The sequence below is a fragment of the Manacus vitellinus genome, unplaced genomic scaffold (assembly GCF_001715985.3).
Source record: "Manacus vitellinus isolate BGI_N305 unplaced genomic scaffold, ASM171598v3 scaffold_4_pilon, whole genome shotgun sequence".
Lineage (NCBI taxonomy): Eukaryota > Metazoa > Chordata > Aves > Passeriformes > Pipridae > Manacus > Manacus vitellinus.
Window position 1 is genome coordinate 11,002,095 of NW_021940604.1, and position 72,089 is coordinate 11,074,183.

The following is a 72,089-nucleotide window of genomic DNA, read 5'->3' on the forward strand; positions in this document are numbered from 1 at the left end:
AGGAAGACATTAGGTCTACTGTGAGCTAATGTTGAATGGTAGCTGAGTTTTTTAGAAGTCAGGGGAGATTGTTATCCATGAAGTGATAATCTCTGGCTTTCCCTTGGCCTGTGAAAAAAAAGATAGGTGGCCATCATAACTTTTCTCCTGATTAGATGTAAATAAAAATAATGGTTCTAGTGGTGAAGGAAAGTAAGTCTCCAGTGTCTAAGTCTCAACAGCTATGTATTTCAGTTTGTAACATTAACATTTGTCCTTCAGAGTTGTGCAACTAGTCCTGGGATGTTGGCATTGGGATCTTGCATTAAAGCACCCATTGTCTTTTTATCCCACCACATCTCCATGCCAATAGCTCACATTTAAAAGTGAATTTATTTTGCTCTAGCACTGCAATAAGTCATTTTCCCCCATACATCAGCAAGCCAATGTTATTTAAACAACTAAGAGAAATATTTATGAGACATCGAACAAAGAAAATACTTTGAGATCAGAAAGTGAAACCATATAATTTAAGAATTTATAGTGACGTATTTTTTGTATTTTTCTTGTCGTATCATGAATAATTGCTTATGCCCAACATGTGTGTATTAGAAGGCTATACGTTTATTTGGGGGCTTAGAGAAAAATGTAAATCATTCAAAGGTCCCTTGGGACCTCTGCCAGGCCAGATGTGAGAGGTATCTTCCCAATACCTTTAGACAGAGGGTGAAATCAAGTATTCTGAACCATGGCTAAATCAAACACAGACTTCAAATGCTGTATTAAAGTAACCTGTGATTTGAGACCACCAGCTGGACTGCACTCTGGAAGAGAGTAGAAGAGGAGTGTGACACAGTCATCTGTCAGTCTCATCTCAAGGGTGACCCAGCTAATTCCTCAAAAGCAAGACTGGTGCTACTGGTTCCCAGCTGAAATGTCAGATACCAGTTTATTAGGATGCTGAACCAGTAGAGTCAAAGGCTTACTGAGACAAAATCTGGGCCATTCATGAAATGCAGATAAAACCAGTGCCACATGATTTTGTTTCTTAGAAGAAGGCACTGCCACAAACCATATTCAGGTCAGCTTCTTAGTGCCTGTAACTCTGCTTTGAGTTATGTCACCCAAGCTGACAGGAAGCGTGAGCTGTTTTGTTTTTCAAACTCCATCTCTGCGTACTAAATTTATTACATATTTCACAAGCTAGAGATTATATTTCAAACTCATATGACTTATGGTCTGTATGCAAGTCTCAGAACTTACTCTGCCTATACCAAAGTTTCTCCTACCTTGATCTAGTTGAGTTGTGACTCTCTGCTTCCAAAGAAAATTGGATTGACAGGAGAACATGAGCATTTCTATCTTTTGATCAAGGAGGTGTGTCAGAGGAATATGGGTGTAATGCAGTAAGAAAGTGATTTTTTTGGCTTTTCTTTGTGTCCATGAGGCAGAATTGAGTCAATGTAGTATTCATTGTGTAGTGCAGTGTTCCACAAGGTAGTGTAGACTTTGGGTATGGAACACTGAAAAGAGACAAATGTAGCCAGGGAAGTTAATTCTGGTGACATATGAGTCAGATTTTCATACATACAGTGAATTTTATACCATGGTATAAATACATATATGTATTTATGTTCAAGCAGATCCTATGAAACATATCAAAACTTCAAAGTGCATGACACCATAGGTCTCATGTCACCCCGATACCTAGCCACAAGCAAACAAAATCTTCTGCACTCCTGCTCATCTCCTGAAATCCTAAGAGAGGATTTATTATTGCTATACTAAAGCTACTAATTTCATACTTTAAAAGCTGGTGCGGTATGGTTTTTATCATTATGACAAAGAGATAAGTGTTTTCTGGCTGTTCCAGCTGCTAGCTTGTTTCAATGGAAATCAGTTTGAGACAAACATTGCTGGATTTGAAGCCTCAAGACTGAGTTGACCACTCTCGTGACAAAGGTCAGTCTGAATTTCTTCTGCTGCTTGTAGCACTCTTTTTGCTGTTTATACAGGTATCAAAAATGAAAGAAGAGGGGCCAAGTATTAATTGCTTTTTGTACAGTTGGTAAGGAAGTACAAACAACAAAAAGATCTTTCCCAGGCATCCTGCTAGATAATTGGCCACCCGCAACTGCAGTCCTGTTTAAGGTCTTCCCTCCTACCCTGGTTGAATCAAAGAAATAGGACAGCAGGATGTATATTTATAGTTACATTCAACACAGCATCATTTCTGCTACCAGTGAAAGGTAGAAACATGCGAGAAAGCAACTTCTGCTCAGGTAGTAGTCTCACACTGCTGTGCATAGGGTAAGTTGGAGGAAATGTATCTGTCTAGGACTTAGTGCCACTCCACCCCTTGATAGGAACAGCTTCAGAACTTATCTGTAATGAGACTGCTTGTCTAATTGCACTCAGCAAGTTACCATTAAAGAAGGGGAGAAGCAGACCTATCCATACAGGAGGCACAAAACCCACCCGTGTATTAATGGCCATGCAAGTGGCTGACTGAATTACCTGTCTGTGAAAAATAGAGGTTTCTCTTTGTAGCTACTCCTTATTCCACAGTAAATAATGTCTGAGGCACCTTTGTCACTTAATTTGTTCCAGTTAGTCACCATAGAAACTAATAAAGTTCAGACTAGATGCCATGGAAGTGGTAAAACTTATATGTATATTATAGCAAAAAAAGAAATACCTTAGATACCACATGCTTTACAGTTTCTCTGCATTTGTGAAAGCAAAACAATTCCTTAACCCTGAAAATAGTAGTTAAGGCCTTTATTTTAATTTTGACCCAATCTGGAACATACTGTGATTATTTCGGGGCTACCCATTTATTTTTCTTTCTATTGAGTGTCTAACAGCTCTCGTTATGTACAATAAACAGTGGTGGTAGGTGCAGTACAAAACCCAAGCATAATTTTTGTCGCAGGCCTTTTACAACCTGAATAATTAGGAAGGAACAGGCATGGAAGTACAGTCAGAGAAACAAGTAGACACAGCAACTACCTACATCTTGACAAATCTTTTATAGGCTTTATAAATTGCAACAAAGAGTTTTCAGAACAAGAGAACTTTGCTGAACAAGAGAACTCTCCTGAACAAGAGAGCTTTGCTGAAGTTTGTGGGGAAATTTCCAAGGCATGGGAACAAGTTTGGAAATATAACTCCTAGTGGCATGAGTGGCTACAATAGTTTTTGAAAGGAAGAATCAACAATGAATGAATGATAGTCCATGACATCATTATACCACAGAATCACTGAAGTAGGAAATGTCCTCTTGAGGTCATCCAGTCTAACATCCCAGTTCAAGCAGGGTCAGTGAGAGTAGTTTGTTCAGGACGGTGTCCAAGTGGGTTTTGAATATCTCCAGGAATGCAGGCTCTACAATCTCTCTAGCCAACTTGTGCCAGACTCAGAATAAGAAAATATTTTCTAATGTTTAACTGGATTTTCTTGTGTTTCAGTTGTTTCCATTGCCTCTTTTCATATCACTTGATATTGCTGAGAAGGGACATGATGGTCTGTAAAGTGCTACAAAGGTAAAAGAGCCTGTCTCTATTTAACATTATAGAAAAAGAAGAAATGTGAAACATATCTCAGATAAACGCAAGACATACGAGAGCAAGCTGTATGAATAGAAATGACTGGAACAAGACATACCTGTCCATGGCAGAACTAAGGATGCTAATGTGGATTGTGAGAACTACTGAGATGTGAGAACTTAGAGAAAGATGTTAGCTATGTGAATGGACTAAAAGACTATCCCTTAGAAAGCAGTTTGAGCCATATGGCAGAAGTGAATGTTAGCTTTTGATCCATCTGATCTACATTAAGTTGTGAATGAAGTTGCCTATTCTTCTACTATGAAATCCACTATACATGTAGAAGACAGATGTTTGGATCCAGCTACATCATCTTAGATGGTACAGCTGCAGGATCTTTGACATGCAGCATTGTCTTCTATTCACTGACTACTGCTGCCCAACATCCAAGTCACCTCGGCTTGCTATTTCCAGTTTACCAGTGAATTGTTGCACTGCCTCTTACATCAAACACAGCCTGTGAGCACGTTGTAGGAAGACAGGTGCCTTTAGGTTGCTTCCTTCCTATTTTGGGGTCTGTGTCAGCTGCATACAGTATACTGATTAACCATTTTGAACACCTTGGGAGTATTAAAGTCTGAGATTAATTTAAGATTAAAATAGCATCAAGATCATTCATATACAGGTATATGTATGTGCATGTCTGTGTGTTTGCATATATATGGGTACATGTTGAGGACTGTAACGATCTATTGCATATTAAAATGGGTTTTACAAATATTCTTATCTTTGCATTCCTGAAACTCATTAGGCCCTTTTAACATAATTTCTTTATTATCCTCACTCCCGAGTTGCTTTTAAATGCAACCTGTTTTCTATCTATGCTGTTATCCTCCTGATTTATTATAACTCATCCTGTTTTCCCTCGAAGCTGCTGATCAACAGCTAAAGAATCAAAAGAAGTGAAAATATATAGGATCTCACTCATTTGATATAAGTGATTTTTTTCATTGTAGGAAGCTCTCCACATTTGGATTAGCTTTGTTATGGAGAAGGGAAGGGAACGCTGTACTGATAGACCATGGATGTACCATCAGACAAGTTTTTCCTAGTTTCCATGGGCAGTATTACTCTTACATTTCCAAACTCTTTGTTAGTTGCTGACTAGTTTGTCTGCTGACTCAGATGAAATGGCACAGCCCTGTCTGATGAGTTGCTCTATTCAATCTACTCTGTTCAATGTCTACATGACCTCTGGCAAGTTATCAAGGTAGTCTTCAGGTGACCAGAATTTGAAGATAAATGTATCCAGGGCTGCAGTTCTTCATAAGTAATGCCTCCAGCATTAATTTAAATATCATTAGACAAACTGTGAAAAAAACCAAACAAAGAAAACCACCTTCAAATTCAGCATAAGCCAGTTGTCAGAGCAGAAAAAAAAGTTGGGCCCAAAAATCCCAAGAATAATAGTAGGTATGTAAAATGAGTTATACCTCCTTGAATGAGATTTTTTACTGTCACCATTTCATAGAACCCTGTCTTAACTGTTGCGAAAAGTAGTTTGTTTGCAGTAGCTCCTCTTTTTTTTTTTTCCAATAAAAATATTGCTGTTTATGTTTTTCCCTTCACCTATAGAAAATCCTAGTCCAAATAGTTGACATGATAGCCTCAGTATTCAATTTAAAATAAGGAAGATTAGATTTTCTGTCATGGTCCTCCACATGTCTTCCCCCAATATGATGGAATTACATATATGCACGAAGGCCAAGAATAATGATTACTTGTTATAGAAAGAAAAGTAAGGGTTTTTTTCTACCTTTTGTTTTTATTTTTCAGTCTCTAAAGAAAAAAAAATAGCTAAGCTGATTTAAATTAAATTTTACAAAGCATATGCTCCTGAGCAGAAATCTTATAAATCCACTTTCAGCCCAAAGCACATTTTTATGGTTGAGTTATAATAAACCCCACAGAACAGGGATTCCACTGGAATTGCTTACAGAATACAGTAGCATGAAAGGTATTATTATTAATAAAGCTTCACAGTAATGTTTGAATTTAGTTGACAGAACCAGCAGGACCATTTTTATTTAGTTTGACCTCTCATCACAAAAACCTACTAGAATCTCATACTACAGAGATTAAAAGAGAGCCAAAAATTCAGAGCAGAATAAAGATTAAAGTAGTGAAGCGGAGTCTGGGTTGTCCCAGTGCTATAATACATTCAATGTATGAAAGCTGCTATTCTGAGTGTTTTGGCACAGGAAAATTATGAAAAAGTCAAAGCATTTGTGAAGTAAGTTTCCATTCATCAACAGTTAAAAGCCAAGCTGATCTGCAATGGATGTAGCTTTATTATAAACTTAATTTATCAGATATAGTAAAGCTCAGTTTGCAAAATAGGGTAATCTGTCTAGTGGGTACACAACATAATGTTGCATGGCAATGCAGACATATACCAAGAGGATATAGGTGACAAGGAGAGTTTAAAAAAAAGAAATAGGAGAGAAGGCTGGGCATTATCTGATGATTATACAAAGTGCATATTAGAGGACTAATGATAGCTGTTCACTATTGGAATGAAATGTTTACATTAAAAGTTCCCCATTCAGATGCCTCTGTATCCTTTGGGTATGTTGCCAGGTTGTCTAACAACCTAATTGCTCTTGTATCAAATTCAAGGTAAAGTCTTTATTTCGCGTAAGAGAAATATGCAGGCTACTAAAATGTGAAGATTTTTTTCTGTCTTATCTAATTGAAGCATCTTAATCTGGCTTTTGGGAGGGAGCTAGGGTCACACAGCAAAAGGTGTCAGAGGGAAAATGTAGACCATGCGGCTGCATCCAATAATCCCCTATGCTTGTTATTCTCCAAATTAGAAACAATGCAACTGATACAGCTCCAAGTATCAACAGCAGAAGTTTGAACATAAAAGGCCTGTCTTGCATCTCAAATATAGCAAGTCTCTGCTTAGGTCTCAGCACACCACCATAGCCAGTACTTATTTTTCTTTTGTAATCCTTACTACTTGCAAAGCAAAGCGTTGAAGTTGGGTGAAATTCACCCTGAGCAATATCTCATGAATTCTACAGGATGCAGACATTGTGATTGCAACTAATTTTAGTTAAGGAAATATGTTGGTGGTAGCTCATGTGCATGGTTGGAAATAAAAGACAAGAAAAAAGGAGATAATAGGGGATCTTATAGGGGATGCTGAGGTGCATGGAGAAGTATGCTTTTGTGGACACAATAGCAGCTTTTAGTAGAAAGCCAGATTCTGACTTACTCGTGTGATATGAAGCAGGAAAGAGACAGCAACTTTGAAACTGAAACAGGGATGATAATTTGCTTGCAGGGAAAGGAAGGGGCATTTCCTTGCCTCATGCTTGAAGAACCTTTCAAACTGCCAAGAAAATGAAGAAGGCATTGAGAAATGGACAAATAAGTCTTAGGAGAGATGTACCAAAGTCCTTAACTGAGAACCAAGAGGGTTCTCATACAAAAAACCACATGAAGTGAGGTGGGAAAGGGCTGTCAGTCATGTATACCTCTGTGATAAATTGTTTGAACAACTGCTGTCCTTTTTGTTCTTCGAAACAATTCTGAAGTATCATGCAGTAGTAAGGTAATGCAGGAGGGCTGCTTGACTGTGTCTCTTCTGCTAATAAGTCAATGAACCTATGAAATGAATGATAGTGAAAGGAGAGGATGGTTGGTACCTGCAGGATAAAATCCTTATCCTTCATTAGGGGAAGAGCTAGCCAGTTCTGTTTCCCTGATGAGTGAGCCAGAGAAAACTGCTGGTGTGGTGGGAACTTAACTACCCTAGGGTGACAATTTAAAACCTTCACCAACCAGTATGATATCTCTCAGTCCTTGTCACCAGCACTTATCACAAAATCATAGAAACAAGAAATGGTTTGGGTTAGACGGGACCTTAAAGTTCCAACCCCCATGCCATGGGCAGGGACACTTTCCACTAGACCAGGTTGCTCAAAATCATATCCAGCCTGGCCATGGACACTTCTATGAATATGGCATCTGCAAGTTCTCTGGGCTACATGTTCCTGTGCCTCACCAAGAAAAAGTCTGCTTCACCAATTCATGGTCACTGCAGCCAAGGATGCTCTTGAGCTTCACTTTACCCATCTGCTTCTTCTTTTGGTGAGTACAAGATCCAGCACAACACCTCTCTCACTGGTTCCTCTACCATTTGGAGAAGGAATTTATCATCAATGCATTCCAGGAAACTCCCGTATTGCTTATGCCCTGTTGTGTTCTCCTTCCAACAGATATTGGGGTGGTTGAAGTCCCCCATGAGCAGACAGGTCTATAGAGGACCCTGTCGATAGAGGCCCCCGTTTGCTTTGTCTTCCTGGTCAAGTGACCTGTAGCAGACCCCTATATGTCACCTGTCCGTGCTCTCCCTTTAATCTTCACCCACAAGCTCTCAGTCAGCTCTTCATCCATCCCCAGGTGGAGCTCCATACTCTCCAGGTGGTCATTGACAAAGAGGGCAACGCTGCCTCCTCACCTCCTGCCTGTCTTTCCTAAAGAGCCTATATCCCTCCATTCCAGCATTCCAGTCATAGAAGTTGTCCCACCATATCTCCATGATGCAGATAAGTCCCAGCCCTGTAGGTGTGTGCGTGTCTCTAATTCCTCCTATTTATTCTGCATGCTGTGTGTCTTTGTACAGAGGCATTTAAATTGGGCTTCGATTAACTTGACTTACTGGCCAGAGTGACTGGAATTTCTTTGTGCCACTCTTCAAGTGCTCTCCTATTGGCCTGTTTAGCTCCTCTGAGGGAATTTTTGGCACTATGGATAGTGGAAATTCATATGGAATGATTTCAGATCCTTACCATCTCATTCAAATATCTTTATAGCTTTAATTTTTTTTTTTATCCAGGTCTCAGAAAAAGAGAAACCAAAATACCTTTATAGAGTAATGCATTTTTTTTTAGCTAGTTAGGTTTCTCTGAAAGTGATTCTGACCACCTTGGAGGTGTAGTCGGCTGTGTCAACACTTTTATGTAAAAGACTAAATTCATAGGTTGGCTTAAGTTAATAATATGTGCAGATAGAATGTGAAAAATAAACCACAAGCTATTCAAGTTATTCAGGCATCCTTGACTTGCATGATTAGCTCAGCACTGCATGCTCATCTGAAAAACAAGCATTTAGAACCCCTGAACTATCACTGTAGATAACTAAAACATGCTTACAGACATTTTTCCTCATTGTATGAATATTTGAATGCTTTGCAGAAGGATATTGTTGAAAACATGCCATAATCTGAATATATCTTAAAGTAATGAAAAGCTTTAAAGAATCTGCAGACTGCTCCAGAGTTTTATTGAAGTAAAGAACTTTTCAGTTGCAGGGAGACAAAAAGATACACCTACTTGCTTAGTTGGGTTGTGGAGGGTTTTTTCCTTTTTTTTATTTTTTTAATTCACTAATTAGAATGAGAGAAACTTCTGCTGTCTTTTCAGATGCTTCCCATGTTTTGCATTGTGTGCACACAGAAATGGGAATTTCTTGTGACCACAGACCAACAGGCTGGCTGGGAGTCTGTATTCAAAGCAGAACCCTCAAAAAACCTGAGCAGATCCATATCGAATCCTCTCTAGGAGTATGATTGCAAACTTTTCCACCATTCCCAGTACAAGGGGTTAAGCAATATTAAGAAACACTCAAGGAAACTGTTTTTTGCTGTCTCTCAGTTTCTTCTCTATGTACATCTCTTCTTGTCTCAAGTAAACATATTCTTTGATGTAGAGTTTAGTGGGCGTGATGGTGTTTGGTAAGGTCAGACATGATGAACTGAGGTCTTTTCCAATCTTGCTGATTCTATGATTCTGTGAAAGAGGGACAGCCTCTCCTTAACAGTTATTTAATTCCCATCCACTTTCACCAGCAAAGCACTGACAAAGTCATGTTACATCAAATTATCATCTGGGGTTTTTTTCAAGTTGACAAGCTTAAGTTGAATTGTGATAGCAAGGCAATGTTATGCCTTGTGCAGTTGCTGGTGGTGTAATGTGTAGAACCAATATTGGCCATGGAAAAAACCAGCTGAGTTTAACTTTTCAGCTTGAAATCTTGATGCATAATGAGTCTTTTCTTTGGCACTTGCAGGCTCGGGGTCCTCTGCAGCTCACATTATTGCCTGCCTCCTCCCCCTTGCTGCCTGGCTCAACCTGAGGAGAATCGGTAACACTAATCTTTGAATGTCTGTTAATTAGTAACTAGTTTCATGTCACAGGAATAAAACGTCTTTAAGAAACTCTCAAGAGAAATGAATATGACCCCTATGTACTTGGAGACCTGTTCTGTACATGCAAGGCTCCCCCCTGGCACTTCCAGGCATGTGGCTGCTGGCAGCCAAGGGTCACATTGCACCACTATGAAAAGAAGGAAGGAGAAGGAGACAGAGAAAAAGAAGGCGTATTGCAAATAGACTGTCACACAAATATTGTTTCCCTGTCTGTGAAAAATGATTGTGGAATGAACTGGTTTAGAAGGAAGGCCTGGAGGCTTATTCATTAGACAGATTTTGGCACAAAAATCCTGGCCCAGGTACAATACCCAAGCCCTTCTGTGAAAGAAGCATCAGCCAGGGGCAGGCAGTGCCTCTGCACAACCACTTGTCAGCAATACCCTCATGCCTCTCTGGGCACATGGTCTCCCCTTGACACTGAGGGCAGGGCCTTTTCCTTTTCTCTGGACCCACAGAAATGCAGATACATAAAGTCATCTTTGCTCTTGACTGGAGCTGAGTACAGGACAGCATGGATAGGTCTCCTGACCAGATCTTGCACAGCAGCAGGTGTGGGAGGATGAACTTAAGCTGCCAGTGTACAGCAGACACCTGTCGTCTGTCCCAATAGCCCTCCTAGCAGCTCGAGTACTAGAGTGCTCTTGTTGAAGGCAGCACATCTTCCTTGCAGTGATAATCTGCAGAGACCATCCAAAGTAGGCTTTTCTGAGGATGAGGCTGAGATATTTCTTGGCTCTTCTTAGGCTCTCCTGACACACATAGGGTGTCAGGGAGGGCAGACAGTCACATTTTGGCAGAAATGAGCTGGCCAGGGAAGACAAAGGAGTGGTTTGCTTGGGAGCTAGAGATGTGTCTGCTGATGGTCTGGGCTGGCTGGGGTGCCGGAGGGCCTTGGATGGAGAAGCCAGGAGGGCTGGGCCCTGCAGGGGGCAGCTATGGCCAAGAGGCTGCACAGTCTCCCAAGGCTTCCTTCCTGCAGGGAGGCTGTAGATATCTTCCCAGTGCTGGTATGCAAGAAGCTACCAGGTAATCTGGTAGCCGTCGCTCACTTTAGAAAACAGAAACTTGCAAGCTCTGAAGGTGTTTCTGAAACAAATTACCTTTTTTTTTTTCTTTTTACAGAGCAAAACCTAATCATAATTTCTGTCTTGAGGGAAATATGGTTATTCTTTTTAATTGTAACTTGAAGCACCTAAAAGAGAACATTGAAATTCCCTAGGAGACAGACATTTTGAACTTAGTCAGCTTTGTCTTTCATGGTCCAGCTTCTGCAGCAACTGAGGCAAAGAACCTGCAGAGAATAACCTTTGTCATTGCACATTTCATTCATACCAGAAGAAATTTATGATGTGCAGTTACTGAAAGAAAAAAGACTGTACGTAAAGAACAAGTGACCAAGCAGCTAATGATATTACCATGATGCATATGAGTGGTGGATCTATATTGAATTTACCATGCTGTCATTACTTCTGGCATTGCTTCATCCCTTCTGATTACTGGTCTTTGCAACCTTAACATTTTAATTTGAGCATATTTTTTGCTTTTGAACAGTGCTTTGAAAGCATAACCTTTTTTTCTAGTAAAGTACAACCTACAGGGACTTTGAGCCATCCCATTAAGATACAAAGAGAATGAGAGACAGGAATAGGAACATAAGAATGCACGCCTCTAAGTTAAAACCTGCATTTGTGGTAAGTGCTACTCAACAGTTTGTATTTGGAACTCATGGTTATGATTTTTATGGTGAAAAAGTGTTTGGAAAAAAACCCATTGTTACCTAACATGGTACCTAAAATTGGAAAGGGGAAAAAAATTCTCATATCATGAAGTTTCCAGATGGCAATAAGATTGCTGGTGTCAGAATAAGAGAAGTGGTGCAGTCTCCAGTACTTGAAGAGCTCAGCACATAAATTTGTTGAGTCTAAACACAAAACAAACTGGTTTTATAAAGGAATTCTGAAGTAGAGGACATCTTCATACTTTTTCAAGATGAAGTAAAGATGCAATATTTCACTTTATATCCAATAAATCCTGACCTAAGAAAAAATATTCTTTTGAGGGAGGATGTAATACTTCTGAGATGTATCATAGATGAATTGGTTTTGACTGCCTGGTTTGAGCTTACTGCTGTTTTTGTATTCATCTAAGCATGACTTTTGTGTTCAGTTGAAAAAGGGGAGTGTTAATTATTTACACTACTATAAATCTTTAATTGCTGTGGTGTCTACAGTCCCTTTATCATTCAGAACAGTGGAATGGCTCTTGCTGTGGTAGACACAAAATTGGATGTTACTGAAATGTTTTGTACAGGAGGCAGTTTGGTTTAGCGGGCCTCTGATATCTTCAGTGATAGAAGTCACTTTGTAAGCAAGCAGGGTGTGTGGTTGGACTATTTCAAGTACACTGAAATAGTACATCCTGTATATGGATAGCGTTGGGTATGATTTACTGTTTGTCCCCTGGTAACTGCAAAGACACATCTCACATCCCATGAAGACCCTAGTACTAGGTAGTAACATCATTCAAACAGTCTGTCCAGGTTCAGTGAGACTAACTGTGCCCTTAAGAGTCAGGTCTATAAGTAAATGCCTTGTTGCATCGGTGCATATCTTGGTATTTGGGGATGTTTCAGCCTTACTCGTATAGGATTCAGATATCACCACATTTATTACATTAAATGGAGAGTGCGATGAAAATAACAAGTGAAAAAGGATAGCAAGCTTTTTTGACTTGGCTTTTATCTTTGCAACTATAATTGCACAGCCTAGCTGGGAGCCTACATAATTCATACAGCCTATAGCTAATCAGGAAAGCAAAGAGGGAACATAGTATATTCATAGTCTCATTTATATGATATTATTAGCCCTGTTAGTGTGAAATTGGATCTGCTCTATCCCAGGTGGTTTTCTCCTGTTCTGTGTTACCCTTTTTCTCACCACTTCACAGTAATTCTTCTGCCTTTTTCTTCCAGTATTGTGCTATTTATTAAGGATAAACTCCCTTTCTTCAGAGTAGGGTCTCTGCTCAGACCAGCCTTAGCTTCTTTCATCTTTTTCTGATTGGAAAGACTATGAGGAGCTTCCTTCTCGGGCATAAGCATTGCCCTGACTCAGAATCACTTTAATATGGCCTTTGGCTCTGGACACAGAGAGTCATGACTTAGAGAAATTGCTTTTCTCTTATATGACAGACTGGTGGTGATCCATGAGACAACTTTTGCCTATATGCTAGGAACACCTCAGGATCTTTTTTCTTTGAAAAGAAAAAAATTATATTTTCTGGCTTAGACTGTGATACCGTAACAACTTAGACTGTGTAAGTGTGATTTATCCTCAGACACTGCGAATATATGTAGCTGTATGAAACTAACAACTCTTCTCTGTAGGGACTCAGACGTTCCTTTTTCTGTTGTTTTGTGGGGGTTTTTTACTTCAAAATGATAGCACAATGCTGGAATAGACTGACTAGGGAATGGCTGGAAGTACCAAGAGGTCCCTAAGAACCCCCTAGAGAAAGGCTCTGAGGAAGGAGCTCATGTACCAGATGCCTGCCCTGCCCAAGGAAGCAGGAATGACCAGTGATGTCTTCGGGTTCCTTCCAACCTTTTTTTCTGTTGGTTGAGTCTGTGCATCACCTTTCTCTTCTCTGCTCCTGGACTTAAAGTTCAAGATGAATTCCCAGACTGGGATGTGAAAGAGACAGCTGTCACTGATCAACAGTTGAACTTTGAAGTTGTACCTGACATGCAAATTGTGATGACACTGAGGCAACCTTCAAACCAAGTCCACCACTCTCAGGTATATTTCATTGTGGCATTGCTGGTTTGGCGGAGTTTAAATATAAAAGAGTGTAAAAGCAGATTTTTAATGGTTTACAAGTTAAACTGTTAACTGAGCTAAAACTTGTGGCAGACACTGGACACTGTCATCTGACTTCACCGAAGTGCATGAACTCTGATAAACTTGAGCTGAGTTTTTATTTAACTACTGTCTTGGTTCTGGCCAGGAGAGGATTAATTTTTTCAGTAGATAGAGGGGGCATGGCTAGGACCTGGAGGTTATTCTATATCACCTCATATAATTTCTGGGGCTGAGGGGAAGGGAGTCTCTTCCGGGGAGGAGTTCTGGTCTGATGGAGTAAATAGGACAGAGAGAACTATCCAGTACTGTCTGTTGTCGGAATTTCTGTGTGAATTGTCTCTTTCTTGTACCCTCTGTTATTAGTATTATTGCTGTTACTGTTTATTTTCTTATCTCATTGCTGTTTCCAGTAAATTGTTCTTTTCTTAACCCATAATTGCCTTTTGTGCCTCAAATTCTCCTCTCCATCTCACCACTGTGGGGAGAGGGAGGGCAAAACTGGGGAGCAAGAGAGTGGCACATGGTTTGGAGAGCCTCAGTGGGGGCACTGAACTGGGGAGTACCATTCCTAAACCATGACAGCCACCTATTTGTAACATACTTACTTATAACATTCCTTAGCACTGAAGCTTGTTGTCATATCACTTTCAGAGGACCTTTCAGCTTTCATCATCAGAACATCTTTCTTTATGGTTAGGGAAAAATCTTTTAAATCCTGCATTGCTCAAATAAGAATTTCTTTCACAACAAGTAAGAGAAGAAGTATCTCTATGGAAGCTTTCATAACTTTAATGGTTTCTCTACATTAACCTGCCTTTTATTGTTGTTCTTCAGTGATCCTTCATGATTCAATATTGAAGGAGAATCATTTCTCATTATTACTGTAAATATCACTCCTGAAATTATAATGGGAAAAGCTTCTTCAAGACCTTGTGAAAGAAACCTGAACATGTTAACTTAGAGAACGGATATACAAATTATAATGGCTAATTAGATAAATATTCATATGTTTTCTTCAGATTCTCTCATAAATATGTAATGTTGTGTTTGCTAAAGATGCAATGCATTTGTTTCCTGCATTATATCAGTGCGCCTAAAAGAGGAAACACAGCTGTAGAATGTCTTTACTTCATATTTTCACATTCCATAACCTGTCTATCAGTATGTTTTTCTTGTATTTTCCTTTTGCTTTCTTTCTTCTTATTATCATTCATCTGAAAAAAACCAATAGATTGAAAAATGGTTGGTTTATAATTGATTCATGACATCCTTCACTAAGATATTAAAATCCAACATAGTCTCATGATTTATTATATACATTATTTTTGTAAGAACAGAGTTTAAGTTCTGATTTTAATAGCTTAATGATGGCTTGAAATGTGACTGTTAGACATTTTTTCTCAGTTATCCCAGAGGGAACTGGCAATTACAGAGTCTGAGCATGCAAGCCTCTCACGAGAACTTCAGCCAGATATGTTGCCATGTTTTTCTAACACAACTACATTAATGGCTTAGTGTAAATACTGTGTGGAGGATGTGTGCCTCAAAATACAGCCTTACCTTTGGCTTAAAATTTTGCTCTCTAATGTTTTCAGTTTTTTCTTTCTACAGTGTCTGAAATGTGATTATTCAAACTCATCTTTGAAGTCATGCTGTTATTGCTCAAACATAGATCTTTATTAAAAAGTGTGTTCTCAGTTCATGGCTCATATCTGGCTCCCTGGTACAGTATCAGTATGTTCCTTGAGCAGACACTACCTTAGTGTCCGGAGTAACAGAGGTAGCATACTGAATGTGTGCAAAAGAGTAAAAAAAGGTCAATTTTGGTTACATATTGTTAAATCATTCTCTGAGGCTTCATAGAATTGTAGAAAAATAGAATATCCTGAGTTGGAAGGGAATCACAAGGATCGTTGAGTCCAGCTCCTGACCCTGCACAGGACAACCACAAAAATCACATATGTACAGGGAACAGTGTGCAAATGCTTGGTAATAGTCCAGTATTGATCCTTGTTTCTTACAGATTATGACTCGCTTCTTTAACATCCCTTAGGTTTCCACAGGAATGTAGACAAACATTAAATTTCAATTTTCACCTTGGTTTTGTGACTGAAATAGAAACAGAAGATGCATAAATAATCATCAAACTTACCAACAGCGTAAATTTTGATTGAAAAAGAGAACAGTGTTTTACAGTTACTTTTGCTGAGAGATTTAATAGAACATTTGCTGGTTTGTTTCTGGGCAAAATGAGCACAGTGGGAGCACAGGTCTTACATGTCTATCTGAATGAGTTCGGCTGAAAGCCAGATTTGTTACTCACAGTGTCTATATTGATGTGCTCATTCGCAGCACTGGAAGGACCCTCGCCTTAGGGCTTTTTGCCTGTATGTTGGAAACATTTGTTTCTTTCAGTACCTAGCCAATGTTATGTAACATTACATCAGCCTATGCAACGTGGGTAACATTGTATAAGGCTATTGCATTTGCCCCTTGGCATGACAGAAAATAAAAATGGGATTTAAATTGTTCCCTTCATACTTGAAATATCCCAAGGCACTTTTTTGAACTAAAATTTTAAATCATATGAAGGGAAGATGAGTAAGTATTAGGTAACTAGCAACATTCTGGACATGGCAGCAGAGAGAAAGGCTTCTGCTTCCTTTACAGAAAGAGAATTCGTGGGCCAAGAGAGATGTGCTGTGTTTGAAAACTCCTCATGGACCTGACAATAGGAATTATTTGAAGTTCATCATGCCATTTTGCACTATCACAATAGGAAAGGATTTTGTGGTCAAATCTATATTTTTAGATATATTAAAAAAAAAAGTTAGTACATTGTGTATGTTTTACTTTCATAATTTGATATTATATATTATATTTGAGGGTTATGAGTCATTTTTAGATGAAGTTTATTTATAACATCTTACTCATAGGGCATAGTGCAATTATGCCAAGGAAGCAAGATAAATCAGAATATTAAGTACTAACCAGCTTGATAAAGTCAAATTTAGACTTTGAAAGTACAATTCCCATCACCTATGTCCCCCAAAATATTCAGAGTAAAATTTCTGCAGTAAGAACTGAAATCCATGAGCAATAAAATTTATCAAAAATTTCTTCCTGTGTTTCTTCTGTACTGTTTCTCTGGTGTTTGATGGATGAATGCCTAAGTCTTTTTGTAGGGTCTGGGCAACTGGCTCTAAGTGCCTGAGTGATGACTGGACAAGATGACCTCCAGAGTTCCCTTCTAACCTGGCCATTCCATGATTCCATGAATAATCTGGGTGTGTTTATTCTCCCTGCCATTGATTTTCAAAAAACTTCTACTCATTACTATTACAGAAATGTTGCTGCAGCTGTCAGCCTTGGCTAAAACTGGTGAACAGTTTCCAAAGCATTTGTAAGGATTCTGACAGTTAGTTGAATGGCACCAGAGCATTGTCTCAATTCCTAGGAAGTCCAGTCCCAAGAATTTATAGAATAAAAACATTAAGACTGTTACAAAGGGATCAGGCAAAAGATCCATCTAGCCCTTTATTTTTTTCTGCAACACTGGACATAAGTATGTGCTTCAGGAACAGCAATAACAAGATAAACTTGTTTGATAGAGCCCCCAGAATAAAAGGTTTCTTTTCTATGTACTTGTCCAGTTTCCTGGAAAACTTAGATAAACTGTAGATTGGCTTCTATGGGCAGTGAATTTCATTGTTAAGTACCTTGCTCCCACCATCTTCATTTGATGGGCCCTAGATTTTTTATTGAGAGGGGGTGAAAACCTGATGCCTCTTCACTCTCTCCAAGGTACTTGTAATAGTCATGCTGTAGTTGTCATTTGCTGCCATGAGTTGTTTCTTTCCCAAGCTGAAGAGTCCCAACCTACTCAGACATCTTTGTGCCAAAACAATTACCTATTTTAGAAAATACTTGCTGTCCCACTTTAATCTTTCTGATTATTAAGAGAAAAAAAGGTGACACAAAGAGTGAGAGAGAAAAAGAGATAAGTGATAAGCAATCTCAGCCTCATATGGGCCTTGGCACATGTGTTTGCCAATACAATGAGGTTTGCAAACTATGTTGCCACAAACCTCTAAGAGCAAACTGAATTACATGTCTCAGTGCCAGTACGTGTATCTTTCAGACATTCCTTGCACTCTTTGAAAACACATCTGTAAGTGTTTTCTGTGGCACTGAAACCATTTAAAGTGCAGCTTTTAAAAAAATGGGCCCCTGAGTTTGTAAATGCCTTCCAAAGAGTCTGAGGCATGGCAATGTCTGTGATACTGATCTGAAAATCAAACCAACTTTTCAAAACTAAAACATTGGCCATGCTATATGTACATAGCTAGGAGGAATAAAAATGTGATTCTATCAAAAGCCAACACATTACTATCTCAATGTATGTAAACTCAAAGGGGGAACAGATTATTTCTTCCCTTAACTCCTTGGATTAAATACACTGGATTAAATAAAACCTATGCAATCAAGAATAACTCTTATTTTTGGTTTCAGTGTATCCTGAAGTACTACAACAAGCAATTCAAAGGCTATGCTCTTCCATAAACTGCATTTGTAGTGACTTCATCACAATCTAGCCTTGAGTGTTCTTTTGCTGCTGGAAGTAAAAAGCTTTGTCTTGGAAGATGACATATGTAGATTGACCAACATGCCCTGATATTCAGTGTAGCACTAGTTAACATGAAGATTTGTTCAACAAAAGTGATGTACTGATAAAAGTAAATTACTTTTTGCATATGTCTATCCTAACTAATTTTGTACCTATGCTAGTTTGCTTCCAAGTCTTTTGGATGAGCATTATAAGCAATGACACCAGTGCCATCCCTTAGTGCCATAGATATCACAGAGGTGTGGTCTCTAGGTGTTTATATTGAGACAAAGCAGAAACATAAATAGGAAAGGAGGAGTGTGAAAAACAGGATAATAGTTATAATGAAAAACAATCTCATACAGTTCTTTAGTGCACAAGCATACATAATTCACATGCACTTACTCTTGGTCCAGCAATAATGGCCTTGGTGGTTCTTTCTCCATATTAATGAAATTCCACTGGTGAGACAAAGCAATGGATGCCTTATAAGATGGACGTGAATAAGAGGAGAGAAGTCCAGCATATTTAAGGAAGGCAAGGACTTTGGAATTTAAACTATTTCTTCTAGAAATACAGAGCACAGTTCAAAGATTTCCTACTTATGAGGTGACTGATGTTCCTTAGTGGGGATTTTTCTTTTTTATTTAGAAGTAATTTTAGTGAAAAATACTGATTTTTTTTCCCAGAGTGTTTGAGAACACACCTGCAAAAATGGTGACAGAACAGAGAACATTTTAGTGAGCTTCTGTGCTTTGTCTGTTTATGCTCTTCAAAGATTTCTGAAGTACAAGGAAAGCGACTAATTTTATGTGAAGGAAACATTGGATACAGTTGCCAGAATGCTGATTAATATCATTACAATTGACAGAACGTGTCAACTAAGGATTTTATTGTGATCTTCTGTACTTCTGTGTCACCAAATTAGCACCTCTCTGCTTAAACAGTCTACAGGGTTTATTCACTGGGACTGGTTATTTGTGGTGCTGATTTTTGGAGTGCTGCTGTATGTCCATGACTTACTGCTTTGAAATGAAAATCTCATTTTATAGAAGACAGCCACTGCACAAAGTGGTCTGGCAGAAAGATAATGTGATTTTTCTGTTTAATAGATGGGTGCAACACCTAATGAATGGGGTGAGCTTATAGCTTCTATCACATGAAGTTCTGAATCATAAGAGTAAGAAAGTGTACAGATGAGGCATGAAGAATAGAGAGACCGCATATGAGCTACAAAAGACCTTGCAGTTCTTCCTACCTGAACTGAAAGTTCTGACATGTCAAGGCACAGGAGGTTAAAAGTCAGTGAATATTATTGTGGTACCTTGACCTTGCCTGGATGCCAGGCAACTGTGCCCCACAGTTCATTCTCTCACTCCTTCTTCTTAGGTCAGGGACGGAAAGTATGATGGGCAAGGTCATGTGTCAAGATAAAGGCAGTTTAATGAGAAAAGCAAAGGCTGCACCCAGAAGGAAAGCAAAATGAGATGTATTCTCTACTTCCCATCAGCAGGCAATGTCCAGTCACTTCCTGCAAAGCAGGACCTCACTATATGTAGTGGTTGCTTTGGAAGACAAATTCCTTAACTCTCCAGTCCCCCAACTGGATACCCTTTCTCTCAACTTTTATTGTTGAGCATGACATCATATGTTGTGGAATATCCTTTTGGTCACTTGGGGTCAGCTGTCCTGGCTGTTTCCCCTCTCAACCTTTTTCTCGTCTCCAGCCTAATGGCCTTTGGTGGGGAATGTTAGAGTGAGAGCCTTGATGCTCTGCAAGTACTGCTGAGCAATAGCCAAAACACTGCTGTGTTATCAACACCACTCTAGTCAGAAATGCAAGGTACAGCTCCATATGAGGAAAGCTAACTCCATTTCAGCCAGATCCCGTACAATTACAAAAATGCAAATTTATACCTTTTTTTACACGAGTGGGGCTTATACCCAGTAACATACTATGGTTATTTACAAACCTGAGTACAAACTGAAAGCACATTGTTTTTATCAGTTGCAATCTGACAGTTGCAAACAACAAAAAAATTTGGCAGTTAAACTTCTTTAAGAAACTGTTTGCTAAATGAATTTCACCTTGCCTTTTAGGCCCTGGGACCAATGTACAATATCATGTTTTATACTCAAATGGGGCTTATCAAGATGGTACATTAGTGTCCCCCTTGGTACAGAGAAAGTGATGAAGCAACCACTTAATACTTGGAATGTGCTTGTGAGGTCTGAAAGAGAAGGTAGGTGTTTATAGTGCTGTTTACTGTTAACCTGACTTGTACATCATGAACTCCACCTCCATCAGTATACCTGACAATTTTCTTAACAAATACATTGTGCTTAGGCTCATGAAACAGGTTAAACTCTGCAAAACATTTTCCAAGCTTTAGCAGGGATGGTAAGCTTTAAGGAAAAGAAGCCAGCTAATTAATATTGAACTGTCACAGATTACAATTATGATCTGTGTTATTGAAAGGGAAAATGAGAATAATGAGAATAATGAGAAAGCATTTTTTATCATGCTATTGGATTAATCATGTATTCCCAAGAATACATTTCCCAGCACTGGTAGATTTTAGATTTATTTATTAATTTAATTTATATATTTGAAAGTATACTTTTTTCCCTAAGGAAATTCTCATCATTTGGACAGCAATCTGCTGATACAAAATACTGAGAATATCAGTGAGAAATGTATTTGATGTTTGACTACTCCCACATAAAAAGAGCTGAAAAGCTCATGAAAAGGATATACTTAGAAAAAATAAAATGCATTTAGCAAAGCAAAGCATGCTAGAAAACAGAGAGCACCAACTGTAGAGCATGGAAAACCATGGCAGAGATAAACGGAGAGCTACTCACAAGCTGTCATTAGTGCTGGAGTGTGGGAGAGCAGTGCAGCTAAATTCTCATGGTTTTTTACACTGACTTTTATTCAGTAGTTTTATATTTTGGTGACCAAATTCCCAAACTATATTAATTATTCTGACCTGATTTGGCTAAGACGTGTATTTTTTTAAAACATTAGATAATATAAACTCTTGTCAGCTATTGTGCAGATATACATGGGTGCAGAGGCTGACATTACTTGTCTTGCTTCCATAAATTACTTGTCTTGCTTGTAAATCCTTCCATAGTTGATAATCTCAGCTGCAGCTTGACTTCTGTCACGAAATGATCTATTTATGCCTATTAAGTATGGCAATTTACTGTTAGCAGACTCTGATTAGATTACTACCATATTGTTACACACAGACAACACCATTTTTTTTGAAATCCTACAGCAATTATTTAGGGAAATGGCATTTATGTATATCCCAGTTGTGTTTAGCTCCCTTCTTTTTCCCTACAGTCCTAGTAAGACACAGAGTTAATATGTAGTTGATTTAACTTCTTGGATATGGAAAGAATCCAAACCTGGTGGCTAAATGGACTAAAGGGAAGAGCAAACTGAGCCCACTCACTGCTTTAATAAACTGCAATTGCTTTTTTGGTGGGACTAAAGGAGCTTCTCTGACTTCACTGCGCTCCACTATGGGCAGCAGTCTATGAGTCACTGCCTTGAAGAGATAGTGACTTATTTTAATTACCCTCAATGAATCCTGCATTTGCAGGAATGAGTCATAGCCTAATGCAATTTCATAATAATTATATAAGAAGTACTTTAAAGTGATGCCTTGCAGCTTTGTCTATTTTATTCATTCTCCAGGGTGACTGGAGAACATGATTCATTTGAAATGAGCTAGTATATATTATTTACTAGTAATAATTATTTCTGTTATTTATAGACAGAGAGTGTGCATGGTTCTATACAGATCGACAAAATGTTAAGGTTCATGAGCCCAGGGGCATGCAGCACATGGATGCAGACATAAGAGTGATTAAAAATATGGTAGGTGAGATTTGCACTATGATAAACAGACAGAGCAACTCCCTTAAGAGTGTTTTTCTTACCCTGTAATGAATAATGTGGGGTCAGGTTAAGTGCTCCCAGTCATGTACAGGGGTGCTAGGAGAGCGCATGGAGCAGAAAGGCAGGCAGTGCAGTTTGAAAGAAAGTGTGTGATAACTGGGTGTAAAGACCTCAAACCTCCTTTCCTTCTCTTTTACTTCCAACAAACACCATTTTGTCACAGTTGCACCACTTTGTGGAGCATTATCAGGTCAGACAAGGCATATTTGCTGGAAAGAATTCCAAGAACTTTCTCACTGGAGAGGATACGTGTTTTCCACTTGGTACTGGGAAGGATATCTTCTATTGAGTAACCGATTAGTCAGTCTCTAGTAACAGTGTGCTCCTAGAAGGAGGCATAACAATGTACAAGGTTTACCCTTTAATATACTCATCAGGGATTTTTACCTTGCTCTTTTGAAGGAAAGCGAGGGAATGATCACACAGCACAGTAGCACATATGCTTGTATTAGAGCATGCAATTCCTGTAAGGCAGCCTGTTGCCAGGTAGAAAAGACTGGAGGGTTGGAGTGGGTTTTTTTGAACTGCAGAGAGCTAGTCTAGGTGTGTTTGTGTGTGGCTAGGGTGGAGCACATTTATGAAAAAGGAATTTTCTTTGTTTTCTATCCAGCTTCCCATTGCCTTGGGCTACCTTACTTGGGTGGTGCCTATCTACTTACCTTAACAAGGCTTGGTTGTCTTGCTCAGCTGGCGTTTGCTTGCCCAACACCCTTAGCATAGATACAGACTTTAGGGAAAGTTTGGTTAACAAAGTTGGTGTAGATGGATAATTACAAATAGCACTCTTTATGGTAACCCAGTTACTCATATATGCAACTAAATCTAATGAATGCCAAAATGAAGCAAATGTCCCCAGGTGGTTTGAAAGCCCTGATGTCATAATGGTCTCTTTAGGTGAAGGAGAATCAATGCAAGAGGTAAGGTAAATAGCACAAATAACACAGGATTCATGGCTCTGCATAAAGATAGGAACTTTGTCCTCAGTCACAGGCAAAGTATTGTAAGCACAAGACCATTCTTGCTCCTGTACAAACAAGCAACTTTCTTTTGTTTCTTTCTTGTCAGTAGTTATGATAGACAGCTCATGCACTAATGTTAGTGGAAGAGGATTTGCGGTAAGAATTGTGTTTGGAGCGGATACTTGAAAGATGAATGAGTCATTGGGTTCATGGAAAAGAAAAGCTTTTCCATTTATATGAAGTCTGTTATTGCCTGGCATGTCAATTTTATTTCTGAAAGGACTAGTTGGAGACAGAAGGTTTAAGCTGTGAATCAAAACGCATAGAGGTATTGTGAGAAACAGGAGTGAACAGACTACTTTTTAAATCATTCTGTCCATCTACCTATCACTATTATGAAGTATGTCATCTTTCCTGGATTTAGTCAGGAATATTTCTGAATCCTTTGTTACCATGGTTCCTGTGCAACAGACACAGCAGAAGAAAACACTGGCAAGTTTCTAGAAGGGTTCGGTCTAACTTTTAGCAACTGATTATGGTTGTGGTTCCAGATTTTTTCCTTTTTTTTGTGAACCCTTGAAGAATATGTTGATGAACAGTCTCTCTCTTCCTATGCTGAGATCACTGAGCACAGTGATCTTTGCAGTATGTTATCTCCGGCAGAGGGATTTCTTCTGAGCATTTGCGGAGTGCAGCATGTGTCATATTGTTCCCAAAAGTCTGAGTGGGAGTTAAACAGTTACTTGGAGAGAGAATTATACGCCTGTCAAAATTACTGTAAGTTTAACTCATATCTGACCTGACTAATTTGACCACAAATTGCTTATCTGCAAACAAATATTTTTCTCTCCTTGGGAGTGACTGTTAAGGATATTGAGAAGTGGCAAAAACTGGATGGCCAGTGGCAAACACTGGTTTTAACACCATCTGATGTTCAGGAAAGATCAATATTACAGCATGCTAAAGTATTTTCTTGCTAGTTTGCATGCTGGCCCTGAAAATTACAATTTCTGTCAGAGCATGTGAAAGTTGCTGCCAGAGTTGTCCTCTGTCCCTCCTCATGTCTTAGCTAGATTTGATATATGTCCTTTTCTGAGTGTTAACAGCAAACATTGCAGGAATGCTTGTAATAAAGATGCTTGACTCATCAAATTAAACTGCATAAACCCAGCCCTGCTTTTGAACTGTTTACTTCTGTAAGGGGGGCTGTGGCCACCGGCGCCTGTGGCCGGATGACAGCTTGGTTATACAAAAGCAAAACAACAAAGTTGAATCCTGAGGAGTCTGGTGCTTTGTTCTACAAAGACTGGGGGGAAAGAAGCGGCTGCTCTGCTGCTTCCGTGCAATAGCTTCATTGTTAGATAGACAATACTTGGGCACAAAGCGCACATAACTTTTGAAGCCTAAGGGTCCAACTCTTACTTTCACTGTAGGAAGCATGTGACATACTTGTATAAAGAGGCACACATGACTGGCAAAAGCTAATAGCGCAGAAAAGTTGGGCTGATGTGTAAATAACATCTTTGACAATGTTTTTGGCTCTGTTTTTAGAATTTTCTACAGACCCTGAGTATGAAATCTATGCAAGTGAGAGTGGTCAACCCACAATGCTAAGACTAGATGCAGAGGTTTCTAAAAGGAGTACCTTTTCTTTTTTCCTTACTCTACAAAAGAAAAAAATTTGCAGAGGTGGAGATGAACTAGAAGAGGTCATGGAGTGAAGAAAAGTCATTGAGTTTTCTGAGGATATTATTGAATTATTTCTAATGCTCTCCTGTAGTGATCTGAAAGTGAAGCACCTGCCAGAAACAGGGGGTATAAATGTTTTCAGAAAAGTGAAGCACAGCTAATTTTAAGTGCAGTGAATTAAAGTGCTTGAAAACTGAAGCTTGAATATGTTTGTCCATTTCCTCAACTTGACTGAAGACAAAAGATTGGTTGGAATACTTATGAAAAAATTATGAATGAATATATGCCATTTCACCACTGCCAAAAGAGTGTTGCAAAGCGATATTGGCACTGACAAAATTAGAAACAGAGACATGCAAAGAGTAAGAGATGCAAAGTATGAGAAAGCAACTTTGCTGCTTCTAATCTAAAGAGACCCGAAAAGAAAGCTTTGGTTTTAATCAGAGACAAGGTTTGTAACAAGCTTACCCGCATGTTTCAAATTTCAAACTGAAAATAGGCTTTTTGGAGCAAATGTGATTTGTGAAAATGGATGAAGAGGATTGCTTTCAATCTGTGCTTGCATAGAATTGGACGATTGTTCTGGATTAATGTGTTGTTTCAGTAGTATGAATATTTGAACTGGACCAGCCCTGTAAAAAAATTGAGGTTCTGATATCTCTGAGGATCAAACATGCTGGTGAGGAAAAAGGATAAGATGTCAAGATGGGGAGAAGATGTGACACCAGGGAATACATACTCTGGGGTGACCTGTTCCCCTGATTTCTTTGCAGCTTGCACTGTGACTTCTCCTGTACACTTGGACTTCTCTGTCACAGTTCTGAAGCACACTTCTCCCAAAGATCTGAGCCTGTCACCATGGGTCCTGCTTCAGGAGAGAGAGACAGTGGTGCTTTGTGGCTAGTACCAGCAAGGTGAAGCTGGAACATCAAGTTGGCATGTAAGGAAGCAGCTGTTGTGTTCAGTCAGTGGGATCTGATTGGCTTGAATTTAGGTTTTTTTTTTCTGAATGCTTAGTTTTAGAAATCTTTGGATTCTGACACACCTTTCTATCATATGTTCAGCTTTCTGCTCAGATGTCCCTCGTTCAAGGTTCATAACAGCGTGTTCTCCCTCATTGTTTATCCAGGTGGAACATTTACATTGACCTTGTGCAAGTTACAGAGTGACTTAAAGACTTCCAGTTTTCCTAGTAAACTATTTCTGGCACAGAGGTTGCTCCTGAGGTTACTATAAACAGGGATGGGCTGTGCAAGTACCTGGATAACTAGAGTATCTTTTTATGAGAACTCAGAGTACTCCTTTAGGAGGATTTGTCTTGTCTGATGACTACAAATAGGTAGAAGGAAAACCAAAAGACACAACATTTTCAAAACATGAAAATTACATCACCATGAAAATCAAACATCCAAAGAGAACATAGCACTGTAATGTCATGAGTCATTTGAATGAAATCAAAACCTCTCCCTGAACCCGTGGGGTGACTCCTCAACATGGTTTCTTTGCAAATAGTTACAGGAAAAAACCCTCCTGGTCAGGTTTGTCAATCTAATGACAGGTTCTGTGCCTTAATACTAGGAACTAAATATTTCTAGACATTTTCAGCACCTGTTATTTAAAAACCTACTTATTAATTAAAAAAATGCAAATGCATTAGTTTTGAGTAGCTTTTTGAGGGTTTTAAATTCTTTCCCTCTTTTCTTCTGCTCCCCCTTTAACTTTGCTTAGGAGGTGAACTGTGTATTAGATTTGCATCATATCCAAGAATGAGGAAAATGGAACTGTTTTGTTGTAAGACCTGTTAAGGTGAGAATCAAGCTGCTTGATTTCTCATGTTTGACTGAAATGCCTAACTAAAAGGCTGTGGGCAATTTCAGTCAAATTTTTAGGTGGATTGCTTGGTTTAGTTACTGCCTGCTATTTTAAAACAATGATGAGGTCTGTTGCCTCAGTCATTATGGTGGGTTTTGTTCACTGATTTGATACAAGGAACATGTATGTCAATAGAAAATCACTCAGGCCTTATGTCACTTCAGACAATACCCAGGATGTGAACACAAAGTTCTTGGAGGTGAAAGGAAAATGCTTTATCCTACCTCTTCAGCCATCCTTCCATGGGCTGACAGGAAACCAAAGTACACAACACCCTCCTACAAAGGGGCCCTTCTGTTTGGAAGGGACAAAGAAGTAGAAAATATTATCCATGACATACACTATTGTTTAAGCAAGCACTAGATTTTTTTTTCCATATGGATGTTCCATATGGAAGAACTTAAAATGCATTGCAAAATTCAAGGTTGATTTGCCTCATGTCATCAATTTTCTAATGATGCTTCCCAGAAAAGAGGCCATTCAGTAGCTTTTTGTTGTGCAAAAACATGGGAAAGTATTGATTGAGCTACAATCTTTCAGAACCAGCCCCACAAGTGGTTAATTTTGAAAGCTCTCTCTCCTGACATTTCAAAACAGCTAAAAAAATTGTACCTCAGATATGACTAATCCTGAAATTCATGGAATGATTGGAATATTCCATCACAGGAGTAAATCCTGGGAGATTATCTCCTTCATGTGAGAGGCAAGTCCTAACAGCTACAAAATAAATCTCTCCTGTTTCCTGGGTTGCAGTGTTAATTTGTGTGACAAAAGGAAGGATACACAGTCCAGTTCTTGTAGGACAATTTGGTATAGTTATTGGAGAAGCATTTTGCTAATGGTGTTTCTTCTGGATAAAGAGACCAATCTGAGTTGTAGCTACAGTATCCCTGCTAGAAAACAACCTGGAATAGACCTTACAAGTTTTAAAGTCCAAGTGTGACTATTGCAGGTTTTCAAGTTTTCAAGTGAGAAGTAAGAGGCTTGTAAGAAGATATTTTCTCTGTCAAAACTTCTCAAAACTTTTGCAGTAGTTTTTACATCTTGTTGCATGGTCTTGCCAGACACCAGCTGTGCTTATCTTGGGGCTGGATGTCACCCTGCATATAAAGTGTATACAGAGAGCAGCACTCAACCTCTGGTTCAAGTGCCAGGTTTGCTGAACACCATAAAGTTTTAATGTCTTTTTGTGTGCAGGACCTGACATAAACACTTAACGTATCCTCACAACCCAAATTCACTGGTCAGTCTTCTCTGCAGCCCTTGCTGGGTCTGCCAAGACCACAGATGAGATCTCTGAATTTCTCTTTCACCTTATTACCTTTCTGGATGGAAACTGAAAATAGTTTTATCACTACCAGCTTTACACGCAGGGTTTGTTTGGAAGTGACTGGAACACATCCAACTTTTGTCTTACTGGATGTTCACCAGATAACAACCTCACTGTGGCTGTGTCTGGATTATTTTTGTCTCAGAGGCCTGGAGATGAATGGATCTGTATGTTATTACAACTTTACTGGACCATTAAGCATTGCTCCCAGTAAAAATATCAAAATTCTGCATTGCAGCCCTCACCCTCATAATTACATTTGCATTTCATTTAGCCCAAAGAGAACAGGGATTACTTCCTGTAGTGCTGTGGGCTCTTTTCTTGAGAAAACTTTAGGGAAACCTCTCCCCCATGCATGTTTGTCTTTACCCAGGTCTATTTGTCTATATTTTTTTTTAACTGATATTGAGACTAATAGAATTTTGTAAATATTCTCATGATGTCATCAAATTAATGCCTCCTATCAGATGATAAATTGTACCTTTTATTGAACATACTACTAATTGGTAAAGAGTGATGCTTAAGCAGCATGTCAAAGCAGGTCTGACACCACAGATCCATGAATCAGTGTAAGGCTCTTAACCTGCAAAATAGTTTACAAGAGGAAGTGTTTAGTTTCCATACTATTTATACTTGTGTTGAACAGAGCCATTCTCCCAGGGACCTCTGAACTAAGGATAGACAAGACAGATCAAGGATCACTTCTATGAGAAGAATTTGGACCAGATATATACTGCATCAAAACTCCTTTGTTAGTGCCAACACGCTGCATTAAATGACATAAATCCATGGAAACCATATGTCTGGCTTACAAAATCTGTCTCAAGGAGAAGACACTGTTTTGGTTTTATATAAGCAGCCATTTCCACTGGATTAATTCCTTGCTTAATGGGTTCCAAATGGAAGTAAGGGGCTTGATCCCAGAGTCTTTGTCTGAAGAACACTTGCTTACCATAGAGGTTACTGAACTTTATTAATAGTAAATAATCTTTTTGCAGATTGCCCTTAGGTGTCCTGCTTGCATTGCCAGCTGCCTGTGGAGGGGTGGTTGATTAGTGAAGAGTGACAACTATTTATTCCCTCATTCCTCGTGGTAGGCCAGGATACTGAACTGCTCTTGATCAGTTTGTTTTGACAGTGCATGGAAATTACAGCACAGCCTTTTCTAGGGCATTCTCCAGTTTCAAAAAATGCATTTTAATAGCTTGATTTGTCTCCATGAATGTGGATATGTCCTGGTAATTGGTTGCTGTGCCCCCAAAATTGCATTTTAATGTTCCGCTGTATGCGATTGACTGAGAAGTACTGTATAAATTGGAAGGATAATTGGATTAACTGCAAGATGACAGTGATTAAGATCTTGGACTGGGTTCTGGACCCTCTCTTTTAGCCACAACTTCCTCTGTAATTCAAAGGAAATCAATAAAGGTTAGGTGTCTCCATACAGTGGAAGACTTGACCTTCAATTTCTCTGTGCACTCTGCAGAGCAGGAACTGCGGCATGCTTCCATTGCACCAGCTCTCTAAGGGTGCACGTTTTAAGAGACTGCACTCAGATACTGAAGTTACAAGGGCATTTCTACTCCATCAATGAATGGGAGAAATTGGGCTAAACTGAACACAAATCCTGACTTCTCTGGACTGTTTAATACGGTTTGAGAGAAGCAGGCAGGAGAAAGGGAGGCTGAACTGGAAAAGTTCTTGCTGATGTAGAGTTAAGTAGTTTATGAGGAATATCCTCAAAGGATCAGGCAGAAGATTTGGTTATACAAGGGCACTGGCAGGGGATCACATTTTTGGTGCAAGCTATACCAAAGACAGCTATAAAGCAGTCTCTGCCTATGAGCACTGCTGTGTGTAAAAGTCCTTACTCAGGAGCTACAGCTCTCTGTGCACCTGGTTGGAGTGGTTACTAGCTGCTTTGCAGGCAGAAAAGACCTGAAGCTGTCAAAGAAATAGCCAAACACACAAACTCTGAGCAAATGCTAGGGCAACAAATTTCTAATCCACCTTTTACACAAGATGCATCTGTTTGGTGTTATCTGGTATGTTAAAGAAATTACACCAGCTACCATTAACCAGAAGCCTCTTATCCTAGAACTGGCTGCTGCTTACAGTGCAGCAGCCAACCACGGCCAAAAAGCGATGAACAATTTGTTTATCTCCTCTCTGAGACATTTAAGACTCAATGCATTTTCTTTTGTGCTGTTGTGTGTCTGTACTGTGACAAGTGACTGGACAGGAAAGGGCTTACATATGGGGATTGGGTAACACTAAGCTACAATTTCTCTTAGGAAGATCCAGCAAGGTCCAGCCTAAGGGATACACAAACAAAGCGTATGGGTTTTTTTGGTTGGTTGGGGGTTTTTTTGTTTTGTTTTGTTGTTGATTTTTGTGTGTGTCTGTGTTTGGTTTTTTGTTTGTCTGTTTGTTTGGGTTTTTTTAACTGGAGAGGGAGGGAAAATCAGCATAATTGTGTGAGGAAATATAGTGATGAGAACCTAGCATTTAAATTGCCTGGTCTGATGATGCTTCTGTGAAATAACACCTGTGCTCACAGTAATATGGCCTATGTTGTGGGTTTTTTTTTTCTGTTCTGCAATCCATCCAGAAAGAGCTGCCAATCACATGATACAGTTTTGTGCTTTACAATGTACTGCATAGGTAATTTTTTCAAAGAATCAATAGGAAATTAGCTTGATTTTTCAAAATCAATTTTTATTTTACCATATCCAGATAATTTATACTATAAGCATTTGCAAATTCAAGACATTTAATTGCTGATCAGTCTTTCAGACTCATGTCAACTGATTTATGAGTTAACAGTCAGTGGTAGCTGAGTGCTGTCTTCTTCCCTAGTCAAGGAGGTTATGCTTGGCAGGCATCATTGTTCTGTTATGTCCAGTCAATGAATATTTTTGAACAAACTAGTATAAAATAGAGTAGAATATGGAAATAATGTTTTGAAGTAGAAAGTTCTGGCTAGAACTGTCTGTCATATGAGAGAAGGTGAAAAAATTCATCAAATTACATTTTCTGTCACAGACTTCTAGGTACCTCAGTTTAATACAGTAGCAGTTAATGATTAACATAAAGAACAAATAACTTTCCTCAGTTCATCCACCCTCCTTGGGTTTCTAAACATCTGTGGAAATGACCACACACACACATGGGCTCCTGTAACAACAAGTTTTGAGGTTTATTTAAAAAGCAGAATTCCTCAGTCCTGTGCCAGTCCTGTAGTAAGGACCATAAAAAAGGTTTTTTAGACACTTCAGTCAGGCTTTCCAGTGATGCACATCTGGACAAATCTTTGCTTTCTCTTGCTTTTTCTCAGCTACCATTCTTTAATTAACCTTCACCTAACCTCAAAAGGTTGATTTTCAGAAGGTATATTTGAATATCTGCTTCCCTTGGTTTTTATCTCTTAGAGATTACATAGATTGTATATTCTGTGATATCAACAGAGAATTTGCAATCTCAGGCTTTTGGAAACTATGTGATCAACCAAGGTATTTCAGTGAACTAATCTCACTAGTTAGATGTAAGAAGTGCAATCATGTACATGTGGGTACTAGAGAGTGTATGTTGCTCCCTTGGGTCTCAGTCATTTGAGCTTTATGATCTCTTTGTTTTCACAAGCTGGTTTTTTTTTTTTTGAGGGGAAGCACTGTGTTTCAAATTAAAATCTGAAACAACTAATTTCTGTTCCCTGTTGGTTTCTTTTGCACCTATTGTCATCTTTTAGCCACTCTGATTCACAATTTCTCCATTGCTAAAATAAGATAAAGCTGAAAGAGTGACACTGTAATTGTTATTGTTGCTGTTGTGTTGGTTAGATCTGAGGATTTCTTTGTACTGATATGAATAATCATAAGTATCTAGTTTCAAACATACTCCAGAATGCCTTGAAAGTTCCAGATCCACAATTTCCTTCCTGCCTACAAAAATGCAACAACTAAAACTTAAAGCAGATTTTTTAAAGTAAGTCGAGATAAGCTTTTTGGTTTGCCACTAGGGAAAAGCCCTGAATAAATCTGCTCTGGCTTTCACAACACACCTGAGAATGAGTCACTATGTTTTGGTAATCTTGTATTACCAAGATATTTTCTTTTCAACTGCAACAATATCTAAATATATTTAAAAGAAAGCTACATCAGTTAGATCTTTTCCTTGGCAGAATTTGGTAAAAAGTATGCTACATAGTTGGCTAGCATAAAGACTAGCTGATGCCTGGGTGCTTGATTCTAGTCACTCCAAAGCCAGTATGGCCCCAGGGTAGGAGAAATCCATGAAAGCAGGACCAGAACTGGTCTGGCTTCTTCCTTTCTTGCTGCAGACCCTTACCCAGTGCTGCTTTCTGACCTAATTTGCCTCACATGCAGCTTTGAGGGAGATTCCCAAGAAAGGCCACCAACTGAACCTCTGCTCTTTTCATAGACTTGCTGTAGTCTAAACAAAGTATGCCTAAAAATAGTAAAAATAACAATAACAGTAATATTTTGTATATGTGCCATCAACCCTAAGGACATGAAAGCCCAGCACCTATTATGCTGACTTAATGACTGTTACAATGATTGGCATGAGAAAGGAATATCACAGTTCCTTTGATACTTCAGGGAACAAAGGCACATTTTCATCCTCGAGTTTACTTAAACACCAAAGGATGAGACTGAACAGTACATGGACTTGGCAGTGTCCATGTGGGGGCAGGGGATGAAGGGAAAGGAGAAAACCACAGCTTTTATTTCCACAGATAAATAATGCTTGTTTTTATTAATTCTCCTCTATGAATTGAACCATGTGCTCTAGCACTATATCACTTCAGAGGATGTTCTTTCAACAGAAAAAGGTATTTTCCAGCTCTAATCCACTCACAAAAATATTGCCACAAAAGCTCCTTCTAATATGCATGCCTTAGAAAACAAACATTTATGATCCCTGATGATAGAAATATGCTTACTAGTACTGGCATGTTCTGCTTTCCCTGTCTTTGCTTCAATAATTTCCATTATTTTGTTTTTCTTATGGTTACTGCTGCAATCTTATTCTTACACTAATCTGCTTTATCATGCCCCTTCAGATGAACTTACAAGAGAGCTTCAAATCTCAGCATGCTTCAGCTCTTGGATTACATCAGCATCTATTTGAACTGAGAGTATGCGAATTAGATAGGCACGGCCCTGGGGCTTTGGACACAGTCTAGACCTGAGATGCAGTGATGAAGTAAGGCAGGGAGGATGTCAGAGGCTATGAAACTCCAAAATGGTATAAGATGTAGGTGGAGTGGGCTGCAGGTCAGCTGTTCCAAAGAATGTAACCAGACTGACTGATCAGCTTGTTTCAAAACACTGGGTTTCCCTTTTAGAGTTGAAAAATATTTAAGCACAGAAATTGATTCTGTTTTCTAGAAATGGAATGGAGATGGATATCAGCAAGTTTAGTGCCCTTAATAAAAGCAGAATGGCTGTTATTTTGAGTGGGAGATATTAGTGATGATATTTGACTTGTTTTGCAAAAGACTAAGAAAAAAGTATCTTTTAATTGCTATGGTTATTTCCATATTTTACTGCATTTTCTTTTTCAATTGCCTCAAGGTTTTATTATTTACAGGTAGTTGTAGGGCATGGTAACTGTTAATTAGTCAGCAGGTTACAGATCTATTGCTGATTTAGCATCTCAGAAAAAATATTAGAATGAAGACGAATTGTGTTGTTTAATTACAACAACATCGAATTGCCCCAGCTAATCACTGAGTGAATGTACTCTAGAGCTTTTAAATCAAAGCTATATGGTCATTTTCAATAACCTCACAATGGAAAAAGCTTCCAAATCACCACTACCTAAGAGCATACAGCCTGACTACAAACGACTTGAATCACCTGCGTATTGTGCTTACCCTCATTCAGTTGCTTATTTTGAGTCCCAGTGCATCTCACCAATATTTAGCCACTAGGCCATGAAGGCAACAGTTCTTCAATTCATGTATCCTGAGCAAGTGAAAAGACCAAGTCTCTTTAGCATATTAACTTGATAAATGAGAAGCACTAGACAGTCTTCCCAATATCACACAGGGTTAGGGCAGTGGGACAGAGATGTTCCACATTGGTCAGATATTCTGTCTACCCCTGCAAGCAGCATTAGTAAGTATACCAGCATTTAGCTATGTTTGTTTGCGAATTTATTTCCAAATTAACTCACATAACTTGCATACTAACTTTACAATTGCTTAGGTTAAAGCTTCCAAAAAGGCCCTCACTTAGATGCTATTTATTCTTAATATTTTAATGGTGAGTTTTAGCAAAGAGAGATTAAGGTATGACCTGTGGTACTTATTGCTGTTTATGGTGACTTCTAGGAGAGATATATCTTTTGGACAGAAAACAAAGTGAAAGAATGCGGTACCAAGACTTTTTTCCACTTTATCTCTCTTTATAATATTTCATTTGATCATTTGCTATAACAGCCCAAGTATGTTTATTGTTGATTAAAATAATTAATATTTAAAATTTCATGTGAATATTTAAACCGTATTCCCTTTAAGTTCCTCAAAACAGAGGAATGTAGAATCACAACAGTCTACTCTTAGTTGTTAATCACTCTCTTCCCATCTAGTGTTTGCATTTCAATATTTCAGAAGGAGAACATTGGAGAATAAGGTTATGGAATAGCTTGCCTGGAGACTGAACTTCTTGTTAGTGTTGCTTTAGGGCATTTGGAAAAAGAATACAATGTCATACTGTGCCAGAGAGCTTCCTGATCCTGACCACTGAGAATTGTTGATATCATTGTGTTACTGGAATACGAATTGTGGCAAAAGGCATTGAGGAACCTCTCTGGTACCAGCTCCTTTTCTGCAGCAATGCTGGACATTGATCGTCCTGGCTTCGCGTCCTACATCTGCCTGACCTTAAGTTCCCCATCTTTAGGGCCAACACAAGGCAAATTGCCCCCTCTTTTTACTGAATTTTTAACTTCACAGGTAGTCTTCCATTTCCCTTCCAGATGTGTCAAATCATTTCTTCCTTCTTTTTTCCTTCTTTTTATGTTGAATCAGCATAGGAAAGAGTACTGCATCCATCTGTGGGGTTTCTAACACAGGAAGGACATCAGCTTGTTGGACCAAGTCTAGAGGAGGGCCACCAAGTTGATTAGAGGGATGGAACACCTCTCCTATGAGGAAAGGCTAAGGGAATTGGGTTTGTTCAGCCTGGAAAACAGAAGGCTCCAGGGTGACCTAACTGCAACCTTCCAGTACCTAAAGGGAGCCTACAGGAAAGATGGAGGCATGTAGTGACAGAACAGTGTCAAGCTGACACTCACTTTCAAGCTGAAAGAGAGTAGGTTTAGGTTAGATATTAGGAAAAAATTCTTTACTGTGAGGGGGGGTGAAGCACTGGAATAGGCTGTCCATAGAATTTGTGGATGTCCCATCCCTGGAAGTGTTTAAGGGCAGCTTTGAGCAACCTGGTCTAGTGAAAGGTGTCACTGCCCACAGCAGAGGGTTTGGAACTAGATGATCTTTAAGGTCCCTTCCAACCCACGCCACTCTATGATTCTATGATTCTATGATTCTAAGATATCCAGAATAAACAATAATAACACAAGAATGCTTGAACTGCATCCTTGAAAAATCGTGCCTACGGGCAGCAGCTGGAGGAGGAGGAGGGGTGTTAGGGACGGTAGCCCTTCCTGGTGACCACCACGTCCCTGTGGTACCCCAGACCCGGCGCGGGGGTCCCCGCGGGGCGGGCTGGGAGGGGTCGGGTGCAGCGCAGGGAGCCGCCGGCAGGGGGCAGGAGGGAATCGCCCACAGCCCCGCGGGATGCGGCGGCGCGTGGCGGAGGCTGCCCTGAGCCCTGATCCTGCGGGATCCCGGCGCTCAAACCCACTTCCGAGCAAGATGTTCGGGGACAATTCGGTGCTGCAGAGTGGCCTGTCGGAGGATTAGGAGGTGTTATAGCTAAAAGGTCTCCCTGTTCTTGCTAAACGACCTAATTTCTGTGACCTTCAGGAAAGTGTATCATCGGAATAAAACCAGAAAACGCTGATTTTTCTATCTTCCTTGCAGAAACTGGGGTCTCCTTTTCAGTTCCCACCTTCACCTTCTGCTTGTGATTCCCTTTGTGTAAAGATTGATCACGATGTCATGACATGGTGTTAAACGGGGAATAAATGGAGTCTTTTCAAATGAGGTCTGGTTCTATTTTCCCTGTGTGTCATCCTGTGCCCACTTCCTAAAAAAGCAGCCCACAGCAGTGATGTGGATTGCTGTCACTGTGATGAGTAAGACCAGGAGAGAAAGCACAAAGCTGAAAATCATTTGTAGAACTGTAAAAATGCGTGCTCATAGTCCTAACTGAGCCAAACTTCTGAAGGGTAATAAAAGACTTACCAGATGCTGTAAACAGCCTCCTTTTAACATCTGCAATGAATAACATTAAAAAAAAATCAGCCAGTATTGATCAAATGTTACTAACTGATTGCAATGCTGTGGAGCAGAAATCTTGCTCTGAGTGACCTTTTCTGCTTTGCAATTTGGGGGTTCGCATTGTGCCAACACCCGGAGCAGCCAGGATCAACTGTGTGCATGGCACGGTGCCAGGCTCATGAAGATGCCCCCGAGAGCGGCCAGGATACAGGAGGACTGCCCAGTTGTGTGTTGCATTGCCAGCAATCCCTCCAGGGTCAGCCCAGACAATCACTGCGCAGTTTGGCACCAGAGCAGTGCTGTCCCAGCAGACAATCAGGGTCACTGGCTCTGGCTGTGTAGACCTGCATGACCTCCTAAACCCACACTGGCCAGGGAGTTTGAAGGGCTGGGGGTTGCTGTAATGTCATGTTTGCAGTATCATGGCAACCTATCCAAGATTTAACCAGTAAGGCAGTATTTCTGAAGGAACACTCAGAGCAGGTCATTACACTTGTAATTTGCCAGGCCCTCAATTCAGCTTTTGTTGGGGAAAATAAAAAAAGAACTGCTGCCTTAAGTACTACTGAGCAAGACAAAAACAAGTGGCTGAGTAGAGAGCACCCATGAACTTGATTTTTAAAGAGTGTTAGCAACACTGTGATATTGTTCCCATGCTGTGCTGATATTCATTCCTGTCTGATACTAGAAGTGTCAGACTCTATTTATGCCCCTCCACTTTCCTTGCAGAGGACTTTGATTTGCTTTGCTCATTGCCACATCTCTGTCCTTCTGAAATACCTCTTCTCGTCTGTTTATTGAGAATGGAAATGCTATCCTTGTTGCTTTACGTACCGAAATATAACCTCTTATTCTCTGTCTGATCCTTTTCATCACCCTTTCTCTTCACCAAATGGAGGTGAGAGGTATCAACCTGTTTATAGCCACTCACTTTTCAGATTTCCTGTTTATTTATGTAAAAAAGTCTGTTTATACACATGCAGAAAATGCTGACAAACAGAATGGCAAGTGGCAAGAGCTATGGCTTGGAGTGGCATTATCTGGACCTGCACCTGTTTATTTAATCTCACCTGGCAGGTGAGATTTAAAAACACCCTTAATTTGGAGCCTGTCAAGGGGTCTGTGGTGTACCCATGCTGCCATCAGATCTCTCCAGAAGAAATAAAACTACAGATCAGATCCTCCCCACCCTGCTGCGTACTGGGGGATATGCTGTCCTCTCACAAAAATGCTGAAAAAAAGAAGGTCACAGAAGCCAGGACTGAAGATTTTCCTACCACCTGTACCCAGAGTCATAGTGAGAAATTTGGCTGCACCTTTTGCAGTAGAGACCTGAGTAGAGAAGTCTTGTGAAATGGGAACAGTCTTGGAGCACGAGAATTGTCTTTGGCGCACCTCTCTGTACATTACCCCCATGCTTTCTGTGCTGCTGAGAAGAAACTGGAGATGCATACCTGCTCTCTGTGACTCAGAGCAGCTGGTAGGCACAGTGGAAGGAAGTAGTGTCAGGGTTGGTGGCTGCTGGAGCGTGTTTGTGCTGGGGCCAGTGGTGCTGTGCAGCTCTGCTTGCAAGCTGCAAAAACAACCAACCGGCCTATTATTGCTGTTATTATTGGAAAGGTTATGAAAATAGGATTCATCCATTTCGGCACTTAAAAGCATTAACAAACTCCACAATTCACCTCACTGTTCTTGCTGACGTGATTAATGTTCAAAGGATTCTGCAGGATTGCCAGATTCTGTAAATATTGGAAAATATTTCCCAGAAACATTTTTATCAAGCTGGTTGGTTAAAGGTGGCATAAATTACACTCTTGTTGCTTTAATAAACAGGCTATTAACAGACATTGTGACAGCACACTAATACTTTATGCAGAGATTAAATTTATGATTATACCATACTGCTTTATAATGACCTGAAATTTTATATTGAACAGGAACATACATTGTTTTAATTACCTTGATGATACAAAAGCTCTATAAAACTTGCTGCAGATTCATTGGTTCAGACACTGGTATAATTCCTACTGGGCACGTGAAAATTATTTAGGAATATAATTTCAACATTGATAACAATCATTGTTCTTACGCTCTTTAAACACAATAAAAAAGAGCATGTATATCCTAAGGTTGCCAAAACTGGGGGATTTCCACTTTTCCCGAGTGGATAGAGCAGTTTTCCACAGTTTCCCTATGCATCTACTCAACTCAACACTGGGAAGCCTATTTCTGCAGGTGACAGCTCAGCTGCCAACCTTATTGCTTGTCATTGCACAGCCTTCCTTGCCTGCCTATACAGAGTTGTGGTATACGGCTAAATCCTGGGATAGTGCAGCTAGGTTAGCTCATAGCAAAGAATGACTGTTGAATCTCCACCTCTGGAGGCTCCATGAACAGCTGGGACATCTCAGGAATGATGTAGGTTGGTCTTTGGATAGAAGTGACTTTTTGGAGTCCTGCTCCTCTTTATATTTTGTGACATTGTAATAGTTTTGATTGTACTTGAACATCTGTTTGACCAGTAGACACAGCCTATCAGGATTCTTATTATAGAATACAGCTTCTTGTCTTTATTATGAGCCAGGTTTAATTAGAAACTAACTGTAATATTCTCTTCATTTGCACCCTTGGTTTCTCTCATCTGAAGCTGTGCCTGTGGGGAGCTTTCCGAGGCCATACCTGCAGACAGTGATTTTTGCAGTCATCCTTTTACTCTGTTGTAAAATTTTTACATGCAGAGGCTGTATGCAAACACAGAGTACTGACTGTAATGTCATTACAGTGCTGGATACAAATAAATCAGTTTCAGTTATACTACACTGTAGCCAAGAATTTCCAAACCATATCTGGAATAAAAGAAAAATATAATTTCAATAGAATTTAATGAGGTTATAACTCAAGAGACAGGTAGTGGGAATAACTGTAATCCAAGAACAAGGCTTTAGTTTCCTGAATCCTAAAATAGATTCACGGCTTTAATGGATGTTCTTCTGAAAAAATGTCAAATAAAAGGCATGCTCGTTTTAACTTTTTTTTTCTGCTGAACTTCTCATATCACTTTCTCGTCCTCATCTGTTCTTTGGCTTTTGCCCTTCGTTTATGAGTTCTTCTCATGCTCCCGTATTATACAGGTTCACAAAAGTTCACTCATAAAAACTTATGTATTTATTTACCTTGTACTACTTTCTTATTATAGTATCTCTGAATTCCTGATCTCAGACTAGTACATGGTGTTCATAACACCTGGGTGACAAAGTCCATGCATGTACCTGCAATTATATGCACACACACAGCATTTTATAGGATTTTTTTCACCTATACACCAACTACTGAAGTGGTTTAGCTTTTTCTTCTTTTGTCATAATTCTTTTAAAACTAAATAAATGCAATTTTGAATAATGCCACATTGCTTCTTGTGTTCATTAGAGTAAAGATTCCTAGCGAAATCCTACCTCACATTATTACATTTGCTCATTTAATGAATCCCCTGAAGTTTTACTTCATGATTCTCACCCCAATCTACAGTTCAAGGTATACTCTCTTGTGGGCAGAACTGCAGGAAGACTGGGACTTAAAATTATAATTGACTTTTACTTTACATTACCCCTTTTTTACTTTTTGTTGCTTTCTGTAGGCAACAGGGTGTCTGGGCCACAGGTCACAGGTCTGCACTGAAATGGGCATGAGTCATATATACCTACAGATATGGATATACACACACATTTTTTTTTTAATGTTAGATTCTTTTCATCTGTTATTCATTTTTTGTATTTAGTTAAATCCACTCTTACTGAACCCTTAAAATTCAAGTTGTTCGAAAAGGTCTTTGATTGACTGTGGCACCCCCTCGGTATAATGCCAGGGTCATTTAACTCGTACATGAATAGTCACAGCTTTCACAGGAAAAAGGAGTGCAAGAGCCAGGAGAAAAATTAACTGCCATCTCTCCCAGGCCACCTGCCTGCACTGGAGGAGGTAAGGATTTCCAGGACAAGCTATTTTTTAAACCTATCACAGCAAATACATCCAGAAGACAATACTTCATAAGTCATTACAAATGCGGGATCAGTTTGTCTTCTTAAGTAATAAATATGATGTGGACACTTTAAAAATCCATCTGCCCTTAACACTGAGTAATTAAACTACTCTTTCCCACTACCTCATGTAGCCTCCCTGAAATGCCCAGAGGTCTGTCCCTCCTTCCCTTCTGCTGTGAGGCAGCAAGAGCTTGCCTGGCACTGGAGCAGGTGGCTGCAGGTGGCCCTACAGACAGAGATCGAAGGGTCTGAGTTGCGCAGGCTACTGGACTAAAAGAAACTCATGGGATGCAGAAGGTGCATCTCCTGGCAGCTGCCTTCATCTATGTGCACCAGCAGTGGTGCTGTGGTAGCCAGTTATTTGCAGCTAATACAGTTATTCCATTGCCAGCCTCCTTAACCCTGTCTCTTCCATATATCTGGGTGACCTGATGGGGATTTAAACAATATTTTACTTGGAAGTACTACAAGGCAAACACACAAGCCATCAAAGGCATGTTTTATAATCATAGCTTAACATAATTATTTTCTTTCATTTCACGGTTAAAAAAAAGATAAAAATAATTTTAAAAGCCTTATGATTTTAAGCTGCAGAATGCCCAGGCCTCCTATCATTGTGAATCTATTTTCCTGTGTTGAAGGGGGAAAGTTTACTCTGGAGTAATAAACAGGTCTCGTGGGACTGCAGTGTGCTACTGCAGTCATGCACAGAGTGAGTTGGCCACAAAAGGAATGTCAGCCAAGAGGCTTCAGTCCCACACTTCAAAGAACAACACTCATGGGCAACAGCTTTATTTTCCTTTTGAAAATGATCTGATGAGCACTTTTCTGCATTGCTAGTGGTGCTACTGGGAAAGAATATCCTAAGCATTGGAAATCTATAAGAATGATTCTTGTCTTATCTACATGTGCTGTGGTGTCCCCAAAAGGTGGACTACATCACATAACAAATTTAAAATAACTGTACAATCAACCTCAATACGAGACCTAATAGGCAGTGGATGAGAATCAAGTTAGTGGCATACTATTTCCTGAGGAGAGGTCATTGGTTCTCTATGTCTCATTGATTTGATCTACTTATAGATTTTTAAGCACTCGAGCACTTAGGGCAAAGCCTTCTTGGAGTGGGTTACCTCCACATGAGGTAGATCTCATTTAGCTTGGCAAACATCAAGAGTAACACCGGAGGTCATTGGTGGGTAGGAGGGACACCTATGGGGATGACATAACAAATATCCCAGGCCAGCCCTGTTGCTGCTACCAAATCAGGGTAACAGTGCATACAGGGAACTGTTTCTGAGCTGTTTCAGAGCACTGTCTTTGCCTGGATAACCACTCTGAAGTGCTGCTCTGCCTCATGAGACTTTTGCTAATCACCATCCCAAGATCATACATGAAAGAGTATTTTCCCACTGTATGTGCAGCTGAATGCAAGTAGATTCAAAAGCCTGAACAACAAAGCCTGCTCTCATTGAGGTTGGGAGGTAGAATAGAATTTAGTATCTAATGCAACTTGACAGGCTTCAGAATGCAATTTCCTTCACTGAGTAGGGTTCTTAACTTAATATTATTGTTGGGGTTTAGCAGCTGCAGTAAGTCCACACTGGTATAAATTCAGCTACTACTTTCATGGCAATACCATGACCTGGTGACAGTTCTCTTTTCCAGATTGAAGCAGAGAAGCGAGCGTGGGATGATCAGATAATATATTCACCATAATCTCAGAACCATAGGAATGCGAGAAGTGGGGATTTTCAAATCCAAAGGTTACTGCTGCATGACATTTCAAAAATGCACAAGTTAGGCAGCAGTGGAGATGCCTAAAACTACATTACTTAAATTATTAGCAAAGGTGAACATCTTTACATTAGATTTTACATCTTTCATTCTGTGTTAAATGGCTCCTGACCTCTGCCATGCTGCCAAAGTAGAGGAATGTCCAGCTCACGGGACAGGGCTCTGAGCTAAACCCACTATTCAGCCCATGTAAAGCTCAGCTCCTTCACCACCTGAATGGCAGCTAACACCTGGACCTGGCCTTCTCTTCATGACAATATTTCAGATATAAATCCCTCAACATCTGGTCTTGGGTACTACTTTAGGACTGAGAACAGAAGCTACAAGGACGATTTTTCCTGTTTGAGAGTTGATCTTACCATACTCACAATATTGGTTCATCTACTAGAAGTGTTTCCATATTTTGACAAACCAGAATGAGTAGGCAGTAAAACACTTCTATCTTTCAACTTGGTAATATTATTTGTTACTAAATATTAATCATGTGCTATAAGATGACTCTTGATTGGTTCTTTCATCTCTGAAAAGTCTGAAAGACTGTATTATGGAACAGATATTTTCTGTTTGTTTCTGATATTTTCAGATATGTTAGATTTGCAGAGCTACCTGGAGAAGATGGCAGACTTCCTGAGTTTCCTGAGAGTGTTCTAACCCTTTTTGATCTTTACTCTATTGCAGGTCCTCTTGAATACTGAAACACAAGAGAGAACATTATTTCCTGAAGGAGTCTAGGGAACTTCCCTCCAGGGAAAAATTGAAGAAACCTTACCAAAGACTCACTTTTACCATTTTCACAGAGCTGAGCATGATTCACCATGCTTATGTCTCCACTTGAATGGGTGTGGAGTAAATGCTTACTAACCAGGCAGAGGAAGCATCCAGCACACTATCTTTTCATCTTCCTTTATCAGCAGATGGTTCAAGTTAAAACAAAAATTCAACTTATATCCTTAATTAAAAAAAAAAAAGAAGAAGAAAAAAAGAAGGAAAAACATGATGCCACAATAGTAAGTTTAAAGCATGGTCACATGTTTTGCTAGTTTTTTACCAAACTATCAAAAATGAACACAAGCCTAGTTAAGGCTGAATGTCATGGCCTGAGCAACAACTTCACTGAATGATCGTGCAATGTAAGATATTTACACTGGAGAGCTTAAATAAAATCAAGTATGCTGTATTTATAGCCTGATTAGTAAACACAGGGCTGAGCATTGATCAGAGCAGGTATATTGAGAAACTCACTACTGTTACACCAAAAGATTACAAGCTGATTTTTCTACCAAGTTTCATTTCTTCCCTTGAGAGTGATAAAGGTGGGTGAAAGACAAACTGAAAACGTTTTTTAGCTTGATTCAGAACACGAAATAAGTAGTATTTTTTTTTCCTCTGCTTTGCAGAAATCACACATCTTTGTATAGAAGATGTGATTGCTTCACAGAGAAAGCATTCTTGCTGTGTATATGTTAGAGTAGTTGATTTTCAGAGTCATTGTAGAGAGCAACATATTATAAAATGAAGTATTATCTACTAACTAAAGCAGAGAACTAGAATCACAGCTTTGGAGCGACATTCTTACCTGTGTTCCCATCATCACAGGCAGAAGGTTAAATGAGCTCCTGCTGTCCTTTCTTCACACCCTCAAAATCAAATTTATAGTCTTCCTTACTTCCATATGATAACTAAGTTTGGTAACACGTTTGAGTACCTGAAAGTGAGGCAACAAACTCTGAAGGGAAACTCAAGATTACTCCATTTTGCTAACATGCAACACAGAGCTACTGGTGAGGTATGATTGAATGGATGAGGATATGTAAAAGGGTATCTTGCCCATCCCGTTCTGCATCATGGTAGTGATTACTGTATATTGCTAAAGCATGAGAAGATTTCATCTTTAAAAGGGTCATTTTGGGGGCTTTTACTGAAATTAAAACATGAAGCTTTACATTCTCAGCTGGACCTCTAAGCAGTGCCTTCCTGGCTCAGTCACTCCAGAATTGATAAGAAGTTCCTTTAAGCATAAAGAGGGGGACTTTTGGCCTATCCTGGCAAATCTGTCATCAAACAGAGAAATAGGAAAGGTTATATTTTGTAAAGTCAGTGGCCTGTGCAAATGTGAATTTCAGCAGGAAAGTTCACAGGCAGTGCTCTGAGGTTCTACAAATTCAGTTGAAGGAGACCAACAAAAAGCTTGGGTTAAACTGTTTGTTATTCAGGAGATTGATGTTCCCCTGAGACTTCCCAGAGGGCATTATTAATGTTGCACGACATGAATGCTTTGATCTGGCAGCAGAAGTCCTCAGAGCTGACAACAGCTGCCTCTCATCTTCCCCCAGCACTTCTTTTCACTTTGGCCACGGAGCACTTCCTTCTCAGAGGCCAAAAGGAAAATAAAATCAACAGGGGAGGGATGAGCAGCTAATTTAAGTCTGTCTCCGAACTGTTGCTATGTGTTGATGGTTTAATACCTGTGAAACCTTGCTGGGAACAAATGCACACTGCTGTCTCACCCGTCCTTCAGTTAGTCTCTTTGAATCAGCCATGAAGGTTGCTGTATTCCCTGGGAGAAGACTGGCTGTTCCTGGCAAGAAGACAAGTGACTCAGGAATGACTCACTGTTGCAGGAGAAACTGCTGGCAGACAGACACTGTCCTCGGTAGTGGCAAAAGTCCTCTCTGATGCTCAGGCATGGAGAACTGCAGCAAGCCAGCCTGTACCCAAGTGCTGCAGTGTGACACTCTAATGGCACAGACCTGGTAAAGCAAAGGAAGCCACAAGGGCATGCATTATGGCAACAAGTCCTTGCACAGTTGACCAGAGAAGGTACCTTTCCTGGTCTTGCTTTTCCTCAGAAGACCCAACACTTTTGCATGTTGACTGGCTTTATCCTTGACATAATTTTTCTTATTCTGCTTTGTTCGCCGCAGCAGACAGTGCCACAGCCCTCACATCCGTCACAGCTATCAGGAGGCAGCTCCCATCCAGCTTCCCTGTGCAGCCCCATGGCTGGGCCATGGAGATGAGGAATGATGTTCCCCCCAGCCTCAGTCGCAGCAGTCTGGGTAGCCATTCATCGTGGTTTCCTCTGCTGCAATAGGCACCCAGTACAGTCACCTCACAAAGTGGGTCAAACAATCCTGGGCTTGTTCTCCTAGGACCCAGATAATACGTTATCAACGACTGGCATTTAATTCAACAAGTAATCCCAACAGCTATTATAGACAGTTTAAAGAGTAAAACATTATTCCTCAAAAGACTTTCAGGCTTTGTTTGTTCCTGGCATGGGCTGTTCCTGGTAGGTCCTTTTCCTCTGAGATCAAAGTCTTGTCTTCCACCTTAACATTCTTCACTGATTTGATACTTCTCTGTTCTCTTTTCTGCTGTCTGTAAAATAGCCAGTGACAATGATTAGGTTAGAAACTGACAATAATTTGAGAAGAGTTGAAGGTAAATACTACACACAGATGTGGGATCAGGAATTATGAATATTCTTACTTCAGATGGGATAGCTAACAATAGGAGAAATAAAATGATTATCCTGATGTTGTATGAGGAATCCCTGAGAAACTGAGAAAGAAGAAGTAGTTAGGCAAGTGACAACTGCATATATGTTTTTCTGCTTGAGGGTCACAGTCACATGGTTAATACGTGATTCCAAAGGAGGAAAGATTAAAGATAACCACTCTGTTGGTCAGAGATGCCATCAGCTGATCTGAGGCTATGGTAGTTCATGTGAGACCCTATGTTCCCTCTTTGTGATACCAATACATCCCTCTGGGTGCTTCAAGTTGTCCCTTCAGCCTGTCAAGTGTCTCCGTGTTGCCTGCTCCCCAGGGCTGGTGTGACATGCGGGCCATTCTCTACCACTGCCTGGGGCCGGCAGGGAGACATCTCAGGTATTGCAATGGTGTGGCAGAGTGACTCTTCACAGAAACCTCTTTGTTTTACCTCTTAGCACTCTAAATACTCTGCTTTCTGTGTATGTTGAATGTGAAGAAAAAAATGTTTGCTCATGCCAAAACAAATTTTAATTCCAGGTGTGAAAAAATAAAATTCTTGTACCAAGTTTCTCCCCAGAGGGCTGTCACTAGTCTCAGTGATATTTCATAGGGGCTGAATGTGGCCTGTTGACCTTAGAAATCAGAGGGTCTAGCTCCTGGATTTGAGTTTCTGCCAAACAAGCTTGATAGTCTTTTGCAGTGAAAGATGTGGAGGACATGGGAAGTGCAGCACACAAAATTTATCTTCCTTTTAGGTAAAATGGACTAGGGACACAGAAGCACACCAATAGTTCAGAGAGATGGTGAAGGAGCACTGTTTGTCAACAGTATCAAAAAGTGTATGACAAAACTGGCTGACAGAAAGGATACAATAAGTAGTCAGCAGCGGTGTTATATGAGAATTGGACTTGCACCAAGCAGAGTTGCCCTGAGACTAACATATGCTATTATGACCAAGATTATTCTGCCTGGCTATTAGCAAGCTCTGAAAGTAGTATTATAAAGTCATAGAATTATTTAGGTTGGAAAAGACCTTCAAGATCACCGAGTCCAACCATAAACCTTACACTACTAAGTCAACCAAAGGGATCATTCAGCCATTGCTGAATGTGAGGCTGGTACAAGACACAAAACGTGCAAAAGCATATAAATAAGATATTACTGGTTCAGAGTTTTAAAGGAGGAAAAACATGTATGAAATTATGTGTTTAGGTCAGAAGTGCACAAGAAAACAAAATAGCTGCACTGCAGAGTCTTTCTTCCACCTCTGATATGGCTCAGGTAGTAGTCTGTGAAAAGCTTCAGGTTAGATCCACAAGACTTAAATATCAGACAGGCACTGTTGAGTGTTAAATCTAAAATTACATCCTCAGAATCTGTCCATTGGCTGCTCTTAGTCTTCGAAACACATGGAGGCACTAAGCACTTACACTTCCTATCACTAATACCACTTGTTTCTCCAAGCTTCCTCTAAATGCAATACTATGATGGGTAAAAGATCTCCAACCTGCCTTCAAATGGTTTTGCACATGTAATTGTCACACTGCAGTGCTGTGCAGAAATACCAGCTCGGGAACCTGTAACTGTGAAGGCTTGCTGCACTGATGCTGCCAACAGGCAAAATAGTCAGGGCAAATGGCTGCACCACAATGGCTCCCAGAGTGCAAGCTCGCTTTGCTGCACTCTGCTCCAAGAACAGCGAAGGCAGGGGAGGTGTCTGCTGTGAGGCTGAACAAAGCTGATGATGGTCCGGTTTTTGCAGTGCTGTGCAGCTGGGTGCCCATCTCAGGCCATGCTGAAGGGCTGTAACAAGCCAGACAAATCTTTCCTGCCCCTTCTTGCCCATGAGATCTGAGCTGATAAGAATTTTCTGAAAATCACTGTCAGATTAGGCTGCAGGCTAAACAGGGAAGGTAGTGACTAATTCCACCTGTTAATAAATTGCTTAATGCTGAAAGCATTCACTCGTTAGGATGAGCAATGTTTGAGTCCTGCCTTAGTAAAAAAATCCTGGACTTTATACAGCCTCCAGACAGTTGGTCCAAGCACTGAGTGACCATGTGTTCTGTGGTGAGTCTTACAGGGTCTCCTGTGCAAAGCAGTACAGCCTCCCTGGTGTAATTGAACGTGCATCAGTCCAGAGATAAAACTAAAAAGTTTCAGTTTGTAACTTAAAATGAATCTAGAAAAGTTTTAGGTCTGTTCCAGAACCTCTTTGTAAGTTTTAATACTGGATGTGTCTATAAACCCCCCCCAGTTTGATGTTTAAATTTCCTAGCCCATCTGCACACCTTGCATACATGGAAAGTAGAGAAAACCTCCTTTAGCAGACATTTGTTCCCATGTAGTTCTGAATACTCTGGGTTGGGAGATGGCATGAATATTATTCTCAAATCCATGATTATGGATTTGCCTAACTTAATTCTTTTGGAAATTATCAAATGAAGGAAAAGAAAAATAATCTTGTGACTGAAGCAGAGGGCTGGCATTCATGACCTTGGGGCTTTATTCATCTGTTCCCTGGGTTTCCTGCTTGGCACTAGGCAAATCTCAATCTATCCATGCCAAAGTTTCCTCCTCTGTAATGTGCAGATAAGGGTGCCTAATTCACAGCGTTTGCTAAATTCATTATAATATTCTCATGTTTTCAGGATTTTTTTTCCTGAGACTTGCACTTGTATTGGAAGTACAAAGAATTATTTTAATCATTATTGCTAACAATAATGATGAATGCACTTCAGTATGGAATGTGCTTCTCTCACATGTTTGTTTATAACTTCAGAGTATAATAAATAATTCTGTAGATACAATCTCTTCATCTTGTTCCCCAGCCCTCTGCTCACCCTGCACGAACTTGCAATTACTCTGGCAGTCCTAGACAAGAGCTTCAGGGTTAGCTTGGCCTGCCACATTCCCTCATGGAGTTTATAATCAGTAGGATCGTTTGTAAGTGTAGACTCCCTCAGCACAGTATTACCCTACCATGATTCCCAGGCAACAGAATTTGAGGGGAAAGACAGGAGCATATCTCTCCTACAGTTCAGCAGTGGTCTAGATAGCTCCATGGGCAATGTCTTTGCTCCAGGGGTTATGAAGATTCTACATGAATTGTGGTAATTATCATTTCGTGCTCCTGTGAATGTGAATAGTATTGGCCTCATAATATTCTTGTATCTGCAAGTACTGATGGTCCCTTCTTCTCCTGTTATATCACTCCCATAATTTTATATTTCTTCCTTTTCTCTGTTTTTTCCTGTCATGCTCCTGAGAAAACTCAAATTGCTTAATTTTTTCCTTTCCTCTGGTGTATTCCTATACTTTTCCCCTTCAACTTAGCATTTTGTCAATTTTTCACTGATCTTTCACTTCAGAGAGCCCTGTTTTGTTAAAAAAAAAAAACAAACCAACCAACCAAGCAAAAAACCTAGAGGGGTTGCAGTGTTTGCTGCTATCCAGAATCCAGTTGTTAACTCCACTAAGAACGTCTGCATGAGCTCTGGTCCTCAATGTGTCGCTGCCTTGAAAAACTCCCAAAGAAATGAGGCATGACAGTAATGTGAGAACAGCAAGCCGCCAATATTCCATTTTAAAGGCTGTTGCAAATTGTGGCAGAGACAGTCCAACTGCAAATTAGTTATTTTTAGAAAAGGTGCACATGATGACATGGTCACCCTCCTCTAACTTGTCATGGACAGTGGGCGGTAAATGGAGCACGTATCACGTGTCACAGAGTAGGCAAGTCCCAAGAGATGAGAGGGACCACAGTTCTCAGCCACTGATACATGTAATCCACATCGTTTTTCTCTGTGAATGTGGTGCATGGAAAAAGGAAGTCTTGATGAAGTAGGTACTTTTTGTCATGCTTTTATATTCCTGTTCTTTTTCTAAATTATGTATCACATTTTCCAGTATCAACTTTCTCAGTGCTGAACAAGACACCATATTAAAATCTTTTTGAATTGGAAGGAAACTAATCTCCTCATTTAATTAATCAGCCTTCTGTCTGAGCTGGTCAACCAAGGCCCTTGGTTGTCCTTTATTTTCATAATTCTGCTAGCACATCAGATGCTTTTTTTATCTCACCTTGTCCTTGCAGACCAAGTCATGGTGACTGGCCATGACCATGATCCATTGTCTTGATCTATCCCTCAACATGTCCAGGCTGCATCCTGACTTGTCTATTTGGGAAATTCCAGTTCTCAGCTGTTGTGTTGTGTCCCTTTTTAAACAGTGAAATCATCCACACTTGTTTGTGCCCTCAGTAAGACAGCTGTGAATCTGATGATAGTTATTGCAACATTAACATTGAGATGACAAGGCAGAGAGTGTTTTGACATCATCACAGAGCATGATGGCCACGAATAAGATCAGCATGTTCTGGCCACCTCCACACACCAGATCCCCTTTTCAGTTGTGTCATAGAGGGATTAAGTTTCTTCTTCTCTTAAGTAGCAAGAAGGGAGCAAAGAAAACTCTCTTTTAAAAACTAGTTTGAGAAGATATGTCCTGCATCAAAGTAGCAGAGTTATCTTGATGGAGTCAGCTTGGCCCAGAGCAATGATTTGAGGTGACTAAATTTCTTGGAGGAGATGCACCATGTATTTTCTGTCCTTCAGCTCCCTGTATGTAACATTTTCTGCTGAGAACAAACACCTTCCCAGCTGGGATTCATGGGGCTCCTTTATAGTCCTCTGAATATTTAGCAGCTCTGTTTTGCTTTTCCTTTAATGATTGTCCGCCTGAGGACATAGAAGTGGAATATTCTAAATAACTATAAATCCAAGGAAACAACCCCCTTCTCAAAAGATCTTTCAGGGGTAAAAATAACCACAAAGGTAAAAATGTGAGGAAAAATGAGATAGCTGGTCAAAGAAATGAAACTTTATTTATTTATTTATTTGTCATCAAGAAATGTCTTACCCGTAATTTTGTCAGCAAGGGGAAATGGCATACTGCCCATGCCACAGGTATACACATAAATGTGTTTAAAGTTTTTTCCACTGCATAAGGACAAATATATGCATTAGTAGAGATAGAATGCAATATAAGGTACTTACAGGTAATTACATGCTGGCGTATCTCTGAACGAAATTTAAGTGTTGCAAAAAGAAGGCATTAATGTCCTTAATTTTTAGCATTAAGAGAAAGTTTACAGAATCACAGAACTGTTAGGATTGAAAAGGACATCTGAAGAACACCAAGTCCAATCCACCTGCCACTGTAGTGTCACCTAGAGCAGGTTACACAGAAATGCGTCCAGGTGGGTTTGAATGTCTCCAGAGAGGGAGAGTCCAACACTTCCCTGGGCGGCCTGTTTCAGTGCTCTGCCACCCTCAACTTAAAGAAGTTCTTTCTCATGTTGAGGTGAAAATTCTTGTGTTTTAGTTTATGGCCATTGCTCCTTGTCCTGTCACTGAGCATCACCGAAAAGAGCCTGGCACCATCCCCTTTGCATCTGCCTTTCTAGACTAAACAGACCCAGCTCCCACAGTCTATCCTCATAAGAGAGATGCTCCAGATCCCTAATCATCTTTGTGGCCCTCCCCTGGACCCTCTCCAGTACCTCCTTGTCTTTCTTGTACTAAGGATCTCAGAACTGGACAAAGTACTCCAGATGTGGCCTCACTAGGGCTGAGTAGAGAGGGGGGATCACCTCCCTCGACCTGCTGGCCACACTCTTCCCGATGCACCCAGGACACCATTGGCCCTCCTGGTCACAAGGGCACACTGCTGGCTCATGGTCAACTTGTAATCCACCAGTACTTCCAGGTCCTTCTCAGCAGAGCTGATCTCTAGTAGGTCAGCCCCCAACCTGTACTGGTACTTGGGGTTATTCCTCCCCAGGTGCAGTTCCCTACACTTGCCCTTGTTGAACCTCATTAGGTTACTCTCCATCCAATTGTCCATCCTATCAAGGTCCCACTGAATGGCAGCACAGTCTTCAGGTATATCAGCCACTGCCCCCAGCTTGGTATCATCTGCAAACTTGCTGAGGGTATGTTCTATCCCTTCATCACTTATAAACAAGTTGAATAAGACCCAGTGTTGATATCTGGGGAAAACCACTGATTATAGGCCTCCAACTGGATTCTGCTCTGCTAATCAAGACCTACTGAGCTCTGCCATTCAGCCAGTTCTTGTTATAACCATAGTGTTCATAAATAAGCAATGCTGTGATGAATACAGAGAAGAAATATACTTGTCTAGAAAAAGTTATCTCTACATATATACTTTAGTGTAGTTAGCTCAGTCTTAAGGCCCGAGAGTAATACTGATGCAATACCAGACTTCCTAATAATTTTATGTACTTACACAGTACTTTATCATCATAGGTAGAATGCTGTAGCTGGAGATAAAAACAGGTATTTTGTATACAAATACATAAAACAGCATTTTATGCAATAAGATAATTTTTTCAGTGCCTGCATAATACAAGTTTTTCTTTGTAACTTCTTTAACCAGAATTGGATCTAAATATTCTGATCTTAATTTTTGCTCTGATCTTTATATACTTCATCTGTAGTAGTGAAGATTTGAAACATTTCCCGCTCTTTTCCCTGTCCCATTCAAAGGGAAAAGAAACATTGCATCTACATTTTATTTTACTTTTTCTCCAGATTTCTCATTTTTTTCATGTCAGGCCTTCAGAAGAAAAATCCCTCAAACCAACAAGTTGTCTAATCTGGTTTTCTGTCTAATCTCAGGTCCTATTACTGTAAAAGTGATTTTGTTTAGGGACAGCTTGGTAGCATGTGACACTCCATCATCAAAACCCAGCAAGCCTCGGCTGTGTGTTTAGTGCCATCTCAGCATCTTTGTCTATAACAATTTGTCACATTCTTCAAAAAAAATGGAGGTCAGATTTTGAGAACTTACACCTATTACATGCGGAGCTCCACAGAAGGGATGAGTTTTCAAGTTTTTTGGCCTAAAAAAAACATATAGAAGAAGATTTTTGAGAAAGAGCTATGCAAGGAAAGCTGACAACAGATAGCATTGTTATGAATTTGGTAACAGGAGCAATAACGATGCAATGAACTTTTATTAGTATTTACATAAATTAACTTCATAACTTAATTATGCTATTATGGCCATGAATTTGTGTCAGATCCAACAACATAAAACCAAATTCAATTTAATAAAGACATAATAACACAGCAAGACCCCACTGTATAATTACACTTAGGCCTTGATGAACAGCCAAATGAACCTGCTGTCCTTTCCCTTGTTCTTTGGTGACAGTCGTTTGCTTTGCAGCTCAAACTGAAGCAAGTTTTTTTCCTGATTGTGAATGCTCATATTGATATTTCATGGTGTCTCCCCTGTAGCATGCGTAGATTTTGTCTAAAATAGAGCATAGCGTATGACCCAAGCACTAGAAAAATGAGGCCTGAACTCAGCAGAAACTTAATGTGCATGGCCAAGAGACAGTTTCCTCTGCTACCATGATGGAAAGTTTATGGACAGGCAAGATCTAAGATGGCACTTTGATGTGCTATATTTGGAACATGCGTTCAGTCACCAGTTGATTTTAAAAAATATACTAAGTTCAAGAGGAGTATGAGCTCTGATAAGCAGAAGGTTGTTGACCTGTTCTTTCATGGATACAGTTATTGGGGTTTTTTTTGTTGTGGTAGGCCCCTCTGACAGTCACATGGCTGTTCAGACCTCTTTTAATTGTTTGGGATTCAAGATTCACAGAGTCTGAGCCTAACACTTTTTTGCTGGAGGCAGTCCTGACAAAAATTCTGAAGTAGAGTGGAGTTGTGTGTTGCATGTTTAACACATCGGGGGGTTAAGAGAACAATATTGTTCTAAAGAAGAACAGCATAGGCTATCCACCATGAAGATAATATTATCTGTGATGTGGTGCTGTAGTGTATCAGAAGCAGAGCTCTCTGCAGCCTTACATTTAGCTCTGGGACTCTGGGAGAAAGGCCAGCGCTTAAAACACTTCCTCACTCAGGTATGCAGTCACTGGGAGTGAAATATAGCTATAGACTTGCACTTACATTGTGTTTTCATAGAATCATAGGATAGTTTGAGTTGGAAGGGACCTTTAGAACCATCTAGTACAACCCCCCTATTTTGCGTGTAGCCTCCTGTCTTGGTTTGTTACTCTTGCCTCATTAGGCTGTTAGTTCTTGCAGGTAGAAGATACCTTTTGCTCAGTGTTTGTTCAGCAGATCAGGTCCCAGTCCCAGCTGATGACTCCAGGTGCTGCTAAAATATCAATGAATAGATTCATTGCATGTCCTCTGTGTGTGAGCAGTGTTCTTTAGTCTTGCTTGGCTAGGTAAGACATGGTGCTTTTCCTGCTCCCTCACCGGATAAACATGCTCAGCTGACCAGATGATGTTGCATCATTTCAGATGCAACCAGTATTCAAGTGTCTCTGTTGGCCTGTTTGGCTTTTAATTTTATTCAACAGTTCTCTTCAATAGCCAATTTGGCTAAATAGAGATAATGTAGCAAGAAGAGAGAAAACGTGTAGCTGAGCTGGTAAAACAGGCTTTCCTATGGAAAGTGGGCCCTTATCTAGTAAACAGGACTGAAGAGCTTGATTCTCTGATATCCTGTATCTTGTGATGCTGGTAAGACTAAAGTAAATACCTTTCTCAAAGTTGGTAATTTTTTCTATCCACTTTGCATTCAGGCAGATACTGATTCCAAAACCAAGCAAAAATCATCATAAATGAGTATTTAGAAGAGAAAATAATGAGCAAAATTACAAGACAAAGGTGCAAAATATATTCATCTACATGGCTTTTTCCTGTCCTCATTGAAAGATTAGCTTTCATAATCATCTAATGATCCCAGTCAATGCTGAGCATTTCTCCCCCATGTTTAAGTAGCTGTTGCCAGTCTCCAAATATTTTTAACCCTTGATGTAATAGCACTGTGTGAAATGAGCATTGTGTGTAGCACAAGTGCATTCTTCTATTAAAATCATGTCATCAGAAGTATTATTTTGACAGAATGAAGGAATCATTTAGGTTGGAAAAGACCTGTAAGATTGTCAAGTCCAACTGTAATTTTGCCAGTAACTGATACAATTACTTAACCTTCTTAAAGCCTCTGGACTGATGCCTTCAAAAAGCCTGAAAATTAGAAAGTTGTGGTAGAAGGGCAGGCATAATTTCATAATTGGTCTTGTATTTCTCTTCAGGCAACAAAAAGGGTCTGGGAAAACTCTTCTGAGTTGAAATTACAGCTGTATCACAGAAATTACACAAGCACGGGAAATAGTTCCCTTATAACTGCGCATTGGGATCCCAGATGACTTCAGTGACATTTCCTGCAGCTTATGTGTGTGCATCAGGGACAGCAGAGTAATGTTCCCAAAACCAGGGCTCCTTGGGCCAGCAGTGGGTTTCTCTGCCCCATTCAGGCTTTCTGTGATGAGGATGCTTGGAGAAATGTATGATTTTATAGGGGCTCCTTTACCACTGCCTTATTCACTCAACAGAAAAGTATCTAACATGAGGGACACTTCTATAATTTTTTACAAAAAGAAATATGAGATACTTATATCTTGTTAGGGTAAATTAGATAAATGTATAATTTCGTATCAAAAGAGCTTCAAGTGATTAAATTGTTGAAAGTGGTAACTTCAATTATATGAAGCCTCCAGGGGCCATATTGTAGCCACAATACTAATAAATAATAGTTGTCACCATAATAATAGAAAACACAGATGTATGCTGCTTCTCAGTTGTCCCAATAGCTGCCTAACTTGATAAGAGGAATACCATTGCTGATAGATAAGAAACACTTGATATTTTACTGGGTCAAATTTAAATTACTCTTTTAAAAATGGTTTTGTAAACAAAGCAGTTCTGTTCTCAGGTATGACAAGTTTGCATGCTTCCCGCTAGGAAAACAAAATACTTGTGAATTAAGATGTAAGTCACACAAGACAATGGAGAAGCAGCATTTTAAATAAAAAATCACAAGCGATACGTATGTTGAAAGCTCCTATCAGAGCTGATAGTAGCAAACAAATCAGTGATGTGCAGTTTTCATAACTTTGTAGTTCATCGTTAAGACTAAAAGGAAGGTAAGCACATGAAAGACTGTAAAAAAATAGGACTGATATCTGTAAAGATCAGAAGATATGCATATTTTTGTCTATTTTGTTTTTCTTTGTAATTTAAGATGCTAAATTAGCTTATTGCTATAAAATTATTATCTAAAATAAAATGCTGGTTTTTTTTTATTGTTATCCCTTCTATTTTCATATTTTACTATTGTTAGAGTTAGATCCAAATGTCTTGATTTAAACACTTTGCAAATATGTGGGGTAAAATAACCCAGGAATCTTAATGGACAACTTTATGAAGCACATTGGATAAATGTAAATCAAACATCACTAGTATCTATTTTGCAAAACACTTTGGCAAAATTTTCATTAAAGGATTATGGTAAGTACCAAGCTAACTATTGACATTAATGTATTATAGTCCTTTAATTTCTAAATTTTGTAGGTTTTGGTGGGGGTTTTTTCCAAAGCTTCAATTTCCGTTTGGTAGTTTGAACTCATTCTCCTGCCAGCATCATAGAGTGAGAAGGAACTGACTTAAGAGAGAAATTGTAGGGTTTTCCTGTCACTCTAAAATTCAGTTACTCTTGACCCTCTCTCTGTCTATAATGATATATAGGAATTCTAATTAACAGTTCTGTGACTGACAGCAAAATAGCAAACATTTGTGAAGTTCTTTGCTGGCTCTAAACTCTGTTTCACGTCATTACTTTTTATTTCAAAGTATCCCAGACTTACAGGTAAGAAAGATGACAGAGCGAAAAATGGTGTCTTTTCAGATACCTCATTTGTCTGTGAGGGTGCTTTACAAAGTTTCATTTTTGCTTTTTTTTATCTTGGTGGAGTTGGCTGTATGGTAGAAGAGAGGCAGCTAATGCTGTTTGGACAGAAATAAAAATGTATGTGATATATTAGGAAATGGAGAAAATGGCAGATCCCTTGCTTCTTCAAACATACACACAGAAATGCTGCACTTCACAAACACTCCATAATGATGGAGAGATAGTGGAACACAAAAATAGACCCTTTAATTATGTATAGTGCCAGCTGCAGTTAATGATGGGTGTTTGGTTGCGAATGGATTAAAGAGATGTAAACATACTTTTTCATTCAGGCACTGGTGTTTTTTCCTTGCCAACCCATTAAGACAAAGTAGGAGGCACATATGGAATGAGGACACTCTTAATATTCATCCTCAGAGTTGGGCAGAGATGGATCTATGTCACCCTCCTTCTCTCCCATCCAATTGTTCTCCACACATGACTTCTGTGGAGTGTGAGTACAACCTACTTTATAGCTCCTTAAGGAAAGCCTTGTCCACACATGCTCAGAGCAGGACATCATTATGTACGGGATCAAATGTTGGCTGTGGTTGAGTCCCTGCTCCCAGTCTAGCGTCCCTGCTGCAGATAGATGTGAAGAAGAAAAAAGCCTGAAAGATTGTGCTGGCAGAAGCACAGAAAACTGCTGTTGGCAGCCCATAAATGCAGTGGGTAATTGGTTCTGCTGAGCTTGCAGGACAATTTGTATAGCAAAGAATGCCATAAATAGATTTTTCAGGACCCAACTCAGGTTGGGGCTGATTCTCCCTCTTCTATATTTAGATCAGAACTACATAGCTGATTTCAATGTGCAAGCACAGGCTTATTGCTGAGTGCTTAAGCATGATCATACTCTTTCTTGCTCCAAGCAGGTGGAAGTGCAGCAGGGACTTGGTCCCTTTGCTCTAGAGTAGCCTCCTTCTCAAGTACCAATCTCTTCTCATATCTTCCCAGGACTTGGTCTACACACATTACGTAAAAGGGGCTACAAGAAACCTGAAGAGGGACTTTTTACAAGGGCAGGTAGTGATAGGACAAGGGAAAATGGCTTCAATCTGAAATAGGCTAGGTTTATATTAGATGTTAGGAAAAAATTCTTTACTATGAGGGTAATGAGGCACTGGAACAGGTTGCGCAGAGAAGTTCTGGATGCCCCATTCCTGAAAGCATTCAAGGCCAGGTTGAATGAAGCTTTAGGCAACCTGGTCTAGAGGAAGGTGTCACTGTCCACAGCAGGGGGGTTGGAATGAGGTGATCTTTAATGTCCCTTACGACCCAAATGTTTCTGTGATTCTATGATTCAGGAGGCCAGCTGCCACCAGAGCTGCTCCTCAGCTGGGAAGAGCTGAGAGCCAGCAAATGGCACTAGCCCTGTAGCAAAGGGCACCCAGAAAGTAAGGCTGAGGGTGTTTGGGATCTGTGGTTACATTTTGGGGAATGAGGGAAAGGAATCTCAGAAGGGCCAGGACCATCTGGAGGAGCGACCACCACTGCCTCCCATGTCAGCACTAGCACCGGCATCACCACCGGCACCAGCAGTAGCAAGTTTCTCCCCGCAGCCCCCAGCTGCAGTGCTGCACTGCCCCTCTCCTTCCCTTCCTGAGGCAGGAACCTCACAGACTGAGCCTCTGCCTTCCAGCTGCCAACATATTCCTCCTGCCACAAAGATCCTTTGAGCAGTTTGTGCCCAGGTCTGACAGTGGGGTTGTCTAGCCAGGTACGGTCCCATCCAGAGCATGTCTGCAAGGTTCATGCAATGTGTGTGCAATGCTTAGCAGGTTTTACAGAGATCCATTTTGAAACAGCAATAATGACGCTAATAATGACTGGTCAACCTTTATTAACTGATGATGAAACTTAATTAAATGCACTGCAACTGTACCATTAGTTTCCCATCTAGGTATAATGATAAATCCAGAAAATCTAACTGTTGCCTGGTGAACTTAAAATAATACAGCAGTCTCTGAATTTGCATGGGTTAGAAATACAATATTATTTTATACTGCTTTGCCTAATTCCAAATGGAAATTGAAAGGAATGCTGAATGACCATTAATATGGTCATATTTATATGCCTGTACAGTGGTCTCTACCTGAGGGATTTTAGTGCCATGGTAACTCCAGTTAAAAAGAAATCATATCTCTAATCTAAATAGCCAGAGCAGTAAAATATTTGAAGCACAAGGCAGGCCTGAGTGGGTGTGCTGGTCGCTGTAGTCAATGCCAGTAAGATAGGAAGGGTTGGTGCTATTTTAAACACAACTATTAGTTACTTTTCCTGCTTGTACCCCTAGTGTGGTGTGCACTTAGCTCCAAAATGGGTAGTTACGGACCTGACAGATTTTGGGTGTGTTTGAACTTTCATAACCCCCTCATCTGATGTGCTGCAATCTCTGCATCTGTGAAAGACTTCTTTCTTCCTATGCTCTGAAGAAATAAGTTCTCATTGATTTTTCTAGAATAAAGAATGAGACAACACTTTTCACTTTTCAACTTTACTTTTCACTTTTTCTGGCTGACCCTTGTGGACACCTGTAACACTAGGCCAATTATAATCCGTTTTTAATTCTTGTTCAGTATTTTTCCTTAGTTCTCTCACACTTTCCTTCAGTTTTTATCTTCACTCTGATTTGTCAGCCTTCCATTTCAGAGCTTGGTCTTGTTTCATATCCTCTTTTAGTTTTAGAATTTTTTCAGACTTACCCATTCCTGGGGACCAGGAATTTAGCCTTTTGACTCCTACCTGTCCCTTATGCTGGGGAAGAGATGTGACAGCACACAGGAGTCATATGATTTTTGAATGTTTTCACTCTCTGGGATTGCTTAATTTTTGCTTTTTCCTCCCAGAACCCACTTTTCCCTTCTTTACATTGTTTTTGTGAAGTGATTTTGACCTATGCTGCAGGAGGAAAAGCCAGGCTGGCAGTTGCTCTCCTGACACCCCTCTGGAAAGCCAGGCATTTGCAAACTCTGCCTGACCCAGGTGCCACCTGACCCAGGTGCCACCTGACTTCAGTCTATGCTTTTTGACAACAGAAATAAGTTGTTAGCTATCCTTTCGATCTAAGTATCTCTATCTGCTGTCCATATACAAATGAAGTTTTAAGGCACTTCTCTGGCATGTTAGAATATGAAGTGCCCAATATCAGGCAGCAAATAACTAGGAAGCAAAGACGATAAATTTATGTCACTGGTTAGACCTTTTTTTCCTTTTCTGGACTCCTCCCTGTGTGACCATGTACAAGTCACAATTTTTCTGAGACTTTCCACTTTAACAATGAAGTAATAATCCCTGCTTTCTAGGAATGCTGTGAGGCTAATTCTTCAACCATTGTGTAGTGCTTTGAGATCATCATTCAAAAAAGTCACAAGTGACAATGAGAGTCCAGGCCTCAGTCCTTGACTGTTTTAGTTTACAGCATAAAGGACCTGCTGTAGAAGTTCACTGGCCTCAGCTGTGGTGACACACTTGTATTACCGTCATCTCACAGGGAAGAAGGCATAAAAAATGGTTTTCTGTGTGAGTGTTTGTACAAGGCTTGTATGTTCTAACACCTTCCATACACAATATATGTTGTGCCATTACTAAAAGACAAGAACTTGAAGAAACACAAGAGAAGAGTTTAAGAAGTGGCTACCTGACAGTAAAACTGGAATTCCTCACTCTGCATTTGTGCAGGGGAACAAGTGTCCTGCTACAGAAAAATGGTGAGCAATTACTAGTTCCAACTTGTGGTAGTAAATTTATTTGAATGAGGATTTAATCTGTGATTTATATATCTGAGTTGAGAGGAATTGCTATTATGCCTTATCCTGGGGTGGTTAATGAGCCTTTTCTCCACTGGTAGGTGTATGTAGCTCTTGTCGGCAAGAATTCAGTAATATTTTTGTACCAACAGGGAAATAACTCTGAGCGCTTAGCAGTATTTCTGAAACGAAATGAAAAGGAGAAAGCCGTTCTATTTCTCTTCTCCTTTTGGGAGGGAACTCATAGTAGCTCACTGTGGCTTAGTCAGTAAATCCCCAGCTGGGATTTGAAACCCATGACATCAGAGAACAAAGCATCTTTGCTGTGCTAATGTAGGCAGCAGTGATGTGTCATCGGCTACCATGCACATGTTGGTGTATCATGAGGATTCAGTACTGTTTTATTGACAAGGAGCAACCTTATACTTTGTTACTATGTAAACACTATGTCTATTCACAGTCTCTCTCCTTGTGTAATGGTTCTCACATACAAAGTAGCAACATACAAAAATCATTCTGCTGATTAATGAATCACTTTGATCAGAGCATTTTGTTTGTGTTCTTTATTTTTAGGTAGTGGTAAAAGAAGCTTCTTTTTTATGAGAATCACAGGCCAAGGAAGAAAAACCTGATTTGTATAAAGTGTCAACAGGAACTCATCCATGCAGTGGGGTTCCTGGAAAGTAGAGGATAAGGAGTAGCACCAAGAATGCTCCTTTATGCTACAGCTATTTTTTGACTTTTAGACAAATAGAGCAGGACCATAGAAATTGCTGCCTAAGCTCATGTCACCAGTAAGCTTAGCTCTATTTCCCTTTCTTAAAGAGGAGCCAGATGCCACAAATTGAAAAAAAAATGGCCTTTATAGGTGGTTACCTGGTTCTAGCTGCTCCACAGGAACTGTGTGTTTGCACAGACTTGTCCTGTGCAGCTTCCTGCTGCAAGGTGAGGTCTCATCCTCTCTTGCAATGGGGGGAAACATCTGTGTTCATCAGTTCCCATGTGGTGGTGGATGCTACATGGGAAAGTCCCAGTCCACCACAGAGTGCCTGCATCCATCAGAGCTGCTGAGTACCACACATGTGAAAAACATAGCGTGCTGTACTTTGCTTTCACCCGGGTATGGCTAACCTACCTGGAGGTTACCTCCTAGGCACTCCTGGTACAGTCACCCTCAGTCACCTGTGACCAGTTTCCACCTTACCCCAGCAGTGTGGGGGTAGTGCCATGTCTTGGGCTCAGTCACGGGGGAGAAAAAGCCACATGTACTGGGCCCCAAGTGACCAGCTGCTGCTTACAGGTATTTCTGCTCTCCATGGAAATGTGTTTGCAAGTTTTTTGAAGGTGAATATGTTGGTGTATTTTCATAGTCTAGCTTACATATGGTTTATATTTCCTGTGCTATTGCTTCTCATTTCTGCTCCCCTTCTCCCTTTCTCTATTGCCTTTGATAATTCGAAACAGACTGTAGTTAAAAAGTGATTTATACTCTTATAAAAATCTTCTTACATTTTTATTACAACTTAGAGTATTCTTGTTATTACTCCAGCTCTTCAGTAATAAAATTAAGTACTTGAGGGATTTTTAAAAGTTTTGTCATAGTCATTATTCTAAAGGGCTTCACCTACACAACAGCAATTTTGAGCGTAAGAATGTAAGTCATTGGTAAGATTTTAATAAACTAGGTATTGGATCATGGCAGGAAGGGATCATCTTCTTCAAAGGTATAAATGAAACCTAGGAAGAGAAGATAAACACACATAAAATATTAGAATATTACCTATTAACCCATCTGGAAAATAGCAGCATGGGTGCTGCTCCCTCACAGCAAAAGTAAGGAAGTCAATCTTTCCAGAAACATTATTGTGGAATATAATAACATCTGAAGGCAAACCTCATCTTTAAATAAAATAAAATAAAACTCCAAATTCATCTCTTACACATCCCAAATTATTGCCATTTCATCCTCTTTCTTTGAGTATCTTATACATTCACTGAAATTTCTCATTTTCTTTCATAATTCTAAAATTATTTGTCAATGCTTTTGCACTAAAGTATTTAAATATGTGCTTCAGTGTTTTCATTAAGAATCAATGTTGAATATAAAGCTGTGACATTAGTTTCTGAAACCCTAGGACCATGTTGTTAAGAACTGTAGTTCTCTGAGCCATTACTGCAGAGATTGTGGGGAAATCTGTATTAAGCCTCATTGTGGGCAACTGAGGACTTAACAGTTTCTGGAAAACAAGAACAAGTAAACTTTATAAGTGCAGACATTCCGTAATGACAAAGAATACCATAGTTAGTAGAAAGGACTTGGGTATCATGTGCTGGCAATAAATACTACACATGAAAAATCATCCTTGGGATAGAAGGGCCTTTTCTTGAGTTTTCTTGAATTTTTTGAAAAACACTGAAAGAGAACCTTTAATTAAAAGCTGGACGTAGCAGAAGTATAATCCTAATGACACGACATAATATCATAGTGACAGTCATCAAAGAAAGGGTAAAAGGGCAGTGTACAGATGCCATATGTAAATCTCTTCAGCCTTTTGTGCTTAAGTTTCTACCTGTCACTTCAAAACTCTGCTAACATGACAAAGCAATGGTTTACTACCAAAATATTTTTTATAAATCAACTCAAATAGTACAAAAATCTATTCTCAGAATCTAAAACTCATATAATTTACTATGTTTACTACACAAGCTTCACATTCAATAGTAACTTACTCGGGATTTTCAAAATGACACAGTCATCAGAGAGGGGTTTTTTGGTGGCTTGCCTAATGAGAGAATGATAATCTATTCAACAGCTAGAAATGGCCCCAAAGAAACTATTACAGTGCAATACAATAATGTACTGGAGAAGACATAGTCAGAGCCCATACAACTGTGAAGAAGCCTTGAAACAAAAGTGTTTTAAAAGCGATTGTTCCCAGCAGAACTATGAAGCCTGTCTGGCTACATTCTACTGAAGAAAAGTCTGAGAGGCACAAATATTCATGAACTTGGATGGCAGCTGAGCAGCAGATTTCTGTGCCCCTGAGGAAACTTAAGAAGCGCAAACTGCAAAAAATCACCCAGAGAGGAATTAAAGGGTGAGTTACAAGCACTGATAGTTTACAAGATGAAGGAAGTCTGTATATCCAAGCAAATGCCCTCACGCCCAAACCCAGACACAGTAAGGTGCATTTCTGTGGCTCAGCCTTGCTTGCTTCAACGGCAGTAGGGACAATAAATACATGTTCATTTGGGGGAAAAAAAAAAAGAAAAAGAAAAAAGGATAGATCAGAAAAAACATTTTTCATAACTAAATACAGTTTTTGTCTAACTTGGCCTCCTTCAATTGTTGCATGTTAAAGCACTGAGTTGTCCCAAATTTTGTGTAAGCCACAGACTGAGGAGCACAATTGTTTCATTAGCAGTAAGTGACACCAGAGATGACATTGTGAGACCACAATCACCACTGAACATCCTGAGAAGCCAATATCTCATTCAGAGATCCTACTGTAGATATGGTAATAGTCTGTTCCCATTTGGTATTACTGCACACATAGGGTGCGAGCAAATAGGCCCTTCCTGAAATCCACAATTTTTTTTCAGTTCCGCTTAGCAAACTACACCTACCCAGAAAAATTCATAGTGAATCAGTCAAAGCTTCTGGGAGCTTTAGACTTAACTATGAGTGGTATTGAACCTTCAGTGAGCTAAATCTTCTTTGTCCAGCTGATACCAGCAGCAACCCATAACTAGTTTTTAAGAAGTTGCTTAGTGTTGCACAGGATCAGCTCTGGTCTAGTGAAGGGGATTTGGAAGAATTAAGAGAAATCAAAGAAGCTGCTCAAAATGAATATTTTTCTACAGGACTTCTGAATTCTGAAGGGTTTAGAATTTTGTTTGGCAGGTCTCAAAAATGAATCGATGATGGCTTGATGGCTTCTAAGGATGAAATATTTCCTTTCACAGTTTCCACTAGATAGATGTAAAAGACAAAGCAGTTTGTGTACGTAACGAAATAAATATTTTATAAGGGAACAATGTCTAGAAACTTCTATGGCCTCATTTCTCACTGTCTCAGAGGGCAATTACACACAGGAATTCCTAGAAAAGCAAGTTGGAAAAAATATGTCAGATTTGAATGGGACATTCTCCACATAACAGAGCACAGACAAGTATTCTCCTTAAGAACCTTAAAAAATTGTTTGGATAAGAGGCACATCCGGCACTATCGATGCAGAGCTAACGAAAAGCCCTGAAAAACCGAGTTCAAGTCAGTGTTAAGTGCCAAATCCCTCCACAACCACGAGAGGCAGGAGTGAGTTTTCCAAGTTAAAAAAAAAACCAAACAACAACATCCCCCCACCCCCCACGCAGCCCCCTCCCTTCACCTCCCCAGACAAATACGCTTATATACATAAAAGAGCCCAGGAATTTTCCATGGGGGTGGGGAGCAACAATAGAGAAGTGATGACCTTGGGATGGCGCCTGGAGCCTGAACAGCTTGGCTATTGTATGGAAACAGCTGACTTCTGGACAGGAAGCAATCATTGCTGATTAGGGACTCCAAACCCCTGCCTCTACTTTTTTTCTGTATCTTTTTTTTTCTACGTAAGGCAAAGCTCCCGAGGGCTCTTCAGACTCTCACCAATCCACTCCCTGGACTGCTGCACCCGGGTCCGTGCGTCACCGGCGGCGGTGAGGCAGCAGGCAGGGACCCCGAGGGGCCGTGATGTTCCTGCGCCGCGGCTGCCAGGGGACACGGGATTCAAGGGCACAGGGTCAGCCTAGAAGGCATTTCTGGGGACAGAGTCACTGCTATTCGGCAGCGAACCTGGGATGTAGCCTTCTGTTTCTCATTGATTCTGTGGTCTTGTTCCCAGGTGTCCCAGTTAAGGGAGAAATTTTTATTTTTAGTGCTTTTGATGTAGATTCCCCCTCCAGCCTTTTTTTTGTAACAGGTTTTATCAATGAATTAGATGTTAGATTAATGCTAGTTGTCAGTTTGAGGATGAGCTCCCTAACAAAAGCATACTGCGTTGAAAAGCTTCAGCCTTTACTGACTCAGGAATAGGGACGTGGGGAACATAATGAAGCACAAAAACAGCCTCCCGGAGAGTAAGAAAAATTGTAGGTTTAATTGCACACTGTTAGTTTTGTTAAACAGATGTACACTGAATGCACGGAGGCAAAAAGACAACCACAAACAATGCAGCCAGCTTGGGTTGGGAGGAGGTCACTAGGGAGGTGTTTGCAATTCTTTTTGGTTCAGCTAGGAAGGCCAGCTCTCTCCAAAGATACAGGGAGCTCTGAGAGGGGTTGAACGTCGAAGAACAGAAGGCAAGAGGACACTGAAAAGCCGATTAAAGTTCCCTCCCTCATCTTCTTCCAATGCAGCAACCAGGGAGGAAAAGACAGAGGGGACAGCAAAGCAGCAGAGCTTAGCTAACTGGCTGGAAAACTGCAGAAGAAAGCAAGCCTTGCTCCATAAGCTGCCTCAGTCTCTTCCCAGGAGCTCAGCTGGTGCCACTGTGCTATTCAACACCACCCAGGTGTTTTGGCTTATGTCCTATGAGGAATGCAAGTATCATGAAGAATTTAGGCAACTCCAGACTTAATCAACAGCAGAGCTAAGGTTTTTCAGATTTTAATGTTGGATTTGTGTGTCTGTGGAGGCAGTTAGGGACTTAAGCTGCTTTAGGATTATAATATTTAAACTGTACTTATGTTGACGTACTTTATCTAGCAACTCTCACATTTGGTATTATTCTGCTTATTCACTGCCTGCCCAATCCAAGGTAACTGAGAGATGCTGTGATAGTCTGTCCCACCACGGTGCTTTACAGATCTCCTGCTACGTGATAGTCTCAGATGATATGGCAAATTACTAAAGATGCAGCACTGTGACATAGCAATTCAGATCCATGTTGATGAAATGTGTTACTTAATCAATGAATTTTACATGAAGTGATTCAGACTGCTATCACCTAAAAACAAAGGAGAGGCCAAGGGATGATAGTCCCTGTGTGGTAGGACTTCTTTTAAGTCCTTTTGACTGTTACCTTTTGACTAAAGCTGTAGGCAGTTCTCTATGGAAATAAATAAATACCAGTCATACCAAAGGTCATGATATCATGTTTACTCTTTAACTACTCTGCTTGACACTCTAGACTTTTGATTAATAAACTGGTCTCATTTGTGATGTTCTTTAAATACCACATTAAATGACAGAAAGCAGAAGCAGCTGTTGAGTCTGGCAAGTTTGTGGGAGGATGGCTGAAGCTGGAACTGCATAAACAACAATGCTACAACTTACATAAGATATTATATTCCTCCATCACCTCCTTCTAAATCATTGCCAGGAAATCTCACCTTACTTTGCTTCAGGTACACTACCAAGTGCCAGTGCAAACCTTCTAGGCACTCACTCCTCGAAGAATGGATTTGGGATTTAGGCAGATGTCTCTTCAGAGATGCGTTGAGAATATTTAAAAATACAGCAAGTCTTTATACAGAGTCAGGAATCAAAAGAATTATTACATTAAGTATCTCTGAGATCTTCAGCCTTCCAACACAAAGTACTTTCTTTTAACACAGAGTATCCAAAAAGCCCCAGAAAAGGGTTAGGCATGTTTGGAAGTGACATGGCTGCTTTCTAATCAGTGCCAATCTTAAAGATATGTTTTACTTTGAAAAGCCACAGTCATTTTAAAACACTCTTTACAGCATGGTATTCTTTACCAGTCCACTCCTTGATTTCTGCAGTGTGGGAACAATATATTTCAGCAGCACCTAACTTCTAAAATAATGTCTTAATCTCATAAGGTAAATTACAGGTTTGTTTTCTATTATATTCTATTCACAACACTAATGCCATTTCTAATATGACTGGCTTTCTGGTGAAAGATATCAAGGCTGGAATTTATTTCACCTAGGTTTAACTGTCATAATTATGTGAATAGCCTCAGTCTAAACCAGGATCCCTCTTAGTCAAGTCAGATCAAGAGTTGACCTGTCCTAATTCAGGTCTGTAAATTCATCCTGAACTTCCCCATGTGAGGCATTACAGTTTGTGATGGTACCCCAATGTCAGCCATGGAAAAAAAGTGTTGCATAGATGTCACATTACAGAAAACCATGTACATATGTCTTGTTTGTTCATCAGATACTCAGCTATGTAAGATGACTGTTGAGCTGAAGCTTTAAAACTGCTCTTAGGATAGTTTTTTATATAGTGTTCTTGAATGGGCGCTATATGCTTATACAGCCTTACCCACAGCAAAGGCCTAACCTGACTGAAGTCTTTGGACATCTTTGTAATCCTTAATACTATTATCAAAATTCTTACTGGTCATATTTCTTCCTAGCATTTAAGCAAAAATTTCCTTAGGTCACTGAGCTGCATTACTTTCCCCTTACTACAGTAAATTAATATTTCAATAAGTTAACAGTCTTCTGATTTCTCTAATGTGTATCCTGATACTCTTTGTTTAGCATAGTCTGATCTGTTTTGGCAAAAAAAGTATAGATTTTTATAAAACTTTTAATTCCCCCCTTTTCTCACTTTTTTTTTTGTTATACTCTTTAGTGTGGTTTTCCTTTCAGTCTACCTTTGCACTAAGTTCTGATTCCAGTGACTCTTCTCCAGCAGTGTCATGGGGCAGGCAGACTGCCCTCCTGTCTGCCCGCCCTGCCTGCTGTGCCTCTGCCCCAGCTCAGCCTCACCCCACTGCTCTGAGCCCATCCAGGAAGTCTCATGATGTCTAGATCCAGATAGATCTAGACCAGTGATCAAGAGTAAAAAGAGGCATTCTTCTACCTTTCAGACTGGATGGCATGTAGAGTGCCTGAATAATCAGCACAGAGGGGATCTGCTAGTAGTAAATGTTTCTAGGTATGAAAATTTAAAAATGGATTTTGTTACCAAAGTGGACTATAAGGGGATGATGCTATTTTTTTGGTAATAATTTCCTCCTCCCACACAGTACACCATCCCCACATACATTCAATGAATTTTTTGGTCTGGTGTTTTTCTCCCTCTATAAGCCTTTCAAGGTGACCAAGTAGTGGAGCTATCCCCAGCTACCAAAACCTGCTGCTTGTGATCCATATACTGGGCTCAGGTCTAAGGCTCAGTAATTGATTTGTGAAAGAGAAATTACTTCCAGTTCCCCCATACCAGTCTCATCTCACTGCAATTTGAGACTTCCTGAAATACTTCTGGCAGGAAGATTAAGTAGAACATATGTGCCTTTCCACTGGACCCTATAGCAGAAAAGGGGATTTATTCCATAGGATTTGATGAGAACATTTACTCTTCTGAAATGACTACATTTTGTCCTTATGCTCCCATATTTGATTACATACTTGTCCACATGGCAGACTCATAGGGTACCCATTCACACTTGCAGCCAGCCTAGGCTTAATTACAAGACTCCACAAACAACCAGAAATCCTGCAAAGTCACAGTCTGAAGACTGGACTGTGGCCATATGACAAGAAATGTACTGTTGGGCTGAGTTGCTTTCACAGTGTCCTATTTGATGGCTGAAGTGATATTACTCTCCGGATCTTAAACTCCTTAGCATCGTTAGCATCCTAAGTGTAGGTGGACTTTCCTTTCCAAGAGAAACTCTGAAAAACAGAACACATCGCATCACCACAGTTGGATGTGAAATGCTTTTAAACCCTTCTATAATGAGAGTGCTATTCTTATGGAGAGGGAACGAGAAAGAGGAGGTAATTCGACATGTCATCCGCTTCCACCAGAGGCTCCTGAGGATACTGTTATTACTAATGTCTACTGTTTTCCGCAGCCCAGAATAATGCCCACCGTCCAGTACAATTTGTGCCTGCTTTAAGGTGCTGCCATCCATCCCTCTGGAACAAACAGAGGAAATGCATCAGGAGGCCTCGGCTGCAGATGGAAAGCACATCACGGAGCGGCACTTACGCTGTGAGATCCCCCAGATGAAAGTCTATTTCAATGAGCATTGTGTTTCAAGGTCTACTTCCTCTGACTCTGGAAAGCTTAAGAAGAAACATCCCACTTGTGTCTGCTGACACAAAGGGCCGCTGTGGCTCAGGAGATGTTATCAGCTTTCCCGTGCCACAGCAGCAGCCTACCAGTGGCGTCTCCCAAGAATTACTCATTGTTCCCAGGGAGCCTTGACTTCTCTGGGTGGGATCTCATGGCATTCAGTTCAGATGGAAGTAGGTGTTGCTGGGAGGCCAGCCAGACTCATGACAAAGATCTCTGGCTATGGAGGAGTTACACTGGAGGACTAAGCTAACAAAGTCCATAGAGATCAGAGATGTGAATAGTGATTCATAAAACGCATCTCTTTTTGTTGGTTGTAGTTAGTAAGTACCATTTGGAGTAACCGTATGACTGAATGTGAGTCTCATCTGCTAGACTGAGCCTCAGAAACTGAGATGTCCTTGTCCTTTTTTTTTTTTTTATGCTCACAGACACTATTAATTTCTAGAAACTCTTTCCCATAGTTGTTAACTTGGAGCTTGATTATGTCACAGCCACTTTAAATGGGGTAATAAGAAGTCATCCACGCTTTTAAAGATCATCACTTGAAATCCAGAACTTCTGGGAGACACACATGACCCTTGAAAGGCTCTGGACAGGTTCTGTTACCAGAGGCTGCTTGTAAAGTGGATGAATGCTCACATTATCCAAACGTCTTGTCTCTAAAATTAGAGTGGAGGTATAATAAGCAACTTCCCTGGGAGACTTCCTAGAACTGGTGTTTCTACTGCCAACTGAAGATACTGGGAACAACAACTTTCCTCACAATGATTTGGCACCATATCTTCCAGATTGCACCCTGAAGCACAAAAGAAGAAAAGGACAAATGATCTGAACATTTCCGGATTTTAGGAAATCTTTGATTTACAGTCTGGCAGACTCACATTTGAATGGAGGAATTTATTTATTCTTTTTATTTCCTCTTCTCTCTTCTATCATACCAGTGAATCCATCTCTGGCTTCTCTTCCTTATATATATTTTATTTTTTTAGAAGGCTAGTGAGAGAAAAAATGCAAAGGAAAAATGTCTGTCAACAGTGATTTCTTACATATGAATGAAAAAGATTGAAAACACATGTTTTGGAGAGGTATAGGAGAAAGGCAGCAGAGAGAGATAGAGCCTTTCCAAAAACAAAACAGTTAGTCTGCCTTGCAAGCAATGGAAATTCCAATTTTAGAAATTGTGCTATGGGCTAATAATGTACAACATTGTTGGCTATGGTACATGGAAACAAAGAAAAAAAAAGCTTTTGTAATTTTGTCTCTCTCTCCAGAGGACTGACACAAAGCCAGTCAAGCATTTCAGGGGGAAATGCTAATTTTCCACAGATACAACCTAAGAACGTTCAGCTAATATTGGTCATGCATAACTATGTCTTATACCCATGCCATAGAGGTGCATCATGAAGTTTGGTAAAATGTGAACTTTTGGGGTTTCCATCGATGGCAAACCTGTAAGCTCCAGTTAGTTAGCATCCCAGCAATCAGCATGCAGGGAGCCTGGTGGACTAAGCACAGAAGTTCGTTGCATAGTTTTCCTAAAATAACATTGTTATTTTGTGTAGCATATGCTACAACTCCATGGTAACCCAGCCAGGGAAGATGGTGACTAAATGGTGACAATGATGTTATCTCCCGATAACCCCACTCACCCCATTTCTGGACCAAGTGTCATGCTAGTCAGCTGCTGATGGCATGTTGCCACCAGTTTCCTCCAGACTGAAGCAGAGAGAGGTTTTGAAAGAACTGCTGACAAATAAGGCCAAATGCATGCCTGGACTAACTTTATAGTTTAATGGTTACCACAGGAGTGAATTTGGCCTATGGCTATGTTTAAACCACTTTCTCAAGGCTGCTGTGCTGTTTCTGTGGAGGCAGGAGAGAGAGCTTCTAACACGTAAGCACAGTAATCAGTGCAGATATAACCTTTATGGCTCCTGAAAGTATGCCATACGGCTCATGGAGAGAGAATAATACTATTAATAGCTGACATGATGGCAGCAGGGTGTCCTGGATGAACAAAAAAAATAATTACAAATGCATGGAATTGAGAAATTCAAGGTATCCCTGCATGAAATCCCCAGTTCCCTTACAGCCTGAGCTGCAAATATTTGGCACAGGTTGACAAAAGAGAAAAGAATAAATCCGCAACTGTTTTCCCACGTTATGGAACAATTTGTGATGGGTAATTCTTAATGCATGTCAGAGCAGCTTGAAGTTGTCAATGAGTAGTGTTTCCCTTGGCCATGATGGGTCATTTTGGTAGTTGGGGTTCTGCAGGGTTTGAGGTAGCTCCGTGTGTACTCACTAGTATTTGGGTACACCTTGGGGTAACCATAACAGTCCAACAACATATGAGAGTGAAAACTCCCACGGCTGGAAGAGCTGTCCTTCCTCAGAGTAGTTAAAGTGTATCATAACTGCTTATCATGCATATTGTTTGCAGTTTTGAAGTTATCCTATAATCCACTGCAAAGCTGTAGCTGAAAGCAGGATTTTCATCTAAGTGAAAATGTACAAATTTTAAAAAAAGATATATCTTTCACTTTCAACCAGGGACAGACTTTTAGATGCATTTG